The sequence below is a fragment of the Haemaphysalis longicornis genome, unplaced genomic scaffold (assembly GCF_048455015.1).
Source record: "Haemaphysalis longicornis isolate Haplotype H1 unplaced genomic scaffold, Haemaphysalis longicornis Haplotype H1 scaffold_6, whole genome shotgun sequence".
NCBI classification, from domain to species: Eukaryota; Metazoa; Arthropoda; class Arachnida; order Ixodida; family Ixodidae; genus Haemaphysalis; species Haemaphysalis longicornis.
Genome location: NW_027526407.1, coordinates 85,786,104 through 85,855,732, shown reverse-complemented (window position 1 = coordinate 85,855,732; position 69,629 = coordinate 85,786,104). Strand labels below are relative to the sequence as shown.

Here is a 69,629-nt window from a genome sequence, read left to right as displayed (position 1 = left end):
TACCTAAAACTGTTGTGAAGAAAACTGGGAAGTTGATGAGGGCAAGCTCAAGACAGAAGAGTCCTTAGCTCGAAATAGGAGAGTGTCGTGGAAACAAATGGAACAACAAAAAGGAGCTGACAAGTCCAAACAAAAACGTACTGACGTTTCAGCTTCCAGCACGCAAGGCTTCCGTTGCGGATGTCGAAACATCAGTACGTTTTTGTTTGGACTGGCCGGCGTCTCTTTTTGTTAGGAATATGCCCCCCTGGCCAGACGGGATTCCGTCATGCTCTGGACTTCTTGAAACCAAATAATGGAAAACAAAAGTTGTAGTCCGGTTAATTTTTACGAGATTTTCCGGATTTCTTGTGCCCCATTTGTACATTTAGACCAGTCCTCGTTTTGCTCAAAATAAAAACTTTTTTCATGGTCCTCGCAATTTTCACGCCTTACGGCTTTATGTTCAACGCTTTGGAATGCAAGTCAAACGACAATTCCCTGTAGTGTCGATTTCAATCCTTGATGCGTTATCTTTTTTCGCGCTGTGCAGTAGGCGCCACTCCCGCAGTTTCCAGCAAATGCATGAGGGGGCTGGGCTGCTTTGAGAACGATGACGTCTTCTACCACGTCATCCACCGGCCAATCAACGTACTGCCGGACGACCGAGAGCGCATTGCCACGCGCTTCCTACTCTACACCAAGCGCAACTCCAACGAACCGGAAGAGCTGAGCGCCGATGATCCGCTCGGAACTGCCCAGGACTCCTTTTTCAACGCATCCCTGAAAACCAAGGTCATCGTGCACGGATTCATGGATTCTCTCGGCGTCGGCAAGTGGATGGGCGTGAGTCTTGTCTTAGTTTTGATTGATCTAGCTGGAACATTGTAGGATCCGACAAACCACTCCCCTTCAGACGCTGCCATGGTCTAAACGTGTAGAGGTCCTGATTCCCACTCAAGTAGCAGGTTTGCTTCATACCATTAAAAACTCCTCCTCGGAGCGCGTGTGCTCAACAATGTGGTAACTAGGGCGCCATTTTAGGCTGCTGCTGTAAACTGGTTTGAATGTGTGCAAACAGCTTAAATATACATAGTGCCGCGAGCCATCCTTTGGGTTTGTTTCTTTATGTGTTTTTTCCCGCCGGCTGCGCCAGGCTGTGTTATCTGTGTTATCTGTGGGCCAAGTGAAGCGCATGCACCATTCTTTTTGCCACTCCTGTTATCTCCTTTGATAGGGAGAGTGCTTTGAACTGACGTCACCAGCCTAGAATTATCTTCCTTGATCTACAGTGTTCTGGATGCAACTCGACGGTTCGAGAAACGCTCGCGCCGAGAAATAAATTCCCGCGGAGCAGACGCCGCGGCATTCGATTCACCGACACTCGCCTGCGCACGTCACTTTGTTAACTGCTGCTACGCCGCCTGTATATTTTTTTGAGTCATTATAAAAGCCCAAGTTCGCTCCAATAAATTTCTTATTCTTTCAAGACAACTGCTTTGTCTTCGGCTTCGTGAGAACAGTTTTACATTTTAAGCGTAGATACTCACTTAATGGGACTCTGCAACATTTCTGATACACACTTTCACACTTTACTTCGTGACGGGAAGCATAGCAAAAGTAATCGCCAGTTATCGCTAGCACGGAGCGGCAATGAGGGATTTCCTCGTAGCAGCAGAACTATCCGTCTTTTGTTTCTGCTTTGCTTCTCTGACTTTCTTTCTAAAGTGACCCTCCAATGCATTCATTGTTGCAGCCTAAGAAAATCGGCCAGCGGCCGCTACATCGCTGTTGTGACGTAATTGGAGCGGTCGAAGAGCGCCAAGACATGGAAAGAGAGGAAAATTGGGAATTGAGTCGTAATTCTTGAGTGAGGTACTTTGCGACACCTAGTCTAAGTACTTGTTGTGTTGGTTGACTATGGTCTGCATGCATTTAAGATTTCGGAAACAATTGAGGAAAGGGTTGCAGTGCACCTTTAATTGGACACATAAATGCAGCATCGGATTTGGAAGAACATTTCCGTTGTCTTTCTTTTCCAGACTATGAAAGACGAGTTTCTCAAGCACGGCGACTACAACGTCATCGTTGTTGACTGGAGCCATGGAAATGGCCCTCCTTACACGAAGGCCACAGCCAACACACGGGTGGTCGGCGCTGAGCTCGCCTTACTTGTAACTACATTACAGGTGAGGGGAAAATAATTATATGTGTTCTTGCTGCCACGCGGAATAAAAAACGGCGTGTGTTCGTTTCTATGCTAAAAATTACCCTGATAGTCCTACTTAGGCTGCTTAAACGCTATGAGATGGCTGTCTGTCGTCCTCTCTATCCTTCTATTTAGCCACCCATCAAGGGTTCAAATAATCCTGAAACGAGTTCATATAATCAAAACCTTTCCAAACTAAATCTCGAACCATGCTTCATACCTGTGAGCATTGTTTAGCAAAAAGAAATAATTGCGCATGTTTGAGGCAAACCATCAATACATGACTGATATCAAGCAGTGGCCGCTTTGAAAATAGATGTGCTCCTGATATTTGCGATAGCAAATACAAAATACGGGTTGAAAATACTACCCTTACCCTAAATACAAAAACATCTCCCGCCCAAGCATAAACCTAATCGCGGCATTTCAAGTCCAACAGTAACAAAAGTTTTCCATGTATCGCGGGCAAGCAGTGGAACGCGCGAAAATTGAAATGACATGACCACACTTCCACCGTGTTTCTCATGGGAGGCGGGAGACGGGAGACGGGAGACGGGAGACGGGAGAAGAACAGCATGAGGGGCTGGCAAAGAGACCAGAGGGATTTAATTGGTAGGGGCGACAGCAAACTGTGGCTTTTAGCAGACATTTGCAAAGAAGCAAGCGGATACGCTTGCAATATTATTGTGCGCAATAAATTTCCGCTGGCGTCTGTACACCGAAACATCTGATGGAAACTGAAGGATACTACTACCGGAAACCCGGAAGTTATCAGCCGTTGCATTGCGGAGGAGTCATCAGCGACGCCATTTACAGAATGTCCAGGTTTCTGAAGTTGCCGCTGTTTCGATATCCGTCACTGCAGACGTCAACGCCACCGCGTCTGTCACGTTAGGTTGTGAGGCAGGTTTATAGTATTTGTATAGGTCAAAGGTCTATTGAAAAGACGAACGATTTTACTTAAAAACTAACAAAAAACTCCGGTTTACTAATTCATGTTGCTAAGTTCATCACCATTGCAAAACGTAATAGACAATCGTGCTTAGATTGTCACGACACATTTGCAGGAGTGCATAATAACATGGCTTGAGCCTTCTATCACCCGCCTGAGCGGCACATTCGCGAAAACGTCATAATGCTCTACTGACCGGCATCGGCCTTGATTTCACGTCGCACAGGCTGTTTTCTGATTAAATCACAATAAAAGAAACAGTGCGCGTAAGAAGTTGTATTAAACTCAACGTTGAGTTACTGAAGTGGCCTAATTTACTTTGGCGCCTCTCTAAGGCCTCCTTGCATAGCCTATAGTTGCAGTTCGGGAGAATTACCGTAACGTTCCGAAAGCTCGGCGTCCCATTCTACAGAGATATCAAGTAAAAAATACGGAATGGACGAACCTTCGGGTCAGGTGCAAAAAACCACAAAAAAGTGACCGCACCATTAACCAAAAGTGCAAAAATATTAAGTAAAAATTAAAGCCGTTCCACTCAAGGTGAAATCTGTCGAAAGTGGAGAGCAGTGATTCGCCATAACGAGCTGTGCCACCGTTATCCGCTTACTGCTACCACCCCATGCAATTCAAATTTCCCGCCTTCGTAGTGCTCGCGCGCCCCCTGCCCTAAAACTGCGCCAGCGGGGTTCTGTTCTCTTTGTGCTTTTCTGCCCGCACGCGCCGGCGTTGCACTGCAACATTTTGCGTTTAAAAAACCAATCCAACGGGCGTCCTTAACTAAGAGAATGCGAGCGCTGCCGGTTAATTACGTATATTTTTTCTCAAATGCACCTATAGTTTTCTTTGCGCTAAACAACGGGAAGATGTATCGAAAGTAGCAGCGTTTTACGAGTTTCGAAGGCTTATGACTATATAAACTGCTTGGCTATCGAAGCTTCGGGGGTACGCCGTGAACAACAGCGTTACCCCGGAACGCCGTCTTGGTGTTCTATATACTTGGGTCGAGCGACCGAGCTAGGACGACAATGGGGTCGCCTTAAGTGCTCTGCGCTTAAAAGCCGGACAGGTTGTGTTTCTTTTGTTTAATATTGATACATCGGCGGTGTTCGCGGCCGCAGGACGTTCTCGCCCTGAGCTTTCGAAGGCGTAGAAGCTAGCGTGATTTAAGGGGGTGAGCGAGTTTCCTTTTATTAAATTGAATATCTTCCCCTAAAGGAGTGTGGGCGATCTTCAGTGGGAGGGCATTCTTTCGGAACTTAAGGATAAAATATTTCCAAAAATATTCCACAAACATTCCGGTTTGTTCCGCCTTAGTCATAAAATCCTTCATTAGTATGTATTATGTAAAGAGAAGGAGGAGCACTGCTTTAAGAGGGGGTGCTGGCAACTCCAAAAATTATGTTCCCAGGAGTGCTGTTATTAAGAGAAAATACAAAGCTGTTTAAAATACTTTAAATTTCACATCTCCCCATAAGCCTTCTCTTCAGTCCGCTTCGCTGATTTAGTTCCCCTACAAATAGCATAGGTGCGCTGCATACCACCTGACGTTCGTCTTGGTTCGCCCACAGAATTCAACTGGAGCATCTCCAGCGGATTTCCACATCATCGGCCACAGCCTCGGAGCACAGATCGCCGGCTACGCTGGAGAGCGCCTGGACAAGATTGGGCGGATCACAGGTTCAGAAGCCATATACAAACTCTCCTTTCGTAAAGAGAATAACGAGCACTCACCGGACTGTGACACCGGCTAACGAAGGTTAGCAAGCGATATCATTAGCTTCGACGTCACCTCAAACTCGAGCCTCAGGTTTCTCTATTCCGTTTAAACCTTACATCGTAAAGTTGAGTCTGCCTTACCGAACTCCTTTAAGCACTAGTTCCGCATCGCATCGCAATTGTCACATCATCTTGAACTTGTTCGGATGATCAAGAACATAAATGAATGGTCTGGTTGTAGGCTTTAAATGTAATAATTGTAAGCTTTTTACGAAGACGTAGGGAACTTCCCACATTAGAAACGAGCATCCTGATTGCCAAGTTTATAAAGGCGAACGTTTTGGAAGGACAAGTAAAAGTTTCCTGCTACATTAAACCAAAAATTAGTGGCAAGGTTTCTAATGCGTCATGGTCAAGGTATAGAGGTGCCAAAAATTGTTTCTCCCGGCAGTCTTTTAATATGAAAATGAAACAATGGAGTGAAGAATCTAATAAAGTGCGAAATAGTATATTGTGATTGCTGTGCAACAGGTCTAGTTCAAAATGCACACTGATGAACTATCGCACAAACCCTGAGCGAGGTAAATGGTTGCGCGAGAAGGAATGTGTACTCCCCCTAAAATTCTCGTAATAAAGTGCGCAGGCATAGGGTGACACTCAGTAACCAGGGCAACAGGTAGATATATTTGAAAACCTTCTTAATGAATACAATATCGCGTTAAATAATGTTAGCCATGCAAGAAAATAAAATAAGTGCGAACAACACCGACAATGGCCACGAAATAACTGGGGAAAAGAGAAAGGTATAGCTACAACATTTCGAGTTGCCGGTTTTTCTTCCATTCTTCTGACTATATGATGAGCATGCAGTTGAAATGGGGATCTTATTGATTCATTTCGTTCTAGTCACTTCGTGCACGTGATAGAAGCCAAGAAAATGTTTGTCCTTGTGACGAAAGTCGTCGGAGTTTTAAATTCGGAACCATTCATTGCAGAATACCCAACACTGTCATTCCATGTACCTGCCCAAAAATGCGTAACTGGTCATTAAGCCATTTTATCCTTACACAAGAATAAGTGTAGATCATTGTAAAAAAATAACAAAGAAATGGCGTCCAAAAAAACAAAGCGAAAAGCCCAGACCCATTTTCTCTCCATTTGGTTTTGATAGCCACATCTGGCAGCCATCGACTGTGCATGTAAATTTAAAAAACTGAAACGTACGTTACCAAATTTAAAGGTGTATCGTACCAATGCACCGTACCATGCACCAATTAAGAAACGATCGATGTATATAAAAATAAAAAAAGCCTAAATTGAACTCATAATATTATGAAAGTAATCCAGCACTCTCACACTGTTACCTAAAAAATAAAAACAAATAAGAGAAAAGACAGTGTGTGGGCTCACGTGTTGCTTCAGTGTCGTTAAGCGAATGTAAGGTTGGTACAACGAAGAAGCGTCCGAAGAATGGTCCCGTATTAGTTGACAATCCTTAAAATTTCCGCAACTTTCTCCTCTTTGTCTCTGTAAAAGGTCACCTGGCCTTCTATTTGACGGGGTATTTTCATTTGGCATGTGCAGCTTTCCCGCTCATGGCAGTCCTTTCAACAGTGATTACTCTGCAATTTTTTAGCGAAATAAAAAGTTCTTTTGCACAGCTAATATTTGGGGTGAATACTTGCTTTGTGCACAGTTTCAAGTCGCGCGCTTTGCGCGACTGGGTTCCTGAGCCATGGGAACTATCCCATAGAAATGCATGGGGAGTTAGATTTGACAGCGAATTACACAAACAAATAGTCGAAAACCTAAAATATTCTTTTAGCGTTTTTATCTTCACGTTGGCTTCTAGCTTTATGCCAAATATCATTTTCCTACACTGGCTTTGCTAGGTTCCCGAGAGGTTGTAATTTTGAGCGAGAAAGCTGGGTATGATTACGACATTTCAGTGGGAGGTGTCTTTACGCTTTGCGGAGAAGAACTTTTTACAAACGGCATTTCTTTATTTGTCTATCACGAGAAAAAAAAGTGTTTGGCTTTCTCTCTCTCCCCAGGCCTCGATCCGGCGGGACCGTATTTCTTCCATATGCCGCCATCTGTGCGGCTTGACCCAAGTGATGCATCCTTTGTGGACGTCATTCACTCGGATGCCAGTTTACCCTTCAGCTTCATTGCAAATCTTGGCTTCTTCAATGACAAAGGTACGTCCCTTCGTAGTGTATAAGGTACACAAACTTTTTCTTTTCTTGTAGCTCTTTTCATCTCGTGGTATTTTGAAACTATACGCAAGGTTTGCTGTCGTTGGATCGTTTAAACAGTATAAAAACCAAGTAAACCTAACGAAAGGCGCCTAAATTCAACGCGCCTTTTAAAGCAGCAGGCGATTTTTACACAAGACAAAACGAATAGCAAGCAATCCAAAGATGGTCTTGCAATGACCAGGTGATACGTTACTGCACTTCTAAACAGAGTCGAATATTTGCCTGCCTGTTGTGTGTCTAGGGTTCGGCATCGACCAGCTGGTGGGTCATGTGGATTTCTATCCGAACAACGGTAACAAGCAGCCTGGCTGCCGCATGCAGCACATCAACAGCCTTCTGCTAGAAGGCATGCTCGAAAGCATGCGACGGCTTGCCGCCTGCGACCACCAGAGGTCTGTGGACTTCTTCACCTCGACCATAAACAGAAGGCTGTGCCTGCCCGTTGGTGTCGCCTGCAGGTGAGTGTGCCGAACACAGTGATGGTTAGGTTCATATTCCAGGTGCAATACAAAATGCTACGAACTTGCCAGCGCTGGCAAGGTCAATTATTGTTTCCAGAAACTGTTGGGCAACAAAAGTAAATGCGATGCTGGGGGTAGAAGAAAAACACCGGCCCTAGAAACTTCAAAACTCTCAAGTGGTTGTGTATTCTGAGGGGAAAAGCAAATGGATTTACTGTCAAAGACTTGTGGTGGGAAAATCAATGCGCGTTTTCTCGCACTCATCCCAGATGAAGAGAAGCTTAATGGTGCTCTCGTAATGCGTTGACTTGAAAGCCAAAGTTATTTTACTCCAAATAGAAACCCAGGAAACAGGTCTTAGCCGATCTGACTTTCAAGATTGCACGGAGAGAAAGTGTCGAATTGCTGGCTCGCTCCAAGGATTGGGGTGCGGAATGGGGAGCAAGGCATGTGCCATTACAAAGTAATTAAAGGAGACGCTGGCTGCATCCAACTTCATTGGGCGTTTGCGCCGCGAGCGCGGACTCTACCGAGCAGCGTCCGTATTTTGTGTAATTGTGTGCGCATTAACGGCGCGCTCTCCATGAGAAATACGAGTAATCACTCGAAAAACTTGGTTTAAAAGAGGTCAACAACGGTAGATTGTTCAACTTCATGAGTTAAATAATAGCCCCGCCTGTTATTATGCAAAATCGGAGGCCTTCGAGTGACAAAAATGATATTGGCGTGCAACAGCATCCAATTGGTGGCGACGCGTCATGCGGCTTGAAGCACTTGGACGTCAACATGTCAACAGAACTCTGTCTGGTTGGGTTAAGCATGAGGAAGAAGAAAATACAGCAACCATGGGCGTCTATTTAACCAGTCCCGATGTTTTGGAGCCTACTTGACTCTGTCCTTAGAGTTGTGACTGTGTTCAACCACAACCAGCAGCTATATAAGATGATTGGCACCGAAGCAAATTACCCACAAAGAATCCTCCTGGGGTCCTGGCACACACAAGAGACAATTGTGTGTAAGTTTGCATTCGAGTGTTTATTTTGTGCGGACTCATCTCTCCTAAGTAGTAGTTTATGAGATATTTCCTTTGAAAGCTTCCAAAACCGAAGTGTTTTATAGAAATGTGGTTACACTGTCCTTGCTTGCACTTGTCACTTATTCCAATACCGACTGCAGGTCATGGGACGACTTCGTAGCCGGGCGCTGTGGGGGCTGCGCATCCGGACGGGGTCAATGCGCGGTGATGGGATTTTTGGCTGACAGAATGCGGAGGCTTCCTCGGAGGACTACTGCCAACGAGGCCTGGAGGAGCGCCGACAATGGCAACATCAAACTGTACCTCAAAACAGATCCCGAACCACCGTTCTGCTGTGAGAACTGGATAGGTCGCTTGTCGCCGTTTGCTAATGCTGACGCCAGCACAGGGCGTTTTAGCGTTCGTTATCCCGCATGGTTCTGGGCAAAGTGCGAGATAAACGATTAAAAGCACCGTACAACACGTTTTAACCTTTTTTTCTAGATCTCAAACGCTTGCACAACGTAGTCAACCAACATGTCCAGTACTCAGACAAGAGGTACCCAATATACCTCAGCCAAAAATTACGGCTCTATGCACATCAGTTAACTTGGAAACTTGCTCAAATGATATTTCTCTCTTACCAGGTCTCGCCATTCTTCGACTGCTTGAATTACGTCATTACAGCGGTGTAGCGCCTATTGGTCGGCTTTCCTTCGGTTGCGGGAATAGACGCACTCGATAGCCACTTTGAAAAGAAAGCCACAAAAGCAAAGTAGAAGCGGAAGGCGTATCTGTTGCGATGAGCAAATCCCGCAGCGCCGCTCCGTGCTAGCGATAACTATAGTTTTTGTATTCCTTCGAGACTCGAAGGAAAGAGTGAAATTGTTAATCAGAGGTTTTACAGATCCTTTAACGTATTCATAAGAACGTGAATATGTCTACCAACAACAACTTCTGTAAATGGCGGACCTGCATGACATATCCAGTTCGACTGTCCAATGAGTGCAACGTCCTATGACGTATTCCACGAAGATCACTGTTAGTCCTGGGGCTACAAAGGAGGTTCTCGCGAGGGTAACAGTTGAGGATCTACCCCTACCACCACCACGCATGGTTGGAGTACCAGCTAAACAACGTTTGACATTGATATTACATCCGTGGTGAAGTGGGGCTTGCTTTCAGTCAATGCAAGGTGACGCCTTCTGGCCGGGCCGTTTTACGAAAGAGATACCTAGAAACCACTTTTAAAGGGACTCTACCCCCATTCCGATCAACGGTTGCAGGCTTTCCTTCATGTCTGAAAGCACTGTGAAAGCAATAGTTATCGCCAGAACGGAGCGGCACCGCATGATTTGCTCACCGCAGCAGATACGCCATCCGTTTCTGCGTTGCTTTTGTGTCTTTTCTTTTGTAATGTGGTTATGGAAGGCGTTCCTTTCTGCAACTGAAAGAAAGTCGGCAAATAGCTGGTGAACCGCTGTAATGACGTAATATCAGCGATGCAAGAAGGCCAAGACCGAGAAAGAAAAAAAATTTATAAACTTTCCAAGTTACATTGGCATAGAGCAGTAATGCCTGCCTGACGGGCTTTGCGACGAGCCTAATCAAAGTATTAGCTTTGTTGATTGACTGCGTTCTGCAAGCATTTAGAATTTAGAAAAATGTTGAGGAATGTGATGCAGGGTCCGTTTAAAATGGATATCGATTGCGTTCATCGATGCAACTAAAGAAAAGCTGGCCAATAGCCGCTGCACCGCTGTATTGATGTTATTCCAGCGGTCGAAGAACGCCAATACTGGAAATGAGAGAAAACTCCTTCGAGAAGGTTTCTAAATTATCTGATGGACAGTTTTGGCTCAGGTAATTTGCGACCCCGTAATCGAAGTACTGCATGTGTTTTTGACTACGTTCTGCGAGCATTTTGGATTTCAAGAAAAGTTAAAAAAAAGTGTTGCAGGGACTCTTTAAGGCGTTAGAGGAGGCCCGGCGCTTCATGTCAACGCCTTAGCAACGCATAGAAAAACAAAAACTCGAGAAGTGAGGAAAGTTAGCAAAAAAAAAGCAGTAGGAAAAACGTTCCGTATGTGCAAAATGGTTGTGATAAAATAATTACGTAGAGGCAGAAAAAAGTGCGAAAAATGAAACAAATTATGAAAGCAAAGGGCATTACGGTAAGCATTTGGTCGTGAGGTATACCAAATGTTTTTTTTTTCTTTGTGGCCACACAAGTACTGTGAAAAAAAAGTCCGTGTTTGATTATTCAGTACGTGAGGCGGTAGTCTAATTTACTCCGGGATGAGGGGAAAAGCTCGTAAAGAGAGCAACATGTTCCTGCATTTCTCGTGGCTTCCTACACTCATTGCAAGCCTGTCGAGTCCAAGTTTTTGCTTAAAATATACTTCGAATGAAGGCCTTTTGTAGTGATAAAATGTTGTTTTTTAGACCACACTAGCGTAGTAAAAACGGAGAAATAAATATGCGTTCTCGGTCCTCACCCCGAAATCCCTCCCAATTCAGCCGTGAGACATTGCAAGCGATTTAAGAAAAAACAGGCATATTTGCAGAGAGCGCACAATATCTCCTGGTTGTCTAGTCAAGGTAATACACTTTTTTGAACTAATGCAGAGGCTGACCCGGTTCAAGTAACGACGGGTTAAGTTGATATAATCATGCCTCGCTCTTTGTTCTATTTTTGGTGAGCCTGTGTAGCATAGTGATGCGTGTTGACTGATCGTAATCAAGTTTTAACGTTTGTTTTGAAGTGTTTCAGTACCAGATCATCGTTAAAACGACCAAGTCTGTGCCACTATGGGATCTCTTTGGAGATGTCCAACTCACGCTTCCCGGAGTAGACAAGAAGATCGCTATAAGAATGCACAAAAGGTATGGCATTCCCAAGGACAAATAATATAAGACGATCACTGTCGGAACGCACACAACTGCTTACAATTCAAAGCAGAAAATTGCAACTCCTTTTGGCAAATCGTCTTCGCTGATTCCGACTACAGTATACTTCAGTCGTAGGATCCCCATGCGATGACGGGAATTTGCGGCACCCAATAATGTATGTGCACTGGGCTACATCTATCCCCAAAGACAGCGGCAAACGATTAAATCGTACTGCCTTTGCTGACGATTATAGCAGAAACGGGGTGTGGTGCTAAATACATAAGATTGCGTAATGTTCTTAGCTTCTGACAGAAATAACTTTTGATAGTTTGTTGAATACGTTTTTCGTATCAAGGCAACCTATCTACCAGCGGAGTAGCTAGGTCGTATTGCATCCGGGGCCAATATTTATTCTGTTACTTTTTGGTTGTGGTCAGGAGGTTGAAGACATCGAAAATATCCGAGGAGGGTTGTGATAGGTGATGTTTCAGCACCAGGAAAGAGGGAGGACTTCAGACCTGGCACTAGGAACGCATGTCCCCTCGGCCCCCCTCGAAACTGCACCACGGTACTTCAATCCTGTTGAATGCAGGCCCGTTGCGCTAAAAACACTTAGATTTGGTTCAGTTGGTGGTTATTTGGCAAAGTAATGCTGCGACATTTCGAACTTTTCGACAGAGTCATGCTGCGGGGGAAGGCTTCACTGTAAAGTAAACAGCCTAATAAAACTTCGAATTTCGGCACAAGAGATACGCAGGTAAGTAAACTGGCGGCATCACTATACCCTAGTTTGTCGAACCGCACCACACCAAAGGTTTTCTCGGGTGGAGTTCACATGAACAACAGATATGTTTGAGTGCCAATTTCAAGTACGAAAGATATAGCGAGAATCACACGGCACTTCGTGCTTTGATCGCTACATCCTGGTTTATCTTTCACCGTCGACTTCTGAACATTTTCTTTAAAGCGAAGCTTTTTACCTCTAACCTCCAAGGGTTCTGCCGCGACCGTTTGTGTCAGCAGAAAACTCCAGCGAACAAACAAAAGAAGTTTATGGCACCACCAGAAATAGAACCCGGAAGTAAGAGAGAAACTTATCGAATTCCGTTGTCTTACCGATTCACCTATGCGACCACGCTGAGACGAGAGAGACGGTGCCCCGAGCAAATCTGCGGGTTTACCCACTGCGCTCTCGCTGAATGCCACTTGACAGCTTCACGCGACCTCTCGCGGCGCTGTGCGCTCCGCCCACGACACATGCAGCGGCCATGTGCGCGCCTTGCGCATGCAAAGAGTTATAAAAAGGAAGCCCACACCGATGCATGGCATTTCACTTCTCTTCCGTCTCTGCCGCTGATCTCGTCGCCTCCGTCGGCGGTGGCAGAGACGGAGGAGAAGTGAGAACGTCTAACCGCGGGTGTGAGATTCCTTTAATTTTGTAATAAACGAGTTTCCACTCATGTGTTACACCAATACAACTCAACCAACAACCGCTCATCAATCATGCATTGATTTATTCTTAGCAATGAATATATCTTTGAAGTAATAAAAGGTCTGGTTAAGTGCATTTCACTTGACTCTGTTTTTGTTATTTGTGGAGCCACGTTTGCGAATTCGAGTGATGTCGCATACTTAATCGTTATGGGTGTGGTTTACAGCTAGGCTTTCCAACCAGCTCCACAGGGCGGATATGCGCACACTTTATTTACGCGTTTTTCGTGCAATCTCCCGTTTGTTCCTTTGATTTGTGGTATCATGCCTGCCACAAAAGCCAGTGAGTTTAGCATAAAAATTTAGTTTGGAGTTGCTACTATGCCTCTGACATTTTTCTCCTTCACTGTTTATTGCGCTGTCTCTGTTTTGTACTCTTAGTGAGAAGTCTAAAAAGGGCTAAAGCAGAAGGTGTTTATACTAGTTTATTGATAAAGCCCAACTGCTATGTTTCGGAACTTGTCCGGAATTTGTTTCAATATTTCTGGCATTTTGTCAGCTTGTACTGTCTACGCCTAGTCCTATGTTTGTTGTTTTTTACCGCGCTTGTTTTCTGTGTGACTATGAAACAACACGGCCAAACCTTTTCCCTTCTTAAGGACATTTTGGGGTCTTGCAGCCCGCACAGTGTGAAGCCCGGCGTTAAGTACACCTCGCTCTTGACCACCAAGAAGCGGTTGTACGACGTGCACAACGTCACCTTCAACTGGAAGTCTCTGGTTGGACGTCGAGCGGACAGCGCCAGCCTGGGTCACGTTCCGCGGATTCTGTACTTCAAGATACGGCCGCTAGATCTCCATGTACTCTCCAAGAGGTGAGCAACTATGAAATGACTGAAACATCCCAAGAAAAAAGTTGTGTCACCGTGTAGCTACCTTCGTTATCCCTAACGTCGAACTTCTTTAACCCTAACTTTTTTAACCCTAACGTCACAGTAATATCGTGCTCTGAACACAACTACCGAAAAATATCTGACTTACGCTCCATCAGCATCCGATTTCCTTGGATAAAAATGGGTTTGATCAAACACTGTCTTTGTTTTAGTTGTGGAGCCTCCTTGTTTGCTTGAGCTCTGTTGTTCAGACACTTGGAAGAACAGTAAAACAATTGGAATCCCGTGCCTAAAAAACATTAAAAAGATCATATCTAATGTCAGAAGTGGGGAAGGAATTCTTCAATGATACGCGCTTTCCAGTGCATGAAACAGAGACTAAATTCAGACAGGGCTTTGTCTCGCCTGCATCAACAGAACACCACATTTTAAGAGCGCAACAAAAGGTGGTGGTGTACCAATTGTTGTTAAAACAAACGAGGTTCGGGACGACAATTAAACAATAAGTACTATCATTTAAAAACCAATAAAAATAAGGTAAAAGCATTAACATAAACAACGAAATCCACTGACGTCCTAAAAATACAGCCCATGAAATTGATAAATCTACTGTACGGAGCTTCCATATAAACATTCGCTGATGTTCTGTTCCACCTTAACCGTGAAACGTTAAGTTGGTAATGCCACATTGGTAATACCACATTGGCCAAGTTTGTAATGCCACATTCGGGCGCAGATGTTGGAATAGTTTTATGACGATGGTATACGTAGTCCAATGTACAAAAAAGGAAAGGTATTCGCCGGAAATGGTAGCGGGTTTTCTGGAGGTAAAAAGAAAATATCAGAATAAAATAAATTGACCTGCCAACGTACTGAAAGACTCCGTAGCAACGGGCAAGCATCTCTTCTGAGACGTTGCAATCACATTTTCCTGCTTTTTTGGTTTCATAGCATAGACGATGTGTTCAGAGACTTTGGGAAGGGCATGGCGTCATGCCAGGTTCATCCTTTTGGGGTTCATTAGGATCTAGTAAATGTTTCATGCAGAGCGCGACGAATGGAGGCATGGAAGTTCTGCGGAAGCGACCGGAAAGGAGCGATGTTAGTTCCTGGAGAACTCCTTCTCGCACCTGAAGAAGACTGTGGGGATGACGACGAAGAAGAGGAGCTATAATAAAACAGCGAAAGAAGCGAAAACGAATTCATGGTAAGCAAAAAGTCTATGATGTGGTAACAGTTTGCGGATGCAATTTTTCAATTTTTCAAAAGACCTTATGATTTTCCGCGAGCGAGTTTTTTTTTTCATAATATACATCTCTTTAAAAGTGCTTGCTGACCTGTATACATGTGTAGTTGTTTCTTCGGCAATGTAGATAGGCACGTCTATTTAGGGCAACCGGTAACGCTGTTTTTTCACCTTAGCAATAACAAATAAAGAAATCGGTCTATGGTGCAGTGTGTTGGCTCTTTCAGACATAAACTAACGTAAACAGTAATGTTTGGATAGATTTTTTTAAATATTTATTTTTCTTATGCGCAATATTGAAAGTACACGATCAGGTGGTGACGAGGAAAGGAGACCAGACGAAGGCACAAAGGTTCGCTTCGCAGATGAAGACCTGTAGCAAATCTTTCAATGCTATTCAGATCAACTGAAGGCTGCGCAAGCGAACGACGATGGGGCCCATGTGCCACTCAATACAAGATTGGTCAAATTTGGAAAGAAACCCATCCCCATAAATGTCATGGTAAATGTCATGTTGCTAGATATTCTCTTTAAAAAGGATTTTCCTCGGCATAGCTTTCAGTTTGAGATACGAATACACGAAAATTCTAAAATTGTTTCACGTCTTCTGTACGCACGCGCGCGTGCTAGAGAGAGACATAATTGATGCTTATTCAAGCGAACGGTGAGCGCTCAGCCGTGAGAAATAATTTTATATTATCGAATTTGCACAACTCGTGTGCCTTGGAGAAAACAATATAACATACATAATTTTAGCTAGATGGACTTAGAGATAGCCATTATCAATATTTAGACGTGTTGTCAAAAGAAGCGCATTGCAGCATCATTAATCAGCATCACCACCATCCCGTGATGTCCTCTTCAGGACAAAAGCTTCTTGCACAAACCTAAAATGCACTTATCCTGTGAAACCAAAATTTTCATTCCGTGACTCCAAACTTTCTAATTTCATCCCGTCATGTGGTTGCCTTCTACTTCTGGTTGCAGCAGTCAGTAGTGCCTTAGTTACCCGAGTGGTCTGCCGGTTGTTCCCTCACATTACGTTCCCGACCGAAGTTCCCCATTTCTCCTAGGCAGTTATGATATCTTCGCCATCCATTAGCGGTGGGAGATTTTGCTGTCGAGCTTCCTACCTCACTATCGACTTCTGCACTTCGAGAGGAAAAGTGCTTGGATTCCTGAAATAAGGCACCACCTCGCATCGAATGCCCATAAAAAAGTTTTCTCTCTTCACTTACCTTCGTTTATAATGCGAGAAGCTTATTTACTACCCCTCAGCCTACGCGTTACCTTTGGCATGCATGGCTCTTTGGGCTTACCGAGGGTTTTTTCTAAGCGTAAATTAGGGCGAAAAGTTTATGCTTCGTGGGGTAATCGCCGGCCCTACGCAATGGTCCTTAACCATTTATTCAACGACAGAGGCAGTTTACTTTTCTTCACATGGGAGTGCTCCCCGGATGCCCTCAAGGCCATACTACGTGCAGGCCTCACCAGTAGTTGTCACAATCCGTCCACTTGAAAGCGCACTTGTGTCCGTAAACCAGTACGGCGACGCCAGGTGGCATTACAAAAAAGTCTACACTTGTAATGTGCACTGGCGTTACGCAAAGGTGACCTATTTTATAATCAGTACCTTACAAACGTGCAACAAGGCATCACTAATACATGTAGGAAGCCTCGTTTTCACAGCGTGATAGCGCGCTGTTAAGGCTCAGGTTTTGAACATAACTGAGATTCTGAATTTATTGTGCACCATTTTTTTCTGTAGTTTTGCGCATTTTACTTGTATTTTTCGACAGCAGTGCTGCTTTGCGTTTCTCACTTTTTGTGATTTTTTCATTGCTCACTCCTTTAAAATTGCCCTTGCAGTGCATCCAACTATGACAAATTTCGTGTAGCTATGTTGCTTGTGTTCATTTTCCTTCCCCACACCCCCTCAGTTTGCAAAAAAGTTTCGAAGTAGTTCGTTTCAATTTCCGAAGAATACCTTCTGGACGAAGACCTATAGGCGTTATAGGTTGAGATTTTTTTCGATGAACCGGAGAACACACATTCCTTGACAAGATTACTTGCAGCTACGAAAGGCACTGACATATTCTCAAAACATTTGAAACCTTAGCGCCACTTTCGTGACACCAGTAAGCTGCTGATCATTGTAGAATTACCAACACACGCGTCCATTCACTGCATCCGCTCATCTCGGAAGTATATATGCCGCCAGTGTACTTTCCAACCATGGCAGTACTAAAGTCACACATCAAATTGCCTTCTCGGGAATAGTAAGCAGGTTGCGAACTAAGCAGGAAGTACGCATAAAAATGTATGCGCTTATATTTTCTAGAACAGAATTAATGACAGTAGTTGCGCAATTTATTAAGCTTTCGCATCAATTTTTCCCTTTATCGACGTTTGGAAGCGCCGCGGAAAACGGAAGTCAGGTCAGCATGATGATGACGGCGGTGAGGACCAACACCGCCGCGTGATCGTTGTTCCTTTATAGTGATGAGTCGATGCGTCGTACCTCTTCTAGCGCCCTGTTTACCGGCGGGGTTGTGCTGGTGGAGTAGAGAAAAAACGCCGTAAAAAAGCGTTGTAGGTTTCGAAACCGCGTCATTTAGTAATTTGAGAAACATTTTGACCTAACGCGCTCCAGAAGCAACTGGCTCGTCGAGAGTCCGGTACCGCAATGCTGTAGAACAATTTACACCGGCGCTTAAAATCAGTCAGCGGGATCGACTCTAAACCAAAACGGCCTTTACTCCGAGAGGCTGAAATGTACAAAGCCAACGTGTCAAAGAGGAGCGTTCTCCAACCATTATGGTTGTTTAAATTGACCCACAGCCCTCTATTACGGCGCGCCGGCTAAACCAGATGCCACTTTCACGCGTAAAATGCTAATTTTATTCTTAAAATATAAACGAACATCCGTAAATTTGTCTTCAAACCCGTATACCCCGATATTTTTTAATTTTGAACATTTTAAACGCATTGTTAAACTCGGTAGCGAATCGAACGCGATTGGTTAACGCAAGTTAATATTTATCTCCAATTAAACATCAGTGATTTTGATTTAGCATTTACAAAGTCTCAGAAGAGATAAATGTGGTTTTCAAAATCCTTGGTGTTACGGCAGGGCGCCTTCTCTACACAACTCATATTACAATGTGCGGCAATAGTAGCGAAGTCAGTGATGACTTGTCTGACGCTAGGGGAAATTTAGTTTCACCGCCATAATCACTTGTCTAAATTTCCTCGTTGGTCATGCAACATAAAACACTGGTGGTATTATAAAAGGGCAGAAAAATAAGGCCAAATTACGCAACTCACTGTGGTATACCCACTAAAGCATGGTTCGTAAAATAAAAAAAAAAGCACGCTACGAAGGATCTTTTTTGATACACTACTTTGCAAGTACTAAGCAGTTCGGCGGTCTTTTTCACTTTGGACGTGCGGTACTTATCGACATTGTATTGTAGCACCTGTGCCTCGGTTTTAAAAGCGGCGGCGTGCAGTGGGAGCCAAACACTGTCTCTCTTTCTTCGGAAACTGAAGGAAAAATGGCTATTGTGTCATGCTTTTCTTTAAACCGTTTCCCACAGGTTTCGTACAAGGGTCAGAAGGACCCACATTTTTCTCGAGCAACACACTCTGGGACTCTAAGGCATCGGTCTTCCACCATCTGGTCAGCATTGCGGAGTGTATGTAAATTATCATAGAGGGCACCCTGCATCTGACGGCTCCTGCTGCTCTGGTCCTTTCTGCATTACTTTCGCCTTCGAGGAATTCAACGACGTTACCCCTACGGGATGCACTATTCTCCCCGGTGCTTCCACAACCTTGACGTAAATACTTTGACGCCGGCCAGAAACTTCGCCTGTGAATACATTGGCGTGCACAAATCTACGCTCTCCCTGCACTTTACATCATCTACAAGGACTTGAAAATCGGTGATTTCAGGTACGTGGGTAGGACGGTCTCCACGTGGTCCCATGGCTTGGTCTTCATCGTGCCGTCTAGAGTTGTCAGAGGGCGGACGAGCACGTTCCGGACCCGGATGTTACCGCCGAGGCCGGCCAGGGGCGTGAACTGGAGGATGAGGAAGAAGTCGCAGATCTTCAGCGGCAGGAACTCGAGCACCGACCACGTGAACATCTGCCTCATTCCCGAGCAGCAGTAGCGGACGTTGGTCTCGCTTGAGGTCAGGCAACGGACGACGGCTGTGGTGACGTCCTGGTAGTTCTGGCGGGAGAATCGCCTAAGTTTCTTGGTGAAGGTGAGCTTGAAGCTGTCCAGGTACGCCGGGCCGTACTCCTCCTGAACGACGTGGTCGAGCCGCCGCGTCACGTCATTCAGGGTCGACGCCACCGTGGCAGGATCCGTCATGGCCGTTCTGCAACGATTTGTGAGGGGAACCTTGAAGCGTGAATACCCGTTGTTATATGAAGGGCATGCTTGGACTGTACGTGTTTTTTTGTGTGTGCTCAGGATAGAGCTTATTTATTGTAGGACGGTGTACATCTGAATAAAAATAAGGTATTGCAAGTTTATCTCCATGAGTGTAAAGCATACCAGGTAATAATCACCCGTTTGAGTTGTTGAAGGATGCCAGTGGCTTTTCTGAAGAATGCAAAAACGCATAGTCTAAACCTAGGAGAAGCCGGAAGAGAGAAACATTTCTGTTTTGGATACCCAATCGATCTGATGGTGATGTGACATTCCATGTTTGGCTTCTTGTAGATGACTAACGGTGGTTTATGCTCTGCATGTAATATGGATAGCTCCTAGGGCTTGGGGATGCTTGCACATAGAGCCATTTTTAACGACACGTCTGCTCTACCCCAATAGCTTCAAGGGTGTCTTGGCTATCACTTGAGAACACTATCTGAAATGCTCAAAATCACACGACACTAAAATGATTGAAAGTGAAGATCAAACGAACGAAATATACGTGATACAAATATTCATGAGCGAAGTGTGTGCTCTGTACGCTTACAGCAACGCGGCGTGGGGCAAACACTAAAGAGAGTCGAAATTTTAAGGCCCTGATTGGTTTTCTGAAAAATAATGGACTTACAGCCCCTTGACCATTCCGAAGATTCTTCTTGTGTTGTTTTTGCCTTCCGTACTTAGAAAAAATGAAATAAACACTATTTATTATATAAACTTCCTTTAGAGAATTTTAAATATGTTTTTTTCGCTTGCAGGAAGTATATCATCTGCATGAAGCAAAGGAGCACAATTTTAAAATAGCCACTTGTGAATAGTTGGAATACGGAAACAACTACAATAATCATTAGCAACTAAACAAAAACTAAATCAACGACTAATAAATAGGGAATAAATAAATGCCAACAAATATTAATACCAGCTATCACAATTATCAAACTGAATACACAAAGAGCTCTTAGTTTACCCCTGGAGAGCAGGCAAAATATTGTGCACGATTTGTAAAAAAAACCCAAAACTGTCTGTTGATATACTTCGAGACATATACCGAGGCAAGATAAATCGACACCGAGGAAGCCAAAATATATGTTCCAGCCAACGAAGGGCGTCAGGGCATGAAACACCAAATATTCAATGGCTCTTCGTCGTACAAGGGTTTTAATTCTCGCACAGTAAATCTTGATCTTTAATTTTTAAACAGTGCAACTAACTGAAGAGATACTTTAAGCACTACGAAACTAGATAATACGAAGAGTCATGAACAAAAAATTGCGAGCGCAAAAATATAAATCATAACGCGCAAAATTGAAGAATACTGGTCGTGGACATCCAATAATGGCGTGCTTTTGGTGCATCTAGAAAGCTCTATTTCCGAAATTTTTACTGTAACTAATCCACACGTGTATTACACTCGCATGTAAATAATTCGCGCTATATAAATCGTGTTGTGGCTCATATTTTTGCCTTCGCGGTTCATTTATGCGCGGCTGTACGTAGGACTTTCCTTTTCCAGAACTGGACGGCTGAGGCATGAATCATATTCAAACAGCGCAGTGAAAACTCTACCAAAAAAGGCGACAATGGACGAGTGCTCGTCCTCTGTGGCCTGTTACCCTTTGTGTGCTCATAACAGGTCGTTCAAATATGCTTCACTGGTCTAGAAGCCACTTCACCTACTTGAACGTGCTGACAAAGAACTGAAGCACTTAGTCGAACAGATGATCGTACAACAGGCAGACATTTCTTTTTTGTTCTATCCAATGAAGTTTTATTTCAAGATAAACTAGTCATGGGGATGATACTGGATATCAGCTAAACGTAGGTGGTGCGGCACTCTCTGACTGAAGGGATAACTGTTGGTCAGTTGTACATTGAAAGAAAAACAGCCCATTACGTTGTGAAGCCGCATTGGCATTTTCAAGCATTTGAAATCAGAAACCAACCGCCACATGTTACCTACTTGTAGAACGCTGGCTCGATGGTGCAGACTTGAACGTTGTACTTGGCCATTTCGCGGCGTAGGCCATCGGCAAAATGGCAAAGAGCAGCTGAAGTGGCGGAACCTATGACCATTCCAGGAATTGCGACTCTTCCTGCGTAGGAAGATGCGTTCGGGCATAGCTCAACTTTTCGCTTATTGTAAAATGGTAGCATAACTGGATGACGTGGTATTAGTGCTAAAAAAATGGGCCGCCGTTCACGTAGACGATTGAGTTTAACATCCCCCTCGCGAGGGGCACGATCAAATGCAGAGCATTTCTGGGGGCGCACGACGTTAAGTAGTTTGCGTTACGTTAATGTTGTTGCACTTGTGGCAACTGCTGACGAGAGAGCGCTCGTCAGCAGTGATTTGAATGAGTCAGCGATATAAGGCGCGTTCGTAGCGTCCCGTTCTGTGTCGGCTTTGGGGCGCAGTGGGTAGAGCACCATGTACATTACGTTCCGCCCGCAGGGTCGAGGGATCGAAACCTGGCGCCGGATAGTATTTTCTTTTATATAGTGTAGGAGGAGGGGTGCGGACAACGACGGTGCGGACTACGACGGGACAACGCGGGTGAGATCGTGAGTTACTGAAATGCTCTGCATTTAAAAGACGAGCTCGCCTAAAGTCTCAGTCTCAGAGATAAGTGACGCATCGTCTCGAGCGGCTTCTAGGATCGCGCGAAGCCATCGCCGAACAAGTCGTTTGTGATGATAGCACTTGTGCTATCACCGTTCATGTGTTCGTCTCTTCTAGCGCAACAACCATGTGGTGAAGTGTTCACCAACTAACAGCTGCTCGACCAGCAGCATCTAGCTCTATGAGCGCCCTGCGGTAGCTGCACAAAGGAATTCCAGAGGTCGGCAATGCCACGGACAATCTTTCCCCCTACGACATAAGAAGAACCCGACCGGAAGTCATTTCATTTGGATGTATCTCAATTGGACATGCTGATAATAGAACGGGCTGATAATAGAATGCCCATAATAGAAAATGGAATGCTGATAATAGAAAATCCTGCATGAATATTCCAAAAGACGCCTCCAATCGACAGAACCAAGACAAAGGTGATGGCCGGTTGGAGGTCACTTTCAGAAATGCGTCGCTCTTTCTTGGCCAGCCAGTATAATAATGGCACTTTGGGTCTGTGGTGGGACAATTTTGACACCCGTGAAAATTCGTGTCCCCTGCGAAAGGTAGTAACCTCTCCCTTACCAACGCCCCCACTACTCCGCGGGGAGATGGACGGTGGAAATTGAGACGCTTTGGGGCAGTGCTGCGACACATCCAGAAAAAAGCAGCTCTTCTTTATTTTGCTGGAATAGGCCACCATTTAAAGTATGCCATTGCGTCAGCAAGTCACTCACTGCGTGGACTCATGAGTTACCGACGTACATGTCTAGATTATTTATTAGTTCGATTGTTTTGTTTTCTCGAAAACTCCGGACGTTTTACGTCAGGTGACTAAATGGAACTCGGAACTGTGCTGATTGATCCGCAGGCGGTAAATTGCAATTTGGGTAGACACTTTTGGCGTTTGACGCTGAGGTACCTCTAGAGTAAATCTTTCACTCGCGCCAGTTACACGAGTTGGGCCAAGAGGCAAAGCCACGCCAACACGGTCCGTAAGCTAGTCGTTGGCGTATACCTGCTTATCACCGGCAAAAAATTTAATAAAACCGTATTTCGGATGCTGCCTTTTTTAAACTTTGCCCGCCAACATAAGCACAGACGTTTAGGAGGTGAATTACATGGTACGGATTTCAGTTTACATGATCAAGGCTGTTATCAACGGAATGTTCCTCCCAGCAACAAAAAAATCAAGGTGGCTGACCGTGGAGACCCGTAACGATGACGACACGTCCCTCGCTGCACTTGATCTGGTTAATGCCAAGCATGATGAACTTGTAGGTACCGAGAATGTTGACGTCGATGGCCCATTGGAGCTCGCGTGACTGCGTCCACTCGGTTTCACCAAAGCAAGCAACGCCGGCGTTGGCAACGAGTCCCCACAGAGCTACAAAGGTGGATATCGGTGTTAGTTAACAAAATGCTTCCTTAACTATTTACAAAATGTTTACGCCTGATTGACTTGTATAGATGGTGCTAACGTGAGCCTTTTGAAGGCAACCGATCTCAAAATGGGCAGAATGACCTTGGCTGCTTTGAAATCCTAATCGATGTATCTAGTTTTGATTTTCCAATAATTCCTCCCCTATGCTGCTTGAGTATACCTGCGAGATGGTTCCAGTGTTCGTATCCTGTCTTTACGTTTGTTGATTGATTGTAGGGATCAACACGCCGACGCAACGCAGGCGATGAGACCCACTGTAGTGGAGGGCTACCGATTATTTCGACCACCCGCGGGTCGTTAACCTGCGCCGAAATCTTTAACACACCGGCAATTTTGCTTTTCGTCTCCATCAGAAAAGGGGCCGCCGTGGCCGGGAATCGAACCCGCCACCTCGTACTCAGCAGCACCAGGCCTTAGCCACTGAGCGACCGCAGCGGGTGACTTCCCTTTCGTACTTGCGGTCAGCCTCAGAAGTACATCAGGGCCAAATAATGTTGACAAAACAAATTGCCTTGAAGTGCCAGTAGTTATGAGGTTGTACCAGCAACTGTACGGATATTTTAAACAAATATGGTAATACATCAAAAAGCAGGTAATTTGGTTTGAGTTTCGAACTATCAGTAATGATATGAATAATGGCGGCGCTAGCTCTACAGCATCTCGTTATTAAAATGTCAGACATAGCTTGCCTTTAACACTGCTAAAATAAGGTTGAAGCAGCCGACGCTTTTGTAAACTCCGCGGGAAAACTTCTGCTTGTTTGGCACTGAGCAACGATAAATACTCCTCAGGTGCGCTGAACACATCGTTGGACCGACGTATGTTCGGTGCGCGTGCAGTCTGGGCATCGTAAATATATTATGAAATGCTGAGAAGTCACTCGGATCATAGATTTTCATACTAATATACACTCTTCGGAAATCTGGCGCTGATGTAGTGTGCCGCCGTTGGCGCCGTCATAGTGGCGAAGTACGTTCCTCGTCTGATTGCATTGGTTCTTCACATGGGTTCTTTTTCCTCTTGAAGCCGAAATGAAAAACGAATGTAACATACCATTCTTGTTTATCCAGCACAAAGCTTCTAAATAACCCTTGACACATACATCTTTCTAGATCTCTATTTCCATAATAGTTCCCTAAATTTAACAATTTTTGCCAATAAAACAGCTGCTTTTTAGAGGCAGACCAAACTTTTCAGCGTGTCCATGAGCCATGCCAAGGACAAAAGGAACGTGCCTCCCTGGTACATGACCGAGGGCTCGCTGAAGGGCTGCTCGTCTAGACAGTGGCGCAAGATTTCCCTCGTATATATTAGTATGAAACTGTATGTCTCGGACGTACCATTGCCGTTCAGATGATCCCTGATGTTGTCGTATGCGGCCACGATGGTGTTGTGCTTAACGTAGTCCACGTGCAGCGTGGTGATGCCATTCGACATGAGATTTCGTGCACCCACTGAAGTGACATCTAGACAACCCGCGAACACGGTGAAACCCTTCTCCCGAAGGGCCAGGGCCATGGCGTTGCCTAGTCCTGTGTCGCAACCTGCGGTACGAGGAATGTATTGTGGTGGCAACCTTCCCAGCTTCCTTGCGACGCTACCAATCTATCCATTAGATAAATAAATAAACAGTGCCCGATAAGAAATATATTTTCTTAAATGAAAGATTGTTGGTACATTTGTAAAGTGATCAACAGCAGCGCATAACAAAAACATAAAGGCACAGCGCTGTGTATGGTCATACACTTTTTCTTATGTTTTGTTGCTTCGCACTGTTTATTATTTTTAAAACAATATGCACTATCATAATAAATTAGTCACCCAAGAACAGTGGAGACCCTCCAAGATATACAAACTCTATGTAAGACGCTGACAACCCCATCACGGTTACAGCTACTTGCGGCGCTTAAATATTGATCGAGGAGATGGGTGATTGCCGCTTAAAAGTAATGTTCGGATCATAATTGGTTCAGTGCTTCATATAAGCAGTTTTGGAAAGCGAACGAAGCGTTTAACAACATTTTTCCGCACCTGTGATGAAGACTGACTTGCCAGTCACAGGAAGCCGTCGGCCGAATCTGGCCGTTAGGTGCCTCTTGATGCAGAAGCCAATCATGAGGGAGAAGGCGAGGTAACCGACGACTGAGATCGCGAACTGGAGGGGTGGCGTCACGGCGGTAATCACGAACGTGCACAAGGAAACGACCACGAACACTGCCATGGGAGTGTTGGCCTGCCGCCGTGGGGAGTCCATGGTTAGATCAAGCTGCGTCGGAAGCCGTCAGAGCTGCATAAATGGTAACCATGTTCTCATACAACGTCCAGTAACAAAATAATATTCTTTTCGCACCAGGAAAGGACCCGCTCCGATATATATAGCCGAGGCTGCAGGTAGAGGCCTAACAAGTGCCGATGGGCTTGTTATTGTAATTGAAATGACTCAGTTGAATCTTCGATAAGGGCAAGCGCGAGTGCGGACAGTGTAGGTTGATGTACACTTAATCACAACTTGCAACCGCTTAGCACCGGTGGAATTGGCACATCATCCACGTCAGCGCTTCATCCAGCGCTTCATCATCGCTTCATCATCCAAGCTAGCGCCTGCTTTATGTATTTGTTTCATACCTGTCCGTTGCATATTGTTTTACGAGTGAGTTCTCAACAACGCCTTAGCTAATGGTTCTGGCGTAACCTTAGACGTGCTGTCAGAAACGAATGGTTAAGTGAGTTGTAAACGCTATTTACTTCTCAAGTATAAATTCTATGATGCAGTTAGAAACACCCTTTTGTTCAACAGCTAGTAACCACGCTGCTCGCGCAGATTTCACTGCTTAAATCGGATTTATAGCCCGTCAAGATTTTCACACCAACTCCGACTATCGTGAGAGCAGTGGGAATGTATACTGATATAGTGCGCAGCCGTAGTAATGACGGCTGAATGTCCCAACCATATACTACTGTGCCGCTGCATCTACTTTAACGTATTGAGCCACGTCGACGAAGTCAGAACGAATACACCTTTGACTTACATTTTGGGTATAATGATCTTGCGGTAGTCAATGGCCGCAGTTGCGGTTACGGCAACGTCGGTTTCTGTCGCTGATGTGGCTGTCGCTCGCCGTTGTTCCTGTCGGGGTGATTAAATCTTGGGAGGCGACAGCATATTGTATGCTGTGCGGTGAAGGCAGACCAGGCGCGCAGTTACTGTCTTCTTCTTCTACCCTGAACGGAAAGAGCTCGTGCGCAGTGCAGCTCAGCAGCACAAGTTGTAGCTCTGTCGTCGTTTCACATCATTTTCAATGAAGAAAGGAGAGAAGGGGACAATATTTTAAAGCAAAGATTTTATAAGCTGGTCAAGCCTTTTTTCCGTCGCGGAGAATTTGAACTTAATTTTACCAGATATGCACGTAGACTTGGCAACGCATTTTGTAAGTCGTCATATCGAGCACCGTCGCCGCCGTCGCCACCGTCGCCACCACCGCCTGCGGGGGCAGCGTGGGGCATGAAGTCTTCCCAATTGAGGTGGCGTCTGACTGCGTGACTCGCCGCGTGCCCGGCGAAGAACAACGCCTCGTTCGCTATAGCTGGTAATGAGTCCGCGCCGTCTTTTGGGAGCTATGGACGGCAGCGGAAGGCTTTGAGTCGTTGTCGGCAAGCTGCATCTGACCACCCAGCGTATATCGCCCGGCGAGAGGCTTTAAAGGAACACGGAAGCAAATTTGTCAAGCTCCCGTTTTTGCTTGCACTGCGTAGACTGGCTCAAATTAGCACACTTTTCATCATTTATCCGATTGACAAATCGGTAATTATTTCACAAGGCGCGAAAGAAGAAAAACTACCATGCGTGGTTTGCGGCAGCCGCACCAACTAAGGCTGTGACGTTGGGAGGAGGGGGCACCGTGATTGGACGATGCCCAAGGTTAGCAATCAAACAAGTTTCGGTTTCGGTTTCGGTTCTGTAAAACACAACCAATGGCGTTGTTGGATGGGCATTCTCAATATCTCAGTAATCATCGTACCGCGCTCCTGCCATGTTATCGGCTGTAAAATGCATAAGATAAGCCTCCCAGGACGGCTTGGAATCGTAGCATTCACTAGCCGAGGCCTACGCAGTCCATGAACGCCCTCCGCGTCCCCGCAGACGCTCAAATGCCATGCGCTTTTCCCCTATATTTTGAGCTTGCCTCACTCATGCCTGTATTGTAAAAAGCGTGTTTGCACCAGGCCAAGGGTCTGTTGATTCTGGCCTGTGCCCACTGCCCGCAAGCAGTCGGTGCTTATGGCAACAGCACGCCAACCAGAACTCGCTAGCGCGCCAGTGCCAGCCTGCGCGCGTTCTGTGAACTAGTCCGTGGAGCAATGAACGTTGCGGCCCAAAAAAAGGTGAACTCAGTATAGAAAACATCGGCGGAAAACGAAAAAGTTAACTTATAAAAAAAAAAGCACGTACCCGCGGGGATTCGAACTTGTGACTTGCAAAACACTCGCGCTGACATACCTAGCGTTCCAAACCACTCGGCCACTTTTTTTTTCTTTATTGCCTTCTTTGACAGGATGACAAAACAAAGACACACGTAACTGATAATCTGTACACTCAATACTCAATACAAACACTAGAACTGCAGCCCTTCTCGGGCAAGCGGGGTGATTTCGATATTCTTTCATTACCAACAATGCTTCAATTGTGGGTAGCCACTCGGGTTTAGAGGGCTGAAGTTTTAGTATCTTCACAAAAGAACCTATTGAATCTTTGAAGTAGTGTCTGATGATCCTGGCATCTGCGTCGGAGTAGTGTACCGCCATTCTGTTTCTCCAGATGCTATGTAGTCCATACAGCATAATTGTGTCAAGCGGCACACCGTCTTCATTTTCAACGTTCAAAAACCTAATACCGTAAGCATCGACAGGCAAATCTTTTTTTGAGTGTTCGCTGTAGGATGTCCCAAAAGAACACCGCTCCCCAACAGTGCAACAACGCGTGCTCAATTGTTTCTGGCTTTCGACACAGAAAACAGTGGACACCCCATGGCACAAACCATCCCTTTTCCTCCATCCAGGTCTTTACTTCCAGTGTTCCAGTAGGGAGTTTAAAAAAGAAAGATTTCGCTCCACCTGGGACCGTCATTCTTTTCACTCGCTTAAGTACATCTCTCTCAGGCCTTAGATTACACTTGCTGCGGTATATTGGCACTGGCAATGCACTCTCGACGATATCTTTGTACAGTTTCTTCCGACTCACCCCGCTTAAGTACTCTAAAGAAAAACGCACAGAAAGAAAACGGTATGACCACACCACCTCCTTAAAAAATCCACGTACAGTTCCCCTCATGTACTCAGAGCCCACAACAAATTCAGGCAAAAGTCTTCCAAGTCGCAGCTGACAAACCATCCTAAGAAATGCATCTTCAACATCATGAAGAAACAGAAATCTATTGACCACTTGCCTTAAAAATAAGTGCGATAAACCAAGTCCGCCTTCACGCACTTTCCGAAAGAGGTTCGTTCTGTTCGTTCTTTCCCATGATGAATTCCAGATAAACACGGCGAACACACGATGGAATTTCTGAATATTAGCCCTTGAACAATGCAAAACTTGCATTACATACCACAGCTTGCTTATAAAAAACAAATTGCAAACTGTGGCTCTCGCAAACATTGATAAACCACTCGGCCAAGGGGCGAGCGCTGCCAACCTTGGAAATATAAGGTATATAATGTATAACCAGTTTACACTTTTATTTAGTTTTAGCATTCCAAGCAGCTTAGGTGACTAGTTGTTGTTACGCGCTCGTGCAGTAAGCATCCCCCAAGTTTCCACAATACCTCACGTCTAGCAATTGTATTTCTTAGACGGAAAAGCGTTCGCAGATGCGTAGTGGTGCTGCTGGCCGCTGTGCTTGTTCGCCCAGCGCAAAAAAAGTGCTTCCCGCACCCTAGTTTTACGCTGTACGGTAAAAATATCAGTTGATTTTATTTCCTTAGTACCTATATTGACTTCGCTGACTCTTCTCCCGCCTTCAAGATGCCTTATATTTTCCTACTGGCGTACCAGTCAGCGAAGCGTCGCATGTGCGCTTGTGCAGCGCTTGTGTGAAGCGACCTTGACTTGGAGCTAGATGCAGTGTACAAACAAACCAAGTCCCGCCCATCAATTCCGTTAGCTGCGGCGGCAACATACCCTTTCCAAGGCGCGCTCTGTGCCGTCCAATGAGATATTAATTCTTCCGCAATCCCATCTAGTCAGCTTAAACATTCTCGAAATATTTTTCTTGTTCCAGTGACGTCCCCTATTATCTTTATAAGAAATGCTTGCACTGTAAGTGCATTCAGTGTGTTGTTCCTGTAGGCATTCGACTAGCATTAACCATCTTTAAAGGAGAGAACATCCATGGGATGTACTTTCTAGACTGTACGTTTTGGACGCTAGGGCACAGTTCCTATTTTAAAAGGCCTCTCAAGTTTTCTTTAAGGGGTAGGCACTCCAACTAGAGCATAAATCATTATTGAAAGTAAAGTTAGATGCTAGGAGTGCGAAGTGCCGTGTTTATTTTAAACGAAGTGATACTAGCAAACGTCGTGTTTCCCATAGTCCTCCGGTTGCATGCCGGAGACCCACACACTGAAGGCCCACACTTCACAATGCATCCCTGCGTAATATTTTATGATTCATCCCTCGGCAGACGTTAAAACTTTTCGATGTGAAAACACCCTTGTAGTATTTACCACGTCTTGCTCAAATCTAAACAAAAACTACTGACTAGTCTTTCTAACCTACCTTAAAACTAAATGTGCCAGGGAAACTCACTCTCACTGCCTCCTACCGGTCAATGAAACAATCACAGACGCACTTTTATTCACACAGGGATCGTCATAAGAATCTTTAGCTATGCGCCATTTACGTGTTGGAGGAGTTCTACAATGCGCAACGCGGGCTTCCAAGGCTGGGGCTTTTATTGGCACCGTCTGCGAGCTGCTCGCTGCCGTGACGACCTGGACATTTCGTTCGCGTCGATTTTCCGGCAATCTCAATTGCTCAAGCAGTCACTACTGCGCTTTTCACTGGATGCTCATGGCGCTTCGCATGACGATGCTCATGGCGCTGTTCACAGTGGCGATGTTCGCACGGGTCTTGGAGCGCGGCTAGAAGGTGTTGGTGAGCACTGTCCACCCTTTCGACGGGAAGGAGCTCGAAGAGGGTACAGGGCGCTACGTCCGTGCTGCCGAAGCAGTACGGCGCCTTGGAAACCAGGTCGGTCATCATAGTGGCATAGCAACAAAGAAAAAAACCAGAGAAACACTCAAAAACCCCCCTGTGTGACGGTGACGATGGTTGAAACGCGAGGCTTTCTTGCGTATGATTTAAATGGCGAAGTGCCAAAGTCAAAGCAGGAGTTAATGTACTGGAGTGATCGCTGAGGGTAGTACTTAATCGGTAAGCTGAATGAAGACACGTATTATAGAGATTGCCTCTAGTGACGTTTGTATCATTGACGCCTTCCCACTTTATTCAACAACCGAATATCCCACCCTCTACTCCCACTTCCCCCACTTGACTTAGTGTCTTCCTGATGTAATAAAGGCTATCTCTCTCTCTCACACACACATTTGCAGAGTATGGCTTTGTGATAGCTTTCGTAAAGGACTGGAGCTTTTTTGCGAGTTTAAGCTCTTAGCAGAAACGGTTCTCTATTGAAACGCCCTTTGTTTGAAATGCGTTGCAACCGGGTCGGAGTATCGGTCGGGTAGACGTCGGCTCCATAGTGCGAGGGACCCTCGTTCGATTACGACAAAGGGAAGCACTTTTTGTCTTGTGGGCACTGTGCAAAGTTAGCTTTCCTGTAGTGAATTTTGCCGTACGCCGTACGCAAATCAGTGATTCATAGAAAGCTTAGCTTTGAAGGAGTTATCCTCTTTATTCACCGTACCCCTCTTTGGCGCTGTAACCCATAATAAGCTGAAAAAATTGTATGAGCTCTGCAGAAGAAAGGTTCAATTCTTAGACCAGTCCTTGGGACACAAGGAATTGGGCCAGTGCAATATCCAGGACGACTGGAACTCTTCAGATGTGTAATTTTCATACCAATCATGAGCTTTTGTGTCGGGGATTTGAAAGCCTGCTTCGCAGTCTTTTCTTTGAAGTTTTTCTTTCGGGTTTTGATGACAAGAAAAATCACGGTAATGTTGTTACGGGTGATACCGTTATTGACGCTCCGTATCATGCACACTACACTCCCGACATGACGATCTATATTCCTTAATGATTCGCATTCCGTTACGTTCGGCACTGTTTCTGGTTGTTGTTGGTGTTCTTTTGAGTGTGGTTGGGGTTATTGTGAGCGTATTGGGCTCCGTTTTCTCTGTATTCTTGCGCATCTAATTTATGTTTCTCGACAGCAGTGCTGGTTTGCGTTTCTCACTTTTCGCTCGATCTTGCTTTGCTCACTCCTTAAACAAATCGCCCTTGAATTGCCTCTCGCTGTGAAGAATTCTGTTTTGCCTTGTTGCTGGTGATCATTTCTCTTCCGTACCCGCCTTCAGTTTGCAGAAAAGATTAGAAGTAACTAATCTCTATTTCCGAAGAATACCCTCTGGACGAAGGCCTATAGGCGTATGGAGAATGACGTCCATGGATTCGCGGCACATTTCATGCCAGTTATAGTGGTGCTTTTTGTCGCTGAACCGGGGCAGACACATTCCTTGACAAGATTATTTGCAGCTACGAAAGGCCCTGAGATGTTCTCATACCGTCCGAAAGCTCCGTTTTCGTGACTCTAGTCGGCTGCTGATGGTTGTATAACTACTGTCGAACGTGTCCATCCACTGTAGCCGCTCATCTCGGAAGTATATATGTTGCCAGTAGTCTTTGAAACCATGGCAGTACTTAGCCACACCTAAAATTTACTTCTCAGTAATTGTAAGCAGGTGTCACAGTAAGCAGGAGATACACAAAAAAAGAAATTTATGCGCTTACATTTCCAGAAAATAAATGGCAGTGGCCTGGCAATTTATTAATCTTTCGCATCAATTTTTGATTTTATCGACGTTTGGAAACGTCGCCGAGAACGTCTTGAAGTCCGATGGAGAAGATAAATTCCACGTGCTTTAAGTAGACGCAACGGTTAGCTTCGCAGATGACCAACACCGCCGTCTTATCGTTGTCCCTTTATTGTGATGAGTCGAAGCGTCGTACCTCTTCCTCTGCCGTATTTAACGGTGCGGTAGTTCTGTAGGAGTATAGGAAAAAACACCATAAAAAACCTTGTTGGTTTCAAAACCGCGTCATTAAGTAATGTTAGAAACATTTCGACCTAACACTCCATAGAAGCACCTGGCTTGTGCAGCGCCGGGTACTGAAATGCCTTAGAAGAATTTACAATGGGGCTTAACCGGTACGTGGGTTGGACGCTGCTTTTAAACGGCCGTTACTCTCACAAGATAAAATTTAAAAGCCACTGTGTCAAGAGTGAGCGCTCCCTACACATTCCCAGTGATTGAAGTTGATCCGGAGCCCTCTATTACGGCGTGCCTACAAAACCAGGTGCCACTTTTACGCGTGAAGCCCTAATTTTATATTTAAAATATAAACGAACATCCGTGAATTTGGGTGCAAACCCGTATGCACCAATATTTTTAAATTTCAAGCAATTTTAATCCCATTATTAAACGCTGTCGCCGCGAATTGACACAATTGGTTAACGTAAGTGTATATTTATCTGCGAGTGAACATCGGTGATTGTGATTTAACGTTGCTGAAGTCTCAGAAGACAGCAATGTGATATTAAAATTGTTGGCGTTATAGCAAGAAGCCTTCTGTACACAACTCGTATTACAATGTGCAGCAACAGTAGCAAAGCCAGTAATGTAGCCACAGCGTGTCTGACGCCACGTGATATTTTCTTTGACCGCCATGATCACTTGCCTTATCCTGCTCGCAGGACATGCATGCGAAAACGTTCGTGCTCGCAAAACGTCATTACAATAAGACCACTTTACTCATTTCATTACTATATACCCAGTAAAGCTTGGTTCGGTAGATAAAATAAGGAAGGCTGCGTAAAATATATTTAGTACACTATTCCCATTATTAAGCAATTGCGTGCTCTTTGTCACTTTTAACGGGCGATACGTTTTGGCATTATGTTCTCGTGTGCTTCGGTATAAAAAGCGTCTGTATGCACTGGAAGCCTAACAATGTTTTCTCTTTTTTTGGACACTCTGAAGGGAAAGCAGCCATTTTGTTGCGCTTTTGTTAGAAATGTTTTCCCACAGGTTTCATAACATTGCCAGAAGGACCCATATTTTTCTCAAGCTATACCTTCCGGGACTTCAAGGCATCGGTCTACCACCACCTACACGGTCAATACTACCCAGTGTATGTAAATTGGCATAAAGGGTACCCAGCATCTGATGACTCCTGCTGTTCGGATCCTTTCTACATTACCACATGCGCTTTGAGGAATTCAACGACGTAACCCCTCCGGGATTCACTATCCTCCCCAATGTTGCAACAGTCTCGACGTAAATCTTTTGACGCCGGCCCGAAACTTCACCACTGAATACATGCGACTGCACTACATCTACGTTCACACTGTGCTGTACACCATCTACAAGGACTTTAAAATCGGTGGTGTCACGTACGTGGGTAGGACGGTCTCCACGTGGTCTCGTGGCTTGGTCTCCACCAGGTCGTCTAGATTTGTCAGAGGGCGGACGAGGACGTTCCGCACCCGGATGTTACCGGCGAGAGCGGCACGGGGCGTGAACTGATGCATCAGTAAGAAGTCGCAGATCTTCAGCGGCAGGAACTCGAGCACCGACCACGTGAACAACTGCCTCATTCCCGCGCAGCAGTAGCGGACGTTGGTCTCGCTGCAGGTCAGGCAACGGACGACGGCCGTGGTGACGTCCTGGTAGTTCTGGTGGGAGAATCGCCTCAGCTTTTTGGTGAAGGTGAGCTTGAAGCTGTCCAGGTACGCGGAGCCGTATTCCTCCTGAACGACATGGTCAAGCCGCCTCGTCACGTCATTGAGCGTCGACGCCACCGTGGCAGGATCTGTCATGGCCGTTCTGCAACGATTCGCGACGCGACCCTTGAAGTACGCATACTCGGCTGGTAAATGAAGAAGATGCATTCACTGTACGTGTTTTTCTGGTGTTCTGGATGGAGCTCATTTATTGTATGGTAGTGAACTTCATAATGGGAGTGGTGTTTTGTAATGTTTTCTTCGTGAGTGTAAAGAATACCATGTAATAGTTATCGGTATGAGTTGTTGGTGGGTGCAAAACGCTTTCTGAAGGATGCAAGAGAAGCATACTCCAGACCTAGGAGAAGCCGGAGAGAGAAACGTTTGTGTTGTAAAATACCCAAAACATCTGATGGTGATGTGACATTCCATGTTCAGTTTCTGTCAGATTTATTCATCTAACATTCTCGTTTGTACTCTGTATGTAATATTGATAGCCCCAAGGTCTTGGGGATACATGAACGTTGAACCCTTTTTTAACGACGCATCTGTTTTACACCAAATGCTTCAAGGGTTTCTCTGCTATCACTTCAGAACACTATCTGAACTGCTCATAACTACACGATACTAAAATGGTTCAAAGTAAACATGAAACGAAAAATGAAATACACATGAGAAAAAATTTCACCATTTTCTCTTAGGCGAACCCTTGAGTAGTATGCGAATCAGCCATGGGGTCGACTCAAGTTCCCATTAGTTTTCAGTTCGATCGAGGCGTTTCGGAGGGGAATGAGGGGAGCGGAGCGCGCGCGTCATTTATACCACGGAGCTACAGTGGCTCCCTTAGCGGAGTATGCAGCGGCTACCGTCGCGTCTCTAACCCTAACCTGCTTCGCATTATCGCGCGCGGACCCGCAGGTGTTTCCATGCGTTGCGCAATCCCGGAGAGGAGAGGAGCTTCGGAGAGGAGAGGAGGAACGCCTCGCATACTACTCAGGATTTCCCTACGGGAAGATGACGACGGTGGTTCAACGCGAAGCTATCTCCCGATGGATTCTTTGGTTGGCCAATCCCTAGGGGCATCCTGCCACAATCACCATCAGCGGTGCCTGGCCACTCATGCGCAGTGGGGGTGTGGTACTCAGGGTTCCCCTACGGGAAGATGACGACGGTGGTTAAACAACGCGAATCTATCTCGTGATGGATGCTTTTGTTGGCCAATGCCTAGGGGCATCTTGCCGCAATCATCATCAGTGGTGCCTGGCCAGGCATGCGCAGTGGGGGTGTGGACGCCGCACAACGGCGCCCACACAACGGCGGAGGCAACTGGCTCGACGATACGCTGCTTCGCATCTAAAATATTCTTTACTCAAATGCGTGCTCTGCGCGCTCACAGCAATGTGGCTCGGAGCAAGCACTACAAGGAGTTGAAATTTTGCGGTTCTGATTGGTTGTCTGAAAAATTGTCAACCTGCATCGCTCTAGACCCTTCCCGTATTCTTCCCGTATTCTTTGTTGCATACCGTACTTTATGAAAACCGAAATAAGTCCTCTATTTATTGTACGGACTTCAGTGTGAGAATTTTGAGTATGTTCTCTTCGCGTACAGAAATTCGATTGTCCACACAAAGCTAACAAGCAAAATTTTAAATTGGCCACTCCTGAATAGTTGGAATGCTTCAACAATTACAATAACCATTAGCAATACAACAATATATAGTAAAAAGCAAATAAATAGGGAAGTAATAAATATTAACAAATATAATTGCAGGTGTTGCAGTTTTCCCAACTCAGACACAGAGGGCTCGTAGCCTACACCTGGAGATCAGGAAACATTTTCTGTAATATTTATGCAAAAAAAATATTTCTGGAGATACCAAATATTGAATGGCGATTTTCCCTCCCAGGGTTATAATTCTTGCAGAGTAATGCTTGATCCCTAATTTTTAGAGAGTGCAATCAAAGAGTATCTTTAATTCACAACAAACTAAATCCCACGTACAGACATGTACAAAAAATTGCAAACACGGAAATAAAAACCAGAACAACCAGAATTCAAGAATGCTGTTCCTGGAAATCCAAATATGGCGCGCTCTTGGTAACTTTAAAAATCCACATTTCTCAACTCTGTTACTGTACCTAAGCCACACGTCTATTCGACTCGCATGGAAATAAAACGCTTTGTTTGTGTCTTCTGGTTCATATTTTTGTTATCGTGGTTCATTTCTCCATGGCTGTACATGAGACTTCCCTTTTCCAGAACTGGGCAGCTGAGGAATGAACCATGTTCAAAAAGCGCAGTGAAAACGGGACCAAAGGAAAATACCACTCTCAACGAGCACGGGTCCTGTGTTGGCTGTTCCGTTTTGTGTTGACATTAGGATTGTTAAATATGCTTCACTGGTGTAGCAGCTAGCTCATCTACATTAATATGTCGACAAAGAGCTAAAGGATCTAGTCGAACACGTGGTCGTACAACGTACAAATATTACGGTTTCATTCTATGCATTCTGGTTTGATTACAAGATAAATGAGTAATGAGAATAATACAGGTCATACACTTAAAGGAGCCATGAAGAGAACACAAAAATTTGTTTTATTCGGAAGATTAGGTGTTTCATAGTACCCTAAGCGCTTTCCTGGAAGCAAATGATGCTTTATTCCCTTAAGCCAAAATTTTAAATCTCCCGCAAAATTGCACATTTCGTGACGTGAACAATGGCGTCATACGAGCCGGTCCATGAAACAGATACTTAGTATGTCGACTTCATATAGCACCCACACGCGGGGATCAAACAGGAACCGGAACTCGTGCCGAAACCGAGACGGCGCCCATTTTAAAAATACTAGTAAAACCTAGTGCACCCGCAGCCCTGGTCATGGAATCGCCTGATCCGGAGAACAACACTCTCGCCGAAAAGCTCGGGCTTGCATTTAACAACCTCACATCACTTGAACGCTCAATACTTCTAAGTGCACGAGCGGAAGGAGTTATGGGATACGCGGATGGACCGGAAAGCCACCATTCCGCGATAGCCACAACAGACGAACGCCCAGCCGTCGGCACCGCTGCCTCGTCAGCCCCGTCGCGACGGACGAATACAGACTGGTACGTATGTGCCGTATTTTTATTACGGTTAATAATAGTTCAATTTCAGTAGCAGTATCGCTTATGCCAGTTGGCCGGTTTCGTGTATGGAAAGCCGTCCGCGCGAGCTCTCTCCTTCGACCAGAAAGATACGAGCGTCAATGCGCGGTGTGTACGGCATTTTTTTCCCCCAAGGTCAGAGCGCTTTGACGGCGATTTGACGAAGTCGGCGACGAGCGCCAGCATGTCCCAGGAGTGAGCTAACCTAAGGGTCTCTGCAGTAATCACTTCCTCGGAAATGAAGCGAGCACACTCGTACTTCCTTTAGCTCTCTTTCTCCTCCGTTTGCAAAGTTCACAAAACGTAGCCACTTGCTTCGCCGAGGTTCGTCGTTGGGCAGCTCATGACAGGAGATCTCCTCACCGGCGGGGATGTCGCACTGTCTCGACGATTTGCCCGTACTACATGGGCATTTCAAAACGCAGCAACGCAAATTCATTGTAAAGTACTCGAACAAACTGAAGTTTTCAGTGGTTGTAAACTGGAAAAGAGCTCCTAACAACAGCAGCAAGCCAACACCATTCCGAAACCACTGCGACGACTGTCACTATCTCGTCGCTGCTTGCTGTTCCTTACTCCCCGCGTTTCTATTTTTACCTTTGCTGGTTGGCGATATGACGGGCAACCTCCTGTAAAGGGATCACGATACCAAGCAAGGTTGCGGCTGTGCGTGCTGGGACGGTTCGCTGGCCCCGAAGAGCCTCGAATCCGAAAATTCGTCTGCGCGACGGTGGCGACGGCGAGATGTCCAGTTCGGCTGGCGGTAGTTTCGTACGTATTGGCATACACGCTTGCGTGTTTATTCGGAACTTCAACCGTTTACTCCACCGTTATTAGTATCATAAAAGGAATGTGCAGTATGTTTAACGGGCATATAGCTCACTATGCAAACTGGTAAGCCCTGCCTAACTTGCGTTTGCTTTTGCCGGCCTCCGCCAATCGCAGAGCATTCTCGTGTGACATCATAGGTTCTGTTGCGGGAAATGAGCTGGTGGGTCGCATGGTCATTCCCTTTTTTCCTAATTATGTAGCTTATTTGAGCGAAGTTTGTGTTAAAAGTGGTGTCAGTATGGTTCTAACCAGGCACTCTTTCGAATGAACCAAACTTGTGTTTTCTCTTCATGGCTCCTTTAACGTGGATGGTGTGGAACTGTCTGACTGCTAGGAGAAATTTCGGTCAGTTGTACATTAAAAAAACAACCGCCCTTTAACCTTCTGAATCCTCATTGGTTTTTTTCGCAAGCCCTTAAAATGAGAAGCCAACCACCACATGACACCTACTTGTAGAATGCTGGCTCGATGGTGCAGACTTCAACGTTGTACTTGGCCATTTCGCGACGAAGGCCATCGGCATAATGGCTCAGAGCTGCTGAAGTGGCGGAGCCTACGACCATTCCAGGGATCGCGGCCCTCCCTGCGTAGGAAGATGCGTTGGGGCATAGCTCAACTTTTCGCTTAATATGAAATGGTAGCCTAAATGAATGACACGGTTTTAGTGCTACAACAGAGAAGCACTTAAACTCTCGGTGTTAATCGACCAGATTTAGGGGAAACTCCCGAATGGGAGTTAGCTTCTATCAAGGAATCTTGTACATCCACCTCAATGTAGTCGCGTGGCTACAAATGAAAGCTGTACAGCTTTTTCAGAAACATCGCAGTTGAAGAAAAATTCGCCCTTGTCCAGAATTCCAACCCGAGACCACCAGTTAACCGGAGCAGTCGCTCAACCAACAGATCTCATCAGAAGGCTAGTCATTCGTATAATAGCGCGAGAGTGAATTGATCTTTCATTCGCAGAAACTTACTCCACCTCGGTGATACCCCCAAATCTGGTCGATTAACAACTGTCCATCTCTTCGCCTTGTTGATTGAGGTGCATGTCAAACTTTCCTTCGTTTAAAGTCTCACTCTCAGAGATAAGTAACATCGTTTCGAGCGGCTTCTGGGATCGCATGAAGCCATTGCTGAACTGGTCGTTTATGGAGTGTAGCACTTGAGCTATCGCAGTTCATATGCTGGTCGTTCTTTTAGTGCAATAACCATGTAGTGAAGTGTTCACCAACTTACAGCTGCCCGACTAGCAGCAGCTCGCTCTATGCTGCTCCCTGCGGTAGCTGCTCAAAGGAATTCCAGAGGCCGGCAGTTCCACCGACAATCTTTCCCGCGACGACATATGAAGAACCAGAAATGGAGTTATTTAACTTCGAATTATCCCAATTGGATTTGCTGATAAGCGTGTTGAATGTTTAAATTCAATGAAATCACCGAGGAATATTCGGGAGAACGCCTAGAATTGAAAGCACTCAGATAGCGGTGAAGGCCGGTCGGTGGATTAAGGTCTAAGTTACGCCGCCTTTTCTTGGAATGCGAGTATAATAAAGACACTTTGCATCGGTGGTGGGAGCATTCCCCCTTCCCTCTATGGGAGTCAATTAGTGTTACCTGCGATAGGTAGCACCCTCTCCATCCCCAACGGCGCCCCTAGTCTGCGGGGAGATTGATAATGGACAGAGAGGCACTTTGGGGCAGTGCTGCGAAGCATTCGCAAAAGAGCAGCTTTCCCTTCTTTTGCTGGAATAAACCGCCTCTTAAAGCGCGCCCTTGCGTCAGCGTGTCACTCGGTGCGTGGACACAGGAGGTGCCGACGTACATGACGGGATTGTTTAAAGCTTAGATTGTTTTGTTTTGTCGTACACTACGGACTTTTCGTGCGCCGCATTACTGAATGGTAGTCGGAACTGGGCTGATCGATCCGCCTGCGGTAAATTGCAATTTGGGTAAGCACTTTTGTGTTTTACACTGAGGTATCGCTAGAGTAAATCTTACACCCGCGCCAGTTGCACCAGTTAGGCCAAGAGATGAAGGCATGCAACCACGGTGAGTAAGCATGTGGCTGGCGTGTACCTGCTTATTATCACCGGCAAACAATTCAATCAAACCGGCTTTTGGATGATGACTATAAAGTGAAGGGGACTTCAGGGGCTCGCCTTGTAGTAGCTCGCTCGCTGGACCAAAGTAGAGCCACACGGTGTTCCATCGTTGCGGCGTAACCCAAAGGCTTCGAAAGCCAAGTGGTTTATACAGCCATAAGCGTTCGAAACTCGTGAACCACTGGCACTTGTCATATCTCCCTTTTGTTTAGCGCAAACAAAACTGTAGGTATAGTTGAGGCAAGATATATGTAATTAACCGGCAGCACCCGCGTTCGTTTAGTTAGGAATGCTGGTTGGGTTGGTTTTACGATCGTAAGCGAAAAAAAGCATCAGTGCAACACCGGCACGTGGCGGTGGAAAAGCAAGCACAAAATTTGGCTGGCGATTACGATACTTCCTAATACGATATTCGGGCTCGGCAGCAGTTCGCTGAGGTAGAAGACACTCGTGGGTGATCTCGACTGCAGCGATGACGAGCCTCTGTGTCGGCGGCGCGAAGTGCGTCCCAGGAAGCGACCGCGAGCAGCGCCGTACGCGAACGCACATCAAAAGCACGCCACGCCCCCTTACGTTTTCGTTAAGTGTCCCTCCGTCGAGAGCATAGTTCGGGCACAGCATACTGCCCTGTCCCCCGCTCTCACTTTCGGAGATCGCTGGCGCTCTCCGCAACGGCGAACCGCTCTCCCCTCCCAATTTCACGACACTCTCTTCCTTTGCTTTCTTTCGCTCGTCGGTGTTCCCATTGTTCGCTTTTTTTAGGGTGCAACCCTTTGTCGCCCGTCTCTTGGCTGAGCTGCGTCGCAGGCGTCGTTACCGAGCGAAACACGGGAATACCAACGAGTGAAATAAATAGCGACCGATAGCAGGACGGACGAATGATAGAAATGGAAGAAGGTGACGGTGGCGAAATTGGGAGGGGAGAGCGGTTTGCTGGGGAGGCGCGAGCCAGCGTTGTCCGAAAGTGGGAGGAGGAAGGGGGCAGTATGCTGTGCCCGCACGAGGAGCTCGACGGCGCGACGTTTGGTGAGAACGTAAAGTGGCGTGGGTTCGCTTAAGATGTGCGTTCGCTTAAGGAGCAGTTCGCGGTCACTTCCTGAGACGCACTTCTCGCCGCCGACGCACAGGCTCGTAATCGCAACCGTCGAGATAACCCAAGATTGATTCTTACCTCAGCGCAGGGCTGCTGCGCCCAAATATCGTATAGGGGGCATCGTAATCGCCAGCCAATTTTTTCTAGCACTCGTTGGATTTTCCAGCGTTTGCTCGGTCACGACGGCGGCGACGCGGCTCAGCCCAGAGACGGGTGACAAAGGGCTGGGCCCTGAAAGAACAGCATTTCCGCTGGCGCAGTTGCAGGCAGGGGGCGAGTGAGCACTACGAAGGCGGGAATTTCGAATGGCATTGGGTGGTAGCAGTGAGTGGATAACTGCGCTAAAGCCCAATATGGCGAATCACTGCTCTGCACTTCCGAAAGCTTTCACATTACGTGGAACGGCTTTATTTAAATTTGCCCCCAACACACGCACAGACGTCCAGCAGGCGAATTGCATGCTACTTATTTCAGTTTACATGATCGAGGCTGTTCGGAATATAATGTTCCCCCCAGCAACGGTAAATGCAAGATGGCTCACCGTGGAGTCCCGTTACAATGACGACACGCCCTTCGCTGCGCTTAATCTGGTTTATGCCGAGCATGATGAACTTGTAGGTACCGAGAATGTTGACGTCGATGTTCCGTTGGAGTTCATGGGACTGCATCCACTCGGTCTCACCATAGCAAGCCACGCCAGCGTTGGCAACGAGGCCCCACAGAGCTACGAAACAGGATATCGGCATTAGTTAACCAAACGACTTATAGACTATTTACGGAATATTTACGGTTTAATGACTTCTATAGATGGAACTAACTTGAGGCTTTTGAAGGCTACAAGATATCCGAATGGACTGAATGACTTTGCCTGCTTTACGATCCCAATAGATAGATGTAGTTTTCACTTTCCACTAATTCCTTTCATATGTTGCTTGCTTATCCCCGCGAAAAGGTTCCAGTGTTCTAGCGTGGCTTTACGTTTGTACTTGCGGTCAGCCTCAGAAGTATAGCAAGGCCAAAGAATTTTGACGTAACAAATTGGCTTTAAATACCGGTAGCTGTGAGATTGTAACAGCCGCAAAAACAACTACGGAGGTATCTTAAATAGAGATGGCAATACATCACAATGCCGGTCATTTGGTTTCAATACACCTGCATTTAAACTATCGGTGCTCACTTTGCAGCTTCTCGTTATTAAAATATCGCACAGAACCTGCTTTAAAAACACTGGCAAAAGGGAGGTAGAAGCAGCCGAGGATTTTGAAAACTCGTCGTGAATACCCCTCCTTGTTTGACACTGAGCAAAGATAATTACTTCTGGGCAGGCGCTGAACACATCATTAGATCGACCTATGTTCGGGGTGCGTGCAGTCGAGGCCTCGTGAAAATATACTGAAATGTTGAGTAGCAAGTCGCTCGGATCAAACAGTTTCATACTAATATCTACTCTACGGAAATGTGGCGTTACGGTCGCGTCCCGGCGGGGGCGCCGCCATAGCGACAAAGTACGTCCCTCGCCTACTTGACATAGCTAGTCGGATGGCTTCCATTTGCTCTTGAAGTCAAAATCCACATCGAATGCAACATTAATTGTTGTTGATTACACATAAAGCTTCTAAACAATCCTAGGCAAATAAATCTTTCTGGAACCCTATTTTCATTACATTTAACTACATTAAAGTATACTTTCAGAATGAAGGATTGCTATTTTAAAGCCGGAGCCAACGTTTCAGCCCGTTAACGAGCCATGCCAAGTACAACGGTAACGTGCCTCCCAGGTACATGACGAAACATTTGCTGAAACGCGGCTCGCCTAGTCTGCTGCGCGAGATTTCGCTCTGGTATATATTCGCATGGAACTCTATGGCCCGGACATACCATTGCCATTCATTTTATCCCTGATGGTATCGTATGCGTCAACGATGGTTTCGGGCTTCAGGTAGTCCACGTGCAGCGCGGTGATGCCATTCGACATGAGATTTCGTGCACCCTCTGAACGGACGTCGAGGCATCCCGCGAACACGGTGAATCCTTTCTGCCGAAGGGCCAGGGCCATGGCGTTGCCGAGTCCTGTGTCGCAACCTGCACAGCGACAAATGACTTCTGGTGAAAAGCCTCGTAGCTTGCGTTTGAGGACATCAATAGAGCCATGAGATAAGTAAATAAAGACTGCACAACGAGCAAAATAGTTTCGCAGATGGAAGATTGTTGGTAATTTTTAAAGTGATCAACGCCCCGAAAAAGAAGCATACACAGGAGTTCGAACATATACAGATACAGCGCTATGTATGGTAATACTCTCTTTCTTGTGTTTTGTTGTTTGACGTGGGTGATTTATTTGTAGAACAATATACACTGGATTAATACTGGATTGTGTTTGTCGCATTAGAACTAAAAGGTTGGTGCGCCATTAAACCTCAACTTCATCATTTACACTGGATTAATAAAATATTCTTCCACCAAAAATTGTTCCAATTAGACTTTGAAGTAGCGAGACCCTCCAAGAGAGACAAACTCAATGTAAAACGCCTAGAACCGCATCGCAGTCACAGCTGAATGCGTTGCTTGAATGCTAAACGAGGAGAGGAGTGATTTGCGCTTGCAAGGTTTTTTGGGATCACCATTGGTTCCCCGCTTCATATGTGCAGATTTGAGAAGCGAACGCGGTGCTGAACACCATTGTTTCCGCACCTGTGATGAAGACTGCCTTGCCAGTCACAGAAAGCCGACGGCCAAAGCTGGCAGCGAGCTGCCTCTTGATGCTGAAGCCAATCATGACGGAGAAGGCCAGGTGACCAACGGCTGAGATCGCAAACGTGAGGGGTGGTATCACGGCGGTAATCAAGAACGTGCACAAGGAAATGAGCACGAACGCCGCCATGGGAGAGTTGGCCTGCTGGCTCGGTGTATCCATGGTTAGGTCAAGCTGCGTCCGAAGTCGTCAAGGCTGCATAAATGGTAACCATGTCCTCATACCACGTACAGTAACAAAAAAAAAATGATCGTGTTCGCTTCCGGGAAGGATACGTGAAGGCTGCAGATAGAGTCCTAACAAGTGCTGATAGGCTAAGGCTTGCGTAATTGAAATAACCTTGTTCAATCTTCAGTAAGAGGAGGCGCAACTGCCGACACAGTTTTGCTTTATATACACTTTAGCATCACTAGTCCCGGCTCAGCCCCAGCGCTTAAGTAGACTAGCACCTGCTTTATGTTTTTGTTTCCATATCTGGCAGTTGATTACTGTTTTACTAGTGAGTTCTCAGGAACGCCGTTGCTCATGGTTCTGCTGTGACCTTAACGTGTTGTCTGAAACGAATAGTTAGGTGAGTTGCAAATCCTTCTTGCTTCTCAAGTATAACGGGAATGATGCAGTTTAGTAACACCACTCTGTAGAGCAGCCGGTATCGAGTTCGCGCAGGCCTCACTGCTTCAATCGCGTTGATAGCCTGTCTAGATATTCACAACTATTGCTATCGTGAAAGGTGGTAGGCTTGTGTGCTTTGATAAGGTACACATCTGTAGTAATGCCGAGCGAATGTCCCAATCACGTACTCTTTTACCGCTGCATGTACGTTTGCGTATTGAGCCATTTCGACGAATTCAGAACGAATACACCTTTGACTTACATTTTTGGGATAATTTCTTGCCGTAGTCGATGGCAGCAGTAGCGGTTATGCGAAAGTCTGTTCCGGTCGCTGCTGTGGCTGCTGCTCGAATTTGTTCCTGTCGTGCTGATTAATTCTTTGGAGCCTCCAGCATTTTAAACGCTGTTCGGGCTAGGCCGACCAGGCGCGCGGTTACTGTCTTCGTTTTCTTCCACCCTCAACAGAAAGAGGTCGTATGCACAGCGCAAATTGACCTGTCTTTACAGGAAGTGTAATATATTTATTATAGCGCTCATTTGAAGATACACTAACTCCGCAAAATATACAGTGTCCCAGCGGCAATGCACCAAGATATTAAAAAAGAGCAATGGCATTACTCGAACAAAACCTAGCGCGTAATGTTTCCAGCCCAGTGGAGTTGCGACCAGTATTTTTTTCGTTATGAGATTTAGTAAGTTAATTTTAATTAATTGTCTTTCTCTCGAAGTGCGGTCATTATCTTTTTACTTTCAATTAGACACTTGTAGTTTCCAAAAGAGGAAGCTAACTTCGGTATTTTCAGCGGTGCACTATTTATGTACTCATTTATCTTGTCTGGTAAAGAAACCCCGCGAAATATTAAAAACATCACGTGACGGAGATCCCGCCCGAATCGTACAGCAATGCCGTCGAAGAGGTGCCTCTGAGTTAGCCATAATGAAATAAAAAAAAAGAATAAATCACGACCTAGTTTGTGATTTATCTGCCACACGCGCCCCGCAAAACTTGCAGTTGCTGCTGCTTCCATGCACACCCTTATCAAGGTAGTGCACTGTCTTGTCGGACGAGTGACGTGAAGCGCACTAGCTTTCGATCAGCATATTTGAGGGTGCTTGTTTATGATGCGCGAAGGAGCGCCGTCACGTGGTATTTGTCATATTTTGCGACGTATTTATGAGTCAGAATGAATAAGAGCGGCGCAAATAGTTTGCCGCGAAAAATGCCGGAATTACATTCCTCTCTTGAGTACCTACAAGTGTCTCTTTGAAACTTCAATGATCGGGGTGGTACTTCTCGAGTAAGATGATTCATTACAATGAATAATAAAATCTCATTAACAAAAACATACTGGCTGCCATTCCACTCTACAAGAAACATTATGCGCTCTGTTTTGTTCGAGTAACCCCAGTGCCCTTTTTATAATAATGGTGTATAGTAGCTATGATATCCTGTATAAAAATTTAAAATTGTTAACTAAAATCTTCATCGGAGTACCTTAGGTGCTTGAAAAGGTCCAATACAGTCAGTCCTCCGCCGCTTGGATTGTTACTGATTATCGTTATAAGAATACAATAACTCGAATATCTTCCGGAGTCATAGACGCATATTCCGGAGTCATAGACGCAGAAGATTGGCAGTAGGACAGCCGGCAGTACCTTGTTCACTCAGCTAGTGGTACACAATGACTCAGCTGCAGCTGGTTATTTGGATGATGATGATAATGATAATAATTATGGTAATGCGCCTCGACGATTCTGCACATACGAGATACTTCGTTGCTGCACATTTTGTACGGCTCCCTTGCGGCATGGAGGGACCACACTATATAGTTTATCACCTCGGTGATGATATATTAACATAGCGTCCGAGGACCGCGCAACTCAGGAGTCAGGACTGCAAGAGAATGAAACCTCTTCACAGTTGCGAAACGAAACCTGGGCTGCGGCGGCAATTACTTGCCTTAGTTATGACGCAGTTTCGCGCAGAACAAGGTTAGGTACTTCTTTCCGCTTATGTACAATGGCGCAACAGGAATAGCTTGAAGAGAAAGGAAGGAGAGATGGGGAACATGATTTGAAGAGGAGTGTGTCTGGTGAGAAGGTGGAGATGGAGTGGTAGGAAGCCATGAGTAGTCTGAGGAAAGACAGTAGTAGAAACCGAGAGTAATACAACTCTAGACGAAGTAATGGGAGCCGGAGAAAGGATGAGAGAGAGAGAGAATTCTATTTTTGACCTGTTGTTTGTAAGAAGGGGAATGAATTGAGAAGAGGAATAGTGTAGGCTGGGAAAGAGGGGGAGGTGGGAAGGTGGGGCGGACGTCAGGAATTTAGGAGGCAGTGTAAGAGGGCAGGACGGAAAGGTAGAGGCGGCTAGAGGTCCAAGGAGGGTCGGGAAGCCGATAGAGGGACCCTAATATAGGGAAGGAAAAAAGTGAAAGTATAAACACACGGCCCGTTTATTGGCAGGGGGCGATAGTAGTAGCTTTGTCGATATTCAACACCATTTTTATTGAAGGAAGGAGATAAAGGGCTATACTTTTTACGCGAAGCTTTGCTAACCTCGTCGAGACGTTTCGCTGTCGCGAAGAATCTGACCTTCATTGGAGCGCAGCTGCACATAGCGTTGGTAACCGATCACGTAACTCGCCGTGCCGAGCACTGAAGCTGTAACCGCCGCCACCGCCACAGGCTTGGCGCATGGGCTATCCGCAATTAGGTCGCCGCCTGATTCCGTGACTAGATGCGTGCCCAGCGAAGAAGACCGCCGCGTTCGCCAATGGTCAGTGTGAGTTGTAGCCATCTTCTGTGAGCGCTGCGGAGAGCGGAAGGCTTTGAGCATCCGCCCGCAAGCTACTTCTGACCACCCCGCAGGTGTCTCCCGGCGAGCTTCATTACTTGACAGTGACCAAAAGGCCAAGAGAGCGAAGATAGCGGCGGCGACTCAGAAAGAGCGGGCCCTGCGGGTCGCGAAACAACGGAAGCGGGACCAAAATGGTAAGGATAGGCAAGCTCTAAACAAATTTTAGAGAGCCCCAATGGCCGTGGACAAGGAAGTGAACGAACGGTCGGTATCAAAGGTTGACCAAGCGAAAGCAAGGCTTCACGAGTCTAAACCAAGCTTTCGCTTTGCATATCCAAGGGTAGCTGAGCTAAACCGCAGTCTTTCAGATGCAACGCACCTCTTTCACTCGCCTTGTCCCTCCGGCGTCGTCCGGCGTAGTCCGCATCCCCCCCCCCCCCATTCTCCTCGCCGCGCCAGCTGCGGGCTAGCGCCGCTCTCACCGAAGCGCCATCTGTGTGTTAGCGCTCGCCGGCGCTCGCTCCGTCGGCGTGCCAGCTGTGCGTGGGTGCGGGTTAGCAGCTTGCGCTCGGTTAATCCATGCGCATGCGCTGCTATGCGCTGCTCTCTCTCATTCCGCAGAATATAAACGCGGTAACTGCGCCGCTCCGCTCAGTCGTTCCACCGCCGCTCCGCCGATGACATCCTCCGATGACCACCGATGATTTGAATGGAGACTAACAGGCCTGCTATCGCGATGGTCGGCGCAACCGTAAAAAATTTACATCTTCCCGCGAGGGTAACCATGGGGTAGATGCGACGCATCGGGGGTGAACATGCTGCGGAAAATATGGACACACAACAACAATGGGCACGCTAACATAACGGAAACCCCCCCATGCGTCGCATCTACCCCATGGTTCCCCTCGCGGAAAGATGGTGTAAATTTTTTATGGCGAAGCTATGGTGGCCAATTGAACCGGTGAGAGTTTGACCTTGAAGGAATACCAGGTTAAGTGACAGCACGAAAGCAGGGCGTAAGGCAGGACGAGGGCGAGTGCAGCCGTACCGTGAAGATGGGAGCAAGAATGTTTTGTCTATCTGCGCCGTCCCACTGGCGGAAACAGCAAGCTGAGAAGGACAATCCTGCAGACGTCGCTGGGCTTGCTAATGAGTTAAATCAGAACCGCAAGTACTATGGCACAACGCGGCAGGTTCAAACCAGTGGCGAACGGGAATTTCGGCAAGCTGAGGCGTCGGGAGAAGGAAGCAGTAAGACGACAGCAACGAGCTTTGGAAGCGGCAATGAACGCTTCGCCTTCTACTTCGATGACGGCTTCGGAACCTGACGAAACAACGGTAGTCAGTGCACGCAGCACGGAACTTTCGATTAGCCATATTGTTCTGTTGGCCGAGCTGTGCCTCGGCCAACGGCAGGCAAGAACATTTTTGATAGTCTTGGTTATGAAGAAGCGAGCGCTATCCTTATCAAAAAAGCTACAGGGCGAACCGGAAAGTCTTCCGCTGTTGCTTTACCGTGAATTTGTTTTTTTTTTTGTAGAACACATTTTTCAGTAATGCTGTAATCGTGTGAAGCTACTGGTAAACACTTTCTCATGATCCCATTGATGCCAGCTACCGCGCAGACGGAAATGTCGCTTCGGTATCCGCTTGGTCAGCGGTTGCGCTTCTAGTTTTCTGCACGACAGTAAAACTTGCATATAGTTTCACGAATGTGCCCAGCTGCTCCTTTGACAAACTGGTTTGGCTTTAGAGCTTTCCGACGACCATCTTCATATAGTGATATTTCAACCCTTAAATGTTCATAACACGAAAGAAGCCCCCATATTCATTCACATAGCAGCTGACCGATTGGATTACGTGTTACAAAAAGTTCTAGTTACCTGCACGCCGGCCGAGCTGCGCTTAGCTTTTCAACCTGTGCTATGACACATTTTTTCTCTTCCTTTGCAGTGTCATATTTGTTTCGCTTTGACATGTAGTTTATTGATATTTATAGTGATATTATTAATACTAACAATATATATTATGAATAATATTTTTAATTTTATTGTTATATAATAATTTTATTATTGTTGTTGTTATGGTTATTACTTTACTATATTATTATTATTATTATTATTATTTATTTATTTATTTATTTATTTTGACCTCAGTAAGGCGTTTGATGTGGTGAACCATCAGTCATTAATTAACAAGCTTGCTAAGTCCGGTGTAGACGCAAGCCTTGTTGCCTTGTTGTCCAACTATCTCCTTGACCGGTCCTTTTATGTAGATGTTTACTACAAAAAGTCTAGTGTTTACCCTGCAACAAGTGGTGTACCCCAGGGTGCCGTGCTGGGTCCATTATTGTTTTCTGTATTTATCAATGATGTTTCAACAGTGTTAACAAACTCTTCTTTTCTTCTCTATGCTGATGATGTCAAACTATTTAGCACATTAGCGGTGTTCAGGACTGCTGTGCCTTGCAGAGGGATGTGTCGGAATTATCGGTCTGGTGCAGGAAAAACTGCCTAATTTTAAACCCCTCTAAAACAAAGGTTGTCACCTACAGCCGGAAAACCCACCGTCTGCTGTTTTCCTACAATATTGAGGGAGCTCCTCTGCAAAGGATTGAGGAGATTAGGGACCTAGGGGTACTTTTCGACAGTACCCTCTCTTTTTCTCCTCATATTAGACTCATCACCCGGCGAGCACTCCGAAGCCTTGGAAATGTGTGTCGGATTACAAAGGAATTCTCTTCTCCAGATCCATTTCTAATGCTATACAATGCAATATGTATACCACAGTTAGAATATGCTTCTGTTGCCTGGAACGGCATCTCCAAATCTAGTAGTTAATTAATAGAACGTGTGCAGAAGAAGTTTTTATCCATATTTAAGCACCGTCATCACAATCACAGTTTTCATCCTGATTCTGACTTACCCATAGTCCCTTCCATCCCTTCCTTGAACTGCAGACGTCTGCGTGCAGACCTTACATTTCTTCACAAAATTGTTCATGGTGACCTTTCTTGCGCAGACCTGCTTAACTGTTTAGAGTTTAGTGTACCACAAAGGCCCACCAGGTCGCATCGCCCGTTCTTGGCCGCTGCGCGCAACTCCAATCATTCTCCTGTGCGCAGAATACAGAATTGTTACAACCCCTTCTTTGAACGCCTTGAAATCTTTCAGAAATCCTTTAAAATTTACCGTACAGCGCTGTTGAATACAGTATGTTAAACACCTATGATATGTCTGTCGTTCTTTTTTTTCTGGAATTTGGTTTATCTGCGGTTGTGTCTATCCAACTGATAGTTGCCTATTTTTGAAACTGTTTACTGTCATTTGTTCGTGTTATCATTTGTCTCTATACTCTTGCCGTTTTTTTTTTTGTTGTATTACTGTCAAACTTCGTTGCTCTGCCTGTCGTGTGGCCTTTACAACGGGCAGAGCAACATAGGCATCTTCTTTTTTACCTGTACCCAGGCTCCGCCTGTGCTTTATTTCTGTCATTTTCACTATTTCAATTTGTGTGTGTCTTGTCGCTTGTTTGTTTCTTGCTATATGTTTCTTGTATTTAGTTTTCATGTAACTACCTGTGCGCCAGCACTCAGGCCTCTGGCTGTTCCTGGGCACGTAAATAAACATGATTGATTGATTATTATTATTGCTGCCATTTTCGAGGTGTTAGATATGGCTCAATTACGCAGAATATTCGCTAGCAATGCAATGTTTTGGGGGCTAGCAAGTGTACAAGAATAAGAAAATGAATAGGTTGTTAATGGAGTGCGGAATGTGCTGATCATCTTCATTTCATAATTATTTTATTGTTCATAAACGTGTGTTATGAAACATAGTCCCAGTAGAATTGTATTGTGTACAGCGAATGAATGTGACGATGTCTGCAGTAATTTTTTGTATACGGTGAATTGTAGAAGATGTGTCTTATGTTTGTGTAACCGACGCAAAATCCGAACATTTGTACTTACTATACAAGACGCACAGCCCCATGATATTGTTGCATGTACTGGATGTTTTTGTTTGCGATACGCTGCTAGTAATATCAGTGACTAAACCTCTGTCACGCCTACTACTTTTTCTCACCCAAACCAAATTGTCACGCTTAAGGGCGTGCCGCTTCGCTCGTATTGAACTGAAAAAGATTTGCAGACAAATGTTTTGATGCACAGTCTGAGTCTAAGGAAATTAGCAATTGAAGCTGTCGAGAACAAGATGTGCAACAGCAACGCAATCTGAAAAGAAAAATGGAAGCAATGTTGGTTCATGCTAGCGGCACACAAAGACAGTCGCACTTGTTGAGCCCGTAGCAGACGATAAGCGGCAAGGCGTTTCCTCCCCGCCCAGCAACGAAAGCCTTGCCGCAGCGGCATCAGTGATTTTTTTTTGCTTTTGGCTTAACAGCTTGGCTTACCAAGCACCAGGTGAAAAATTGGCGATAGTGACGCAATTCTCGCTTTCCTGGAATCCAGTGGACCTAGCCATGCCCGCCCGCACGTACTTGCAGTTACGTGAGCGACTGACATTTCATCATAACATCCGAAACCTTAGCACCCTTTTGGTGACTCTAGTCAGCTGCTGACAATTGTATAACTACCATCGAACGTGTCCATTCACTGCAGCCACTCATCCCGGAAGTATATGTGGTGCCATCAGTTGTCTTGGAAACCATGGCAGTACTCAGACACACCTGAAATTCACTTCTCGGTAATTGTAAGCAGGTGGCAAAGTAAGCAGGAGGTACGCATCAAAAACAAAATTTATGTTCTTACATTGCCTAAAAATTAATAGCAGTGGCCTCGCAATTTATTAAGCTGTCGCATCGATTTTTTGATTTTATCGACGTCTGGAAACGTCGCGGAGAACGTCCTCAAGTCCCGTCTAATAAATTCCACGTGCTTCCAGTTTAGGCCATGGTGAGCTTCACACCGCACCAACACCACCGTCTGATCGTTGTCCCTTTGTTATGGTGACTCTAAGCGTCATATATCTCCTACTGCATCTTTAACGGCTAGGTAGTGCTGGAAGAGTCGAGACAAAAACGCCAAAAGAGCCTTGAAGGTTTCAAACCATGTCATTTAGTAATGTTAGAAACATTTCGAGCGAACGCGCCATGCAAACACCTAGAATGTTGAGCTCCAGATAATTAAACGCCTTACAGCAAATTACACCGGCAATTAAAAACAGTGCGTGCGTTCTACTCTCTCCGGAAAGCCCGTGAGCATGACACGCTGAAATCTAAAAAGCCAATGTGTAAGACTGAACGTCTGCCAGACATGCCCAGTGGTTTAAGTGGATCCACAGGCCTCCATTACAGGGGACCTACTAAACCAGGCTTCACTTTCACGCGTAAAACCCAAATTTTATTCTTAAAATATAAACGAACGTCCGCGAAGTTTTCTTCAATCCCGTATACCCCCATATTTTTGAACTTTCACCAATTTTAAATACATTATTAAACCCTGTTGTCGCAAGTTGAACACGATTGGTCAACGCAAGTGTATATTTCTGTGCACGTAAACATCAGCGATTGTCGTTTAACGTTTCTCATGTCTCAGATGACAGCACTGTGATGTTCTTTAAAATCGTTGGCGTTACGGCAGGACGCCTTCTGTGCACAACTCATATTACAATGCGGGGCGACAGTAGAAAAGCCTGTAAAAAAGCCACGGCTTCTCAGACGCCGTGTGATATTTTGTTTGACCGCCATGATCACTGGCTCAATTTTGCTCGCTGGTCATGCATGATTCGTTCTTTATCGGTACGACCGGGGTAGCCGTTCAGGCGGAGGTGTCTTAATTGCTGTATCAAATGAATTTGTTTCTTTCAAAGTTAATGTCACTTCTGAACTAGAATTACTTTGTGTGTGCATTGGCATGTACCACAAAGACTTCATTCTTTGTGGCTGCTATCGGCCTCCAAGTTCTTCTTCAGGCTTTTCCGAGATATTTCATGATGTTTTAAATAAGATACATATTATATTTCCTGCTGCAATCTTCTTTTTTTTTGGGAGACTTCAATCTGCCCCAACCAAGTGCGAGCACCAGTACGTCTGAAAGCGCATCTTTTGTCAGTGTGTGCTCAGATTTCAATCTAATACAACTTGTTAAATACCCGACCCGTGTTACTACTACAAGCTCAACTATTCTAGACTTGGTCCTCACAACTCACCCAGATCTTGTTACATCCCTTTCTGTGATACCTGGTCTCAGTGACCATTCAGCAATCCACTTCCCTATTCCCAACAGGAATCCCAGACGACAGAAAACCTCGAAAACATTCAGAGATTACAAACGAGCGGACTATGCTGCTATAAATAGGGAGCTGGAATTGTTCACCGAAGAACTGTTTCATAATTTTGATCAGCGTTCTGTAGACGAAAATTGGCATCTGTTCAAAACCAAGGTGTCCGAGTTAATAGACCATTATGTGCCCCTGCGTAGAATAACGAATACCGTTCAATCCCCTTGGTTCACGCCGACCCTAAAGCGACTACGCAATAAAAAGCAGCGCCTTTTTCGGAAAGCCAAACGCTCGAGGTCAATTGACCGATGGGCTGCGTACAATGAGACAGCCGGTGAATATGCGCACGCGCTTGCCGTGGCTAAGCGTTCTTTCTTTGAAGTTACCCTCCCCTCTATGCTTAGAACGAATCCCCGTAGATTTTGGCTAACCATCAACGGAAAAAGTGAAAAGAAAATTGAACTGATATCTGAAGACGACTGTGTGATCCCAAGTGAAATGTGCTGTGAAGCTTTAAGTGCGGTCTTTTCGTCGGTGTTTGTAACCTGTGTACCATACAGTTCGCCCCCTTTCCCTGCCTACAATTATTTACACATGGATCCATTAGTCATAGACTGGGTGGGTGTTGCCAAATTGATCAGAAATCTGAAACCTTCTTCCCCCGGAGATGATGGTATTAACCCCAAATTCCTAAAAAAGACTGAAATATTATCTGCTGTAATTCTATCTAAGATTTTTTCAGTCTCTGGAAACTTCTGCAATACCACAGGATTGGAAGGTTGGGAAGGTGGTTCCTTTGCCCGAAACAGGTAACACTCACAATCCCATCAATTACAGACCCATATCGCTCATCAGTGTACCATGTAAAATTGTTGAGCACATTATCTACAGCCATTTAGTCCACTTTTTCGAAAACAATTCCTTTTTTAGCAAGTACCAACATCGTTTCAGAAAAAATTACTCCTGTGAAACTCAGTTGCTTAGCCTTACTAACGACCTATTTCGCGCCGCTGACCGTTCTTCAGTTATCGACTGCGTATTTATCGACTTCGCAAAGGCATTCGATACCGTTTGTCATAAACTACTACTTTCTAAATTAAACTCAATCAATCTAGACGTAAATATTCTCAAATGGTTGGAGTGTTTTTTAACTAACCGCACACAATACGTAGTTGCTAATGGCTGTCTTTCTACGCACTGCTCTGTTACATCTGGTGTGCCGCAAGGTTCTGTCTTAGGTTCCCTATTATTCTTAATTTATATTAATGACTTGCCGAACACGCTATCATCAACTATTAGACTTTTCGCGGACGACTGCGGCATTTACAGAGAAATTTTGGATTCCGCCGACCAAAGTGCGCTACAATATGACCTAAATAAGATTTCTACGTGGTGCGATACGTGGTTAATGAAACTGAACACAAATAAATGCAAAGTAATGCGAGTAACCCGTCAAAAAAGTAATACTACGGCGTGCACTTACATACTCAACCACGGCCCCTAACCAAATTGTCATGTTACAAATATCTTGGCGTGTACATTTTGGATAACCTTTCTTGGCAAACACACATCGAACATATCACAAGTGACGCTAACCGCATGCTCGGTTTTTTACGGCGAAATTTTGCTCTAGCTTCAACAGATATAAAACTCGTTTTATATAAAACTTTAGTTCGGCCAAAGCTCGAGTATGCGTCGTCGATCTGGGACCCGCATATCAACTCGTTACTTCATGATATCGAAGCTATCCAGAATCGTTCCACACGCTTCATATTATCGAACTATTTTCGTACGGCTAGCGTCACTTCCATGAAATCTACCCTTAACCTAGTTGATCTGTCTGTTCGCAGGAAAATATCACGACTTTGTCTTTTTCATAAAATTTATCACGGCAATTTAACGCTCAAAGATTCGATGCTTTTTCCTCCCACTTATCATTCGACAAGAAATGACCATCAGTTCAAGGTTGGCGTACCCAGCAGCCGGACAAACTATTATTTCAACTCATTCATTCCTAAAACCAGCTCTGACTGGAACCACCTCCCCACCTGCATTACTTCAGTAATTAATCCAGTCAATTTCAAGGTGGCTATTAGTGGCCATATTATTTGAATTATCTTTCTTTCTCATACTGTTTTTCCGTGAATTCCGCGATTTTGTGTAAATCCTGCTATGTTGTTCCCGAGTGTGGAGAAGGTGTTATCAACCTTCTGATTTTTCCTTTCCTGTTATTGTTTATACTACTAGTTGATGTGTATATTTCAAATCTGTAAATATGTTTCTTATGTGTAACCAAACTCCTGCTGCATTGCCTGCAGAGTGTTTGACCCCCCACTCCTCTCTGTAATGCCCATGCGCGTTGAGAGTAAATAAATAAATAAACAAACAAATAAATAAATAAATAAATAAATAAATAAAACTATCGAGATAGCATAAAAGGTCAGGAAAATAAGACAGCTTTACATATCTCATTGCTGTATGCCCCGTACAGCATGGTTCGGTAGATTATATGGAGAACCCTACGAAGAATATCTTTAGTACACTATTCCCAGTGTTAAGCAATTTCGCGATACTTTTCGGCATTGTATTGTAGCGCTTGTTCTTCGTTTTTAAAAGCGCCGGCCTGCGCTGGAAGCCAAACACTGTTTTCTGATGTGTCAGGAAACTCTAAAGGCAAAGGGGCAATTTTGTCATGCTTTTGTTTACATTTTTGCCCACCATTTTTATAAAGTTGTCTGAAGGACCAGTTATGTTCGTATATTCCACTGTACTACGAAGAGAGAGGCTGCGAGCGAGCGGCCGCCTGTGCCCGCCACTGCCCCGCTTCTCGGGCGCCGGGAAAACTGAAGGAGGGGGCGATGTCTTGTAAACAATAAACGCTCCCCCGATTTCTAGCGTGGGAAGCCAGTCGTCTCTACGCCAGCATTGCGTCAGCTCCTTCCTCGCGGCGCTCAGCGCTGCCGCCCTGCCTGGGCCCCTTCGTAACGTCCTAACTTCCGGGGTTTCCCCTGAGACGATCATAACAGGATCCATACCTTCTCAAGCGATATCCTCTTGGACTTCAACGCATCGGTCTAACATTGCTTGGTCTGTCTGCGCAGTGTATGCAAATTATGATAGAGGGGCCTCTGCATCTGATAAAACCTGCATTTCCGATCCTTTCTGCATTCCCATGGTCTTCGCGGAATTGAACGACGCTACCCCTCCGGGATTCACTATCCTTCCTAGTGATACCACAGCGTAGACGTAAATCTTTTGACGCGGTTCCGAAACTGCGCCTGTGAATACATTGGCCTGACCCACGTCTACGTTCACACTGCGCTTTATAGCATCTACATGAACTTGATAATTGGTGGTGTCAGGTAGGTGGGTAGGACAGTATCCACGTGGTCCCGTAGCCGGTCTCCATCGTGTCTTCTAGAGTCGTCAGAGGGCGGACGAGCACGTTCCGGACCCGGATGTTACCGGCGAGAGCGGCACGTGGCGTGAACTGGAGCATAAGGAAGAAGTCGCAGATCTTCAGCGGTAGGAACTCGAGCACCGCCCACGTGAGCATCTGCTTCAGTCCCGAGCAGCAGTAGCGGACGTTTGTCTCGCTGCACAATAGGCAACGGATGACGGCTGTGGTGACTTCCTGGTAGTTCTGGCGGGAGAATCGCCTCAGCTTCTTGAGAAAGGTGATCTTGAAGCTCTCCAGGTAGGCCGAGCCGTACTCCTCCTGAACGACGGGGTCGAGCCGCCGCGTCACGTCATCAAGCGTCGACGCGACCGTGGCAGGATCCGTCATGGCCGTTCTGCAACGATTTGCGATGGCAACATTAAAGGCCGCATAATTGGTTGCTAAATGAAGGGGATGCATTCACTGTACGTGTTTTTCTTCTGTTCTGGGAGGAGCTTGTTTATGGCAAAATGGTGTAACTGAGAATGAAAGCGGGGTTTTGTAAGTTTTTCTCCATGAGTGTAAATCATAACATGGAATACTCATAGGTATGAGTTGTTGGTGGACGCACAATGCTTTACTGAAGGATGCAAGAGAAGCATCGTCCAGGCCTAGCAGGAGCCGTAGGCGGAAACATTTAGTTTGTAAATACCCAATAGATGTGATGGTGATGTGGCGTTCCCTAAGTATTTTATATAAAAAGAATAGCAGTTGTCTGTGCTCTGCATGTCATTTGGTCAGCACGTAGGCCTTGGGGATACGTGCACGTTGAGCACTTTTTTACTGACACATCTCAATTAACCCACTAGCTTATACAGTGTCTGCGCTTTCACTTGAGAACACTAAGTTAAGCGCTCAAAATTACACGACAGTAAAATGACTGAAAGCATGCATGCTACGAAAACGACATATACGTGGTAAAAATATTCATTACTGAAGTGCGTGCTCTGTACGCTCACACCAATGCGACGTAGGTCAAACACTAAAAGGCGTTGAAATTTGGCGGATCTGCGATTCTGAATACAAATTTGCTGTTCTGAACAAAAAATAAATGATGAACACCAAATATTATTAGAAACGAACAAGTGTTATTGCAAGGCATCGCAATTATGGGGCGTAATTCACAAAGAGCTCGTAGTCTACGTCTGTAGAGGAGGCAAAATTTTGTGCGGGCTTTATACAAAAAGAAACATTGATAGGCATGCTTCGAGAATTGTAAGGAGACGAGATAAATCGACACCATGGAAGCCAAAATATATTTTCCAGCCAACGAGACGCCTCAGGGCACAAAACACGAAATATTGAAAGGTCATTTACCCTTCTAGGGTGATAATTCTCACAGAGTAAAGCTTGATGCTTAATATTTAAACAGTGCAACTAAAAAGTTTCCTAACTCATAAAAAACTAAATCACATGTAGAATCACACAGAAAAAATGCGAGAGCAATAACATGAACCAGAACAAGCAAAATTGAAGAATGCTGTTCGCGGAGATCCAATAATGGCGGCCTCTTTGTACATTTAGAGAGCTCGGTTTCCCAACTTTGTAACTGTACTTAGGCCACACGTCTATTCGACTCGCATGGAAACAAAACGCGCTATTTGTGTCTTCTGGTTCATGTTTTGGCATCGGGGTTCATTTCACCTTGGCTGTAGATTGGACTTCGTTTTCCAGAACGGGGCAGCTGAGGAAAGAACAATACTCAAGCAGCGCAATGCAAAGGATACCAAAGGAAAAGACCAATTTGAACGAGCGCTGGTCCTCTGTCACCTGCTCCCTTTTGTCTGGTGATTATTAGGATTTTTAAACTTGTTTCATTGGTCTAGCATCAAGATCATCCAAGCTCACATGTATAAGCGCTGAAGCATCTAGTCGAACACGCGATCGTGGAACATAGAAACATGCTTCATTCTATGCATTTGGGTTTGATTTCCAGTTAAACAAGGCATGCGGATTATACCGGATATCAGCTAAACGAAGATGGTGCGGCACTATCTGACTGTAAGGGTAACTTTCTGTCAGTTGTACATTAAAAAGACGGCCCTTGACATTGTGAAGCCGCATTGGCATTCTCACCCCTTTGAAATGAGAATCCAACCACAACATGTACCCTACTTGTAGAATGCTGGCTCGATGGTGCAGACTTGGACGTTGTACTTGGCCACTTCGCGACGGAGGCCATCGGCAAAATGGCACAGAGCAGCTGAAGTGGCGGAGCCTACGACCATTCCAGGGATTGCGGCCCTCCCTGCGTGGTAATAAGCGTTCGGCCATAGCTCGACTTTTCGCTTAATGTTAAATGGTACCCTTACAGAATGACTTGGTTTTAGCGCTAAAATAGAAGCACACACATAAAGTGTCAGTCTTAGAGATAAGGGACATATTGTCTCGAGCAGCTTTAAAGATTGCACGAATCCATCGCCGAAACAGTCGTTTGGTCAGGGTAGGGTGTTCGCCTCTTTAAGCGCAGCAAACATGTCGTCAAGTGTTATCCAACTAGCAGCTGCCCGACTAGCAGCAGGTCGCTCTATGCAGCTCCCTGTGGGAGCTTCCCGAAGGAATGCCACAGCTCGTCAGTTCCAAACACAATCTTTCCCGAGACGACATATGAAGAACCCGAGCGGAAGTACTTTCATCTGGAGGTATTTCAATTGTATTTGCCTATAATAGAACGTGTGGCGTGTTTACATTCAATGACATCACCTAGGAATATTAAAAATAACGCCCAGAATCCACAGCACCAAGATAGAGGTGAACACCCGTCGGTGGTCAAGATTAGTGTTACATCGCTTTTTTTTTGGCTTGCCAGTATACTAATGGCATTTTGCGTCTCAGGTGGGAGTATCCCCTGTTAGTGTTATCTGCGAGAAGTAGCACTCTCTCCCTCGCCAGTGCCGGTCCGACTCCGAGTGGAGATGGATACTGGACAGGGAGACGCTTTGGGGGGTGCTGCGACACAGTCACAAAAAACAAGCTCTCCTTTTTTTTTTGCCGGTATAAACCACCTTTTAAAGAGTGACCTTGCGTCAGCGCATCCCTGACTGCGTGGACACAACACGTACCGACGTACATGTGAATATATTTACTTATAGATTTTCCTAAACTCTGGACTTTTCGTCTGTCGTGTTACTAAATGGCATTAGAAAGTCTGATGTCCGATCCGCAAGCGGAACATTATGATTTGGGAAGACACTTTTGCCATCTGATGCTGAGACATATCACTAGACTAACTGTTACACTCACGGCAGTCCGATCATTGGGCCAGGAGACAAAGCCACGCCAACAAGGTCAGTAACCTTGTGGCTGCAATTCACCTGTTTATCCTCGGCAAACAATTGAGCGAAAACCACTTTCGAATGCCGACTTCTATTATATTTGGCTGCCAACATAAGCACAGACGTCGAGGAGGTCATATACATGTCACGGATTGCAGTGCACATGATCGAGGTGGAATGTTTCTCCCTTCAACGGTAAATGCAAGGTGGCTAACCGTGGAGTCCCGTGACGATGACGATGCGCCCCTCGCTGCGCTTGATCTGGTTGATGCCGAGCATGATGAACTTGTAGGTACCGAGAATGTTGACGTTGGTGGCCCATTCGAGCTCGGGGGACAGCATCCACTCGGTCTCACCATAGCAAGCCACGCCAGCGTTGGCAACAAGGCCCCACAGAGCTACGAAGGTGGATATCGAAATTGGTTAGTTAAAAGATCCATGAAGACAAAATACAAGGTGGGCTCGCTAGAAATGCTGCTTTGTCCTGATAAAAATGATACCGATTTCATCGCAAACATCGAAAAAATAACGGAGATATGAAAGAAAACGTGTGGAGCTTTGGCGACTCGCTAGCCAGTTTCCGGCAACTTTTCTGTGACGTCACAGAATCTTGTTTGGGTGAGTTACGGCGGCCGAACTAATCAATCGCCAGGACACAAGACTGGACGATTGTAGTGGGGTCCGCTAGTTCCGTTTGATCAAATCACTTGAATGCTAACCTGCACGTAACCCACTGAAAATTATGTTTTTAGTCCTGCCCATACGACGTCACACACGCCGAATACACGTCACTGTGGCGCGAAATTGGGAAGTTCCTGAGTATTTCTTGCGTTTTTATCGGTTAAAAAACGTCTTTCGTGGCGGAATGGAGCTGAGCGAGGTACTGAAGCCTAACTCTGTGAAGTTAAACAAAGTAGTATTTTCTCTTCACGGACCCTTTAACCAAATGACTCCTTGAGTAAGTAAAATTTTGCGGCTTTATTGACAACGTGAGACGTTGAGACGCTACAAGATCTCCGAATGGGCAGAATGACCTTGGCGGATTTGAGATGATAATAGATGGTGATAGTTTTGATTTTCCAATAGCTCCTCCCTTATATTGCTTGCTTACACACGCAAAATGGTTCCAGCGTTTGTAGTCTGCCTTTAGTTTTGTACCTGCGGTCAGCCTCAGCGGTATATCAAGGCGAAATATTCTTGACGAAAAAAATTGGCTTGAAGCAGCCGCACATTCAACAATGAAGGTATTTTAAACAAAGATGGGGTTCCGTCAAAATTTCGGTCATTTGGTTTGACTATATCTGCATTAAAAATATCAGTAGTGATATTAATAATGAAGGTGCTCTATTGACAGAATCTCGTGGGTAAGAACTTGTCGTTAACAATGCCGAAATATAAGGTTGAAGTAGCATGCGCCTTTTTAAACTCCATGTGAATACGTCGGGTTGTTTGGAACTGAGCTATGGTAAACTATTCTAAGCAGGCGCTAAACACATCCCTAGATCGACCTATGTTCTGGGTGGGTGCGGTCGAGGCACCTGTGAAAATTTAATTAAACGTTGAGTACTGTAGGTCACTCGGATCACGGAGTTTCCGACTAATATGCAGTATACGGAAATCTGGCGCTGCAGTCGCGTGCCTTAGTGAGCGCCGCCATAGCTTATGGGCACCGCCACAGCACATACTTGGCTAGTAACCTTTTTTTTCTGTTGAAGCCAAAATCGACAACTGATGCAACATTCTCTTCTTGTTCATCGAGCATAAAACTTCTAAACAATTCTTCACAAACAGATCTTTCTGGAATTCTTATTTCAAAATATTTCAATACATTTAACTAATCATTCTTCATAAAACTGTTGCCTTTTTATAGCCAGAGCCAACTTTTCAGCCCGTTCATTAGCCATGCCAAGTACAAATTGAATGTGCCTTCCCGGTAACGGAACACTCGCAGAAGCAAGGTTCGCCTACACAGTTGCGCCACATTTCTAAGCAGGTTTAACATGCTCCACATCAAAATCCGAACTCCTCATGCTATCACCCCACGCTGCCACCCCTAAAACAGCACCCAGCGTGCATGTATATCTGGATAATGCTCCAATACCAACTGTGAATAGCATAAAAATACTCTGCCTAGTCATCCAAACCAATCGCCGAAACACATCGGTCCTACACACCTTTTCCTCACACGTAGCCCGAATCATAGGCTTCCTGAGGCGCGTAACTGCTAGGGTCCATGGCCTGACGGAGAAGGAGCGCTGTCGATTTATCCAAGCATTTCTACTGAGGCGCATTACATACTCCCTCCCATATCGGTCCCTTTCTACCACGGAAGTGACCAAAGTAGATGGACTCATCTGTAAGGCCTACAGGGCGGCTCTCGGCTTGCCTCCTCAGGCATCCACTGCTAAGCTATGGGCCACCGGCACCTACAACTCCCTGGGCAAATTAATTGAAGCGCACCGTACGGGATATCGCCTGGCTAAACACACACCTGGCGAACTCTTACTTAAGGAGCCACAAATAGACACTCCTCTTACATCAGCCCCCACGGGTCGCATGACACCCGATTATAGAGATAGGATAACAATTCGTCCACTCCCCCGTATTATGAACCTTACTCATCATACTGCCCGACGAGTTGCTCGAGCGCGTGCCCTCGTTTGCACTTCCCCCCTCGCCAAACACCTTCTATGCAGATTCTGCAGCACACAGGCACAAGCCGGAATTCACTGTAGCTGTCGTCTCCTCGCCGACTACTACTACTCTCACGTCTCTCACTATTCCCACCACAACCCCACATGTTGCGGAAGAGGTGGCCATAGCTCTGGCTCTCGCACACCGGCCGCCCCCTGATCTAATATTATATCTCATTCAAAAACGGCCAGAAAAGTTTTGGCTAGCGGCAATATCTCCACGCTAGCCTGCAAAAGTTTGCTTCAAAATTCACCCTCCCGCATCCTACGGAGCTTTTCTGGTTACCGGCACACACGGGGCTAGACGGTGCCGAGTGGGCTCATAAGGCGGCACGAGCATTCGTCACCCTTGCGCCTGACGAGACTACTACTCGTGAAAGAGTTTACTCCGCGAGGGACTCCCTCACCACTTACAGGGAGGTTACAGATTACAACCGCCTCTCCCGCAACACGCTGCCCCCGGCTCACCCATCTCTAACCCCTCGGAGAAACGGTTGTGGTGCCTCCTCCAGACGAAATCGCTCCTCAACCGAGACCTCCATCACATTTACCCATCCGCCTACCCCTCTCCTCTCTGCCCGCATTGTGGCGCTAAATTCGCAGTGCAACACCACATGTGGGCCTGCCCCTCTGACCCCGACCCCACGATAACTTCCCCTGACCACTGGACGGAGGCCCTGGGCCACTCGTGCGAAGACTTCTAGCGCCCACTGGTCACCCGAGCACAAGACGAGGTGGCGGCCCTTAGGGAAGCCATGGCACCTTCCGCCAGTGGTGTCAATAAAAGTTTTTATTTCTCTCTCTATCTTGCAAGTATATATTAGTATGAAACTAAGGCTCGGACGTACGATCACCGTTCAAATTATCCCTGATGTTGTCGTATGCGGCCACGATTGTGTCGTGCTCCAGGTAGTCCACGTGCAGCGCGGTGACGCCATTCGACATGAGCTTTCGTGCACCTTCTGATCTGACATCGAGGCAACCCGCAAACACGGTGAATCCCTTGTTGTGAAGGGCCAGGGCAATGGCGTTGCCGAGTCCTGTGTCGCAACCTGCAGTGTGACAAATGTCTTCTGTTGGCAACATTCGCAGCTTCGTTCCGAAAGTACCAATAGGGCCATGAGAGAAATAACTACACAGAGCACAATGAGAAAAATATGTTCTGAAATGAAAGGTTGTTGGTACCTTTTTAAAACGATCACCAAGAGCGCAAAACAAGAATATACACGAGAGTACGAACGTACACAGATACAGCACTGTGTATGATCATACTGCCTTTCTGTTATTTTCTTATTTCGTGCTGTTGAATATTCTTAGACCAATATGCCCTAGAATATTAAATTATTCTTCCATTAAAAATCGTTCGTATTAGACTATAGGTCAGGGTAGACCCTCCAAGATACTGATACGCTGTGTAAGACACTACAACGCATCACGGTTACAGCTTGATAGCGGCGCTTAATATTGATGAAGGAGGTGAGTGATTGCCGCTTCGAAGCAGTTTTCGGTTCCCAATTGCTTCTCCACTTCATATATGCAGTTTCGTTATGCGAGCGCGATGTTGAGAACAATTTTTGCCGTACCTGTGATGAAAACTGCCTTGCCAGTCACAGAAAGCCGACGGCCGAAGCTGGCATTGAGCTGCCTCTTCACGCATAAGCCAATCATGATGGAGAATGCAAGGCGACCAACGAAGGAGATTGCAAACTTGATGGGTTGCGTCACGGTGGTAATCACGAACGCGCACAAGGAAACCAGCACGAACGACGACATGGGAGTGTTGGCGCGCCGCCTCGGGATATCCATGGATGGGTCAAGCTGCGCCGGAAGCAGTCGGAGCTGGACAAGTGGCAACCATGTTCTCATGCAACGTGCAGTAACAAAAAATATCCTGTTCGCTACCGGGAAGGATCCGCTCCCACATATATAGCCGAGGCTGCAGCTAGAGTCATAAGAACGGCTGATAAGCTAAGGGCTGCAGAATTTAAATTACTGTTGAAAGGGCAAGCGCGAATGCTGACTCCGCGTTGGGTGATATACACTTTCGAACCGCTTGCTACGGCGTAGCATCACCCGTCTCTGCACAGTCTATATGAGCGCTTATATAGACTGGTGCCTGATTTATGTATTTTAAGTGTATAGCACTTTAGGGGTTCGCCTTGTCGTAGTAGCTCGCTCGATGGACTCAAGTAGTGCCCCAAGGTGTGCCGTCGTAGCGGCTGTCGTGGCGGCGTAACCCAAAGGCTTTAAAATCCAAGCGGTTTATATAGTCATACGCGTTCGGAACTCGTCAACCGCTTGCGCTTGTCATACATTTCCCTTTGTTTAGCGCAGAGAAAACTGTTGGCTTATTATAGAGAAAATATGCGTAATTAACCGGCTGCGCCCGCATTCATTTAGTTGGGAACGCTCGTTAGGTTCGTTTTTACGATATTAAGCGGAAAGAAGTGGCAGTGCAACGCCCGCACGTGTGGGAGAAAAAGCAAGCATAAAAAGAACACAACACCCTCTCGCGCAGTTTCAGGCAGGGGCAGGTGAGCACTGCGAAGGTGGGAAATTTGAATTGAATAGGTGGTAGCAGTAAGCGGGTAACGGCGCTACAGCCCTTTATAGCGAACCACAGCTCTGAACTTCTGAACTTCAAACAGCTTTCACATTGTGTGGAACGGCTTTAATTTTGTTTCCTAATCTCTGCTTTGATTATTGTTTTACTAGTAAGTTCTCAGGAACGCCGCAGCTCATGGTTCAGGCGTGACCTTAAACGTGTTGTCAGAAATGAATACTTCAGTTGTGAACGCTGTTTACTTCTCAAGTATAAAGTCCATGATGCAGTTTAGCAACGCCACTTTGTCCAACACCTGTTATCGCGCTGTTCGCGCAGACCTCACTGCTTCACTTTGATTAATAGCCGGTCAAGATTTTAACCTCTTGCTATCGTGAGAGGAGTCAGGCTTTTATACTTCGATATAATTACGTGTGAATACCTCAAGCATATACTATTGTACCGGTGCGTGTACCTTTACGTATTGAGCCATCTTGACGAAGTCAGAACGAATCAAAAGTTCACTTACATTTCTGGGATAATGATCTTGCCGAGTCAATGGCAGCAGTTGCAGTTACCCTTACTTCGGTTCGTGTGGCTGCTGTGGCTGTCGCTCGGATTTCTTCCTGTCGGGCTGATTAATCCTAGGGAGCCTCCAGCATTTTTCACGCTGTTCGCTGAAGACAGACCAGACGCACAATTACTGTATTCTTTTTCTTTTACCATGAACCGAAACAGCTCGTGCGCAGGGCACAAGTTGATCTGTCTTTACGGAAATAAATATAATGGTGATATATCGGTCATTCTTAAACACACTAACCCCGCAAAATGTATAAAAATTTCGAACAGCTAACTAAAATCGTCATCCGAGTACCTTGGGCGCTTAAAATGTGCAAAACTATCCTCAGGCGCTTTAATGGTCACTTACTATTGATTAAAGAATAAAACTCAGATATCTGGCCACATCATGGATGCATTTTTACGCAGGAGGTTGGCAGTACGATAGTCACAAGGAGATAGCTGTTCACTCAAGTACTGGCGCAAAATGACTGAGCTGCAGCTGTTCATTTGAATGAGGACGATGATGTTAATGCGTCTCGAAAACTCTGCACATGGGGGTTAGCTCATTTTGGTAAATTTTGTAAGGCTGCTCAGTGGCATGGAGAGACCAGACTATAAACGTTTATCGCTTCGCTGATGCTAAGTTAACATAACGTCCCAGGTCCGCGCAACTAGGGAGTCCGAAATGCAAGAGAATTAAGTCTCTCACACTTGGGAACAGAGGCCAGGGCTGCAGCGACCGTTAGTTGCCTCAGTTATAGCGCAGTTTTGTGCTGACCGAAGTTATTACTGAAGTTATTTAAAGCGAGCAGCGGGAAGAGAAAGAGGAGGAGAGATGGAGAGCTGCATTTGGTGAGGAAAGTTTTGCTTGAGAGGGTGGGAATAGAGTGGCAGGAAGCGATGACTAGTATGAAAGAAAGAAAGAAAGGCAGTAGTAGAAAGCGAGAGTAGTACAATGCTAGAGGAGGTGATTGGAAGGGGAGAAAACAGTGAGCGAGAAATTCATATTTCTCCGGTGGTTTGAAAGAAGGGAAGGATTTGAGAAAAGTAATAACGTGGACTGGGAACAGGTGGTGGGAGTGAAGGTGGGGAGGAGGTCAGAAATTACGGTGTAGTGTAGGAGGGTAGCAGGGTATGTCTAGAGGTGATAGTCTAGCGGTGCGGAGAGAAATTGGGAGACCGAAAGAGGAAGCCTAATAGAGAGGGGGAAGAGAGTAAACGTGTTTATTGCAAAATGCAATGGGAAAATAGTAAAAAATTCACCATCACGAAGAATTTGATCTTCATTTGACGGCAGATGCGCGTAGCCTTGGCAACGCATCACGTGAGTCGCCGTGATGAGCACCGCCACCGTAGTCGCCGGAGGCAGCTTGGCGCATGAGGCCTTCGCAATTGGGGCGACGCCTGACCATGTGACTCGCCACGTTCCCGGCGAAGGCAAACGTTCGCCATAGATAAGAGTGAGCCCGCACCGTATTTTGTGAGCGTTACACGGCAGGAGGAGGCTCTGAGTCGTCACCGGAAAGCTGCATATGAGAACCTCGTGGATATCGCTCGGCGAGCGGCTTTTCCGGAGAGGGCCCGAGATGCCCAACGGACGAAGATAGCATTGGAGACTCAGGAAGAGTGATTCCTCCGTCTCGAAAAACGCCGGAAGCGGGACCACAACTGCAGAAAAAGGCCCAATGTAGACGACTCTGCGACAGAGAGAGGGTGGGAATAAACTTTAATTAAATAAAGGAAATGCTTCAGACAGGCGTCCTCATTCCAGGATGCCTTGAGCTCGGGCCGCCTCGATAGCCCTTTTCATGAAGCGCAGCTGATCTTCGAGGCCTGAGCAAGCCAAGGCGCTCTCCCAGAGCTCCGTGGAAAGGTGGATGCTAAGGGCGCCTAGGGAAAACTTGTAGCATCCGCACGCTATGTGTTTGAGAGTACCAGGCTCTCCACAGAAGCGGCAAAGTGAAGAAAAGTTTGTTCGGTCAAAGAGCTGAAGTCTGGTGGGATGTGGGAAGGTGTCGACCTGCAGGGCACGCAGTAATCTTTCCTGGTTCGTCTGTAGCGATTTTCGGGGTGAAGAGTAGCTTTTACTGGACGGCCTATAGTGCTGCGTAATTTCGTCGTATGTGAAAACAGGTTGCATGCGCTTAGTCTCGGCTTCGGCTTTCTCAGTGCTGGTTCGGCGGGTCAAATGTCCAGATACGAAGTTGGCGATCTCGTTGCCTGGGAGCGATCTTGTTGCCCATACAATCCTGACTGGTCTTGTTTTATGGTCTCTGATCGATTAGTCCAAGTTTTTTGACGTACACTCGACCGTAGGCACAGTTGCGGCACGTCGGCTGGGAGTCTGAGATTATAACTTTGGCGTCGCTTTGGCAAAGCGCAAGTGCTATCGGCACTTCATCGGCTTGGAAAGGGCAGTGTCCGAGGATTGAGATGATGCACTTTTGCTGCTGACTTGAAACGACGGTGGCTGCCGTAGGTGCTTGTCCGATATAACAGCCTCCGTCCGTCTCCAACGGCCCTGGACAAGGGAGTGAACGAACGATCGCTATCAGAAGTTAACCATGTGAAAGCAGGACTTCGCCTTACTTGGTCGTAGGTCGTAGTGGTCTAGTGGAGCAGTTTCACCTCGCGGGAGATTTTGAACTTGAAGTAATACCACCTTGGATAAAAACTAGAAAGAAGGATGTGAGAGAGGAGGAGGCGACTCAGCCGTGGCATGAAGACAATTGCGAGAACGTTGGCTCATCTCTGCCGAAGCTGTGCAGTCTGCGCCGTACAACCGCTGAAAGCGGCAAGCTGTGTCCGATAATTCGGCAGGCGTCGCTCGAGCTGCTTATGAGTTGAATCGGACACGAAAGTACTAGCGCGCAAGGCGGCAGGCTGAAGCCAGCGGAGAAGGGGAACTTCGCCCAGCTAAGTGTCGCGAGAAGGAAGGAGATGGACGACAGAGACGAGCTTTAGATGCGGCAATGGACACTTCGTCTTTTACTTCGATGACGGCTTCAAAACTGATGAAGCGA

The 69,629-nt window shown here is 45.9% G+C and overlaps 7 protein-coding genes across 7 annotated transcripts in view; 1 reads left to right on the top strand and 6 right to left on the bottom strand.

Annotated features, from left to right (window-relative positions):
* The window catches only part of LOC144141737 (pancreatic triacylglycerol lipase-like), a 19,925-nt gene extending 366 nt beyond the window's left edge, over window positions 1-19,559 (top strand). The window contains exons 2-11 of the mRNA XM_077673245.1: window positions 533-825; window positions 2,022-2,168; window positions 4,709-4,817; window positions 6,911-7,057; window positions 7,359-7,575; window positions 8,755-8,948; window positions 11,359-11,479; window positions 13,596-13,790; window positions 14,856-15,015; window positions 19,012-19,559. Of these exons, the coding sequence (XP_077529371.1) occupies window positions 533-825; window positions 2,022-2,168; window positions 4,709-4,817; window positions 6,911-7,057; window positions 7,359-7,575; window positions 8,755-8,948; window positions 11,359-11,479; window positions 13,596-13,790; window positions 14,856-14,982 (1,550 nt within the window). The 3' untranslated portion in view covers window positions 14,983-15,015; window positions 19,012-19,559. The remainder of the gene's footprint in view (window positions 1-532; window positions 826-2,021; window positions 2,169-4,708; window positions 4,818-6,910; window positions 7,058-7,358; window positions 7,576-8,754; window positions 8,949-11,358; window positions 11,480-13,595; window positions 13,791-14,855; window positions 15,016-19,011) is intronic.
* Window positions 17,810-21,573, bottom strand: LOC144143119 (retinol dehydrogenase 5-like). The gene is made up of 4 exons (XM_077674925.1): window positions 21,461-21,573; window positions 19,011-19,444; window positions 18,534-18,564; window positions 17,810-17,822 (listed from the first exon to the last, which is right to left on the bottom strand). The coding sequence occupies exons 1-4, from the start codon at window positions 21,571-21,573 to the stop codon at window positions 17,810-17,812; spliced, it is 591 nt and encodes a 196-aa protein (XP_077531051.1).
* Window positions 21,574-23,301: 1,728 nt separating this feature from the next.
* LOC144143118 (retinol dehydrogenase 7-like) lies at window positions 23,302-25,809 on the bottom strand. Its single transcript, XM_077674924.1, has 3 exons — window positions 25,587-25,809; window positions 24,896-25,099; window positions 23,302-23,498 (listed from the first exon to the last, which is right to left on the bottom strand). Exons 1-3 carry the CDS (start codon window positions 25,807-25,809, stop codon window positions 23,302-23,304), a joined length of 624 nt encoding a protein of 207 aa, XP_077531050.1.
* An 8,350-nt stretch (window positions 25,810-34,159) lies between these two features.
* Window positions 34,160-39,061, bottom strand: LOC144143117 (retinol dehydrogenase 5-like). The gene is made up of 2 exons (XM_077674923.1): window positions 38,949-39,061; window positions 34,160-34,622 (listed from the first exon to the last, which is right to left on the bottom strand). The coding sequence occupies exons 1-2, from the start codon at window positions 39,059-39,061 to the stop codon at window positions 34,160-34,162; spliced, it is 576 nt and encodes a 191-aa protein (XP_077531049.1).
* A 1,087-nt stretch (window positions 39,062-40,148) lies between these two features.
* On the bottom strand, window positions 40,149-44,604 carry LOC144143116 (retinol dehydrogenase 7-like). The gene is made up of 4 exons (XM_077674922.1): window positions 44,382-44,604; window positions 43,569-43,772; window positions 42,232-42,414; window positions 40,149-40,153 (listed from the first exon to the last, which is right to left on the bottom strand). The coding sequence occupies exons 1-4, from the start codon at window positions 44,602-44,604 to the stop codon at window positions 40,149-40,151; spliced, it is 615 nt and encodes a 204-aa protein (XP_077531048.1).
* A 12,850-nt stretch (window positions 44,605-57,454) lies between these two features.
* Window positions 57,455-59,763, bottom strand: LOC144142203 (retinol dehydrogenase 5-like). The gene is made up of 2 exons (XM_077673568.1): window positions 59,651-59,763; window positions 57,455-57,890 (listed from the first exon to the last, which is right to left on the bottom strand). The coding sequence occupies exons 1-2, from the start codon at window positions 59,761-59,763 to the stop codon at window positions 57,455-57,457; spliced, it is 549 nt and encodes a 182-aa protein (XP_077529694.1).
* A 1,257-nt stretch (window positions 59,764-61,020) lies between these two features.
* LOC144143115 (D-beta-hydroxybutyrate dehydrogenase, mitochondrial-like) lies at window positions 61,021-65,171 on the bottom strand. Its single transcript, XM_077674920.1, has 3 exons — window positions 65,087-65,171; window positions 64,352-64,555; window positions 61,021-61,208 (listed from the first exon to the last, which is right to left on the bottom strand). The coding sequence occupies exons 1-3, from the start codon at window positions 65,169-65,171 to the stop codon at window positions 61,021-61,023; spliced, it is 477 nt and encodes a 158-aa protein (XP_077531046.1).
* Window positions 65,172-69,629: the final 4,458 nt, after the last annotated feature.

Coding starts and splice junctions, on each gene's coding strand:
- LOC144143119 (XM_077674925.1), bottom strand. CDS start 21,573: ATGGTCATAGGTTCCGCCACTTCAGCTGCTCTTTGCCATTTTGCCGAT. Junction 19,445..21,460: donor ATCGAGCCAGCGTTCTACAA/GTAGGTAACATG, acceptor AAATCGTTGCAG/AACGGCCATGACGGATCCTG. Junction 18,565..19,010: donor GACCGTCCTACCCACGTACC/TGAAATCACCGA, acceptor TTGGCTCCCACT/GCACGCCGCCGCTTTTAAAA.
- LOC144142203 (XM_077673568.1), bottom strand. CDS start 59,763: ATGGTCGTAGGCTCCGCCACTTCAGCTGCTCTGTGCCATTTTGCCGAT. Junction 57,891..59,650: donor ATCGAGCCAGCATTCTACAA/GTAGGGTACATG, acceptor AAATCGTTGCAG/AACGGCCATGACGGATCCTG.
- LOC144143117 (XM_077674923.1), bottom strand. CDS start 39,061: ATGGTCGTAGGCTCCGCCACTTCAGCAGCTCTGAGCCATTATGCCGAT. Junction 34,623..38,948: donor ATCGAGCCAGCATTCTACAA/GTAGGTGTCATG, acceptor GAATCGTTGCAG/AACGGCCATGACAGATCCTG.
- LOC144143116 (XM_077674922.1), bottom strand. CDS start 44,604: ATGGATACACCGAGCCAGCAGGCCAACTCTCCCATGGCGGCGTTCGTG. Junction 43,773..44,381: donor CAAGGCAGTCTTCATCACAG/GTGCGGAAACAA, acceptor GTCGCTGTGCAG/GTTGCGACACAGGACTCGGC. Junction 42,415..43,568: donor GGATAAAATGAATGGCAATG/GTATGTCCGGGC, acceptor CCTGTTTCGTAG/CTCTGTGGGGCCTCGTTGCC.
- LOC144143115 (XM_077674920.1), bottom strand. CDS start 65,171: ATGATTGGCTTATGCGTGAAGAGGCAGCTCAATGCCAGCTTCGGCCGT. Junction 64,556..65,086: donor CAAGGCAGTTTTCATCACAG/GTACGGCAAAAA, acceptor GTCACACTGCAG/GTTGCGACACAGGACTCGGC. Junction 61,209..64,351: donor GGATAATTTGAACGGTGATC/GTACGTCCGAGC, acceptor CCACCTTCGTAG/CTCTGTGGGGCCTTGTTGCC.
- LOC144143118 (XM_077674924.1), bottom strand. CDS start 25,809: ATGGACTCCCCACGGCGGCAGGCCAACACTCCCATGGCAGTGTTCGTG. Junction 25,100..25,586: donor CAAGTCAGTCTTCATCACAG/GTGCGGAAAAAT, acceptor CTCGTACCGCAG/GTTGCGACACAGGACTAGGC. Junction 23,499..24,895: donor GGATCATCTGAACGGCAATG/GTACGTCCGAGA, acceptor CCACCTTTGTAG/CTCTGTGGGGACTCGTTGCC.